The following is a 72,089-nucleotide window of genomic DNA, read 5'->3' as shown; positions in this document are numbered from 1 at the left end:
AAATTCAGAGTTGGAGGTTCAGATTTGGAGAACTTCAGCATGGTATTTCACATTTCTGAGCATTCTTGAGGATGGCAACATAAAATCATACCTAGCATTGATTTATTTTGGGAGTTTGATGCCATATTTGAGGGTGGCTAGGGTTTGAACAAGTTTGAGGTATTCAATGTTTTAAATCTGTATCCTTATTTCAGTTTTATCTCAAAAAAATAGAAGAAAAATTGTTGTAATGCATTTCTGAAATTTCTGGGCAAAAATAAGAGGATTTAATGTACTTTTCCTAAGTTCAATAATACTCACAAATTTATTTCTTTTAGAAAAAAACTAGATCATTAAACTGATTGCAAATTTAGGTTCATTGTAAATTTCTTATATGCAAATAAAAAATCAGAATTTTTTGTTCCCTAGTTTTGGAAATATTGTTGTTTTTCTATTATCCCTATTTGGGGATATAATAGTGGTATCATAGTTGTGCATTCTGCCAGCCTGAGGGTCGAACAGGGAAAACATCATTTTCAGTTTGCTTCTGATAAGTGACCAGCACTTATTCATATTAGTTTCAGCAGATTGTTGGTCTATTTCAGAAATGAATACAAATCAAGGAACTCATGACAGAGTTTTTAAAAGCTTTTCAAGGATATCAAAAGAATCTAACAAAGTTGTTAGAGCATCTTGAGTTGTTAAAATCTTATTTCTCAGTTGAAAAGAAAGTTGAAGAGTCATTGTGAAAGAAAATGGAGAAGTCAAAGCAAATCATTGAGCTAAAACCAAGTTCCAATATTAGTTGACTCTCATGTTGCATCCATGCTCGTTAATGAACAACCTTCACATACACAAGCAACAAATGGGGACCCTAAGGTAGGAAAGAAATTAATGACATTACAAACAAGCATAGAAGATGCAGTGAGTAACCATAACACATGTGATGAATGGCTAAGAAAGGCTAAGGAAGCTAAGTTGATAGCCACTCACGCAAGAGAACACCTACAAAAAATAAAGGAAAATGTTGCTAACAGGGACCATGTAAAGCAAGCTTGTAGGCAACAAGTTTCAGAACTTCAACGAAAAGCAATTGTGATGAGATAAAATGGATCAAAATCAAAATTACGTGAAGTTGAAGAAGAGCCAAAGATACATGAAAATGCCTTATTTCAAAAGGTAGGCATAACCAAGTTCCAAAATGATTTTATTGAAGGATTGCAGGTACAAATTATGGGAATTTCATAGCAGCAACCTTGCCTACAAATTCAGATCAATCTAGTGAAATGTATGAGACTAATGGCTCCTATGATGACAACATTGGAAGGTATGAAGAAATTTCTGATTTTGGTTTGTCTATTAATAGCAATTTATCAGTTTGGCAAGAGTTAAACATTCATGAGGAAGATTGGAAAAATCAATTAATGGTGGCAGCTGAGAATGGAGTGCAAATCCTATCAAGGTTGGATAATCACAAGATGTGGGATCCAGGTGAAGATTTCATATTTAAGGTAGTGCCTCATGGTTGTGATTATGGGTTGCCAAAGAGTGAAAACTACACAACCCTGGATTTACTTTGCAGCTTTGAGCTACTAGTTATTGTTTGTTCCAGTGTAAGTCTTGAAGTTTCTCCTCTTTTTACACCAATGACTCCACGAACTCAATGAATAATATTCCCACGAACTGCAGAAATTGATTTTGCCAGTAATTCTAGAAGCACATCTTCATGCAGCTCAAAGCAATTAAAAACACTCCCAAAAATAATAGTCAACACGCATTCCTTTGAAAATTTCAGTTACCCAAAGAATTTAAAGCTTAACATGCCTCTTCCAAAATTCCCGTGATATTAGACCAAGATGCTTGTAAAAAAAAAAATCGACTTTCCTCCTTAAAAAGAATTCAAAGACCAAGGAAAGAAACGCACCCCACAAGGCACATAAAACTTGATAAGAGGCTAACATGGCATAAATTTGACTCAGCAGCTGACATGTTGACAAGTAAGCTTATAGGCAGCTGAAGTAGGCACACAGCCAGCTGATGCAGACACTTAGGCAGCTCAAGGAGACATACACATAGCTCAACCACACACCCAAGCACCTCAAGCTTGTAGACAACTAGCTCAACCAGGCAGGCAACCACCTCAAGCAGCCAGTCAGGCATCTCAAGCAGCTCAAGCTAACAGGCAGGCAGCTCAAATAAACCTTGGATAAACTTGACATCAATGACAAAACTTCTAATAGCATCTAGACTAAGGGACACAACCACTCACTCCCCCGTGGAAGTGATAAAGGATAAATCAATGCTGGAGGGAAGGGGGACATCAGACGAAGAAGACAGAAAAGTAATCAAACAAGAAAACAAAAAGGAAAGCTAATCAAAGAGAGAAATGAGACAATCGATCAAGGATAAGCATCATTATAATTTGCAACCTGCATTCACCAATCAGATGAGTGATATATGTATCAAGCAGCCAACCCAGCAAGACAATTGTTTACTCCCTACGGTGAATATGTTTTAACTTCACGGAATAAACAGAGAAACTACAGTATGCATAAAACACAAATAACAGTCACAACAACATAGGCAGAATGATTTTAATTTATTGCATCATGTAATGGATGGTACAACAGTAAGCAGAATATATCTTCAATCATAATGCCCCTGTTCCTGATATAATGCCAAAATATATACCACTCGGTCGGTTGGCGAAGAGGCCAACCGCTAGGAACTACCAACTACGTACGGGAACTATTTATCCATTACATTGCCATTTCAAACATAACAAAACATACTTTATTTAGTTGCGACATAATTGCTATCTACATCAGCCCCCCCAAAAAGAAGTCATCTTCCAGGTGACTAAAGCAAAATGGGGCTAACACTAGCATACTACTACTGAGAGCGGGGAGGGTGAGAGGACATCCTTGGAGTAGTGAAGGATGCTAGAGTTGCTCCGTGCGGAGCCGCAGGTCATGCTCTGCAACAAGCTGGCACTCCCTGGTTGTCTTCACCATGTACACTGCTTCCATAATATCCTTGTCCTTCTATTCCAGCTAGCTCGTCAGTATCGCTAGACGATCCTCCAACCCCTCCACCTTGGCGCTCTGCCTAGCCACAAGGGTCTTCTGGTGTGCCACCTCCTCCTCCTGTGCAGCTCGTAGCTTCTGCTCAACCGTTGTGAGTTTTGCTCATTTGTCCAACTCCATCTGGATGCCCGCAACCTCTTCCTTGGCAACTTCTTGGTCGGCCTAGGCCCTACGCATTTGGAAATTTTTATTCTTGGAAAGAACTCTCCATGCATTGGAGCATGGGCCCAGGTATCCCCTGTCCTTGCATGGTGTGCGTCTGGTGCCAATTCTCCACCATCTCTTGAGTCTCTGTTTAGTCCTAAATGTATAGTTGGTGAATAATCAATACACAGTAGTTCCTGTACATACCAAGCATTTATAGAACAAAACAATTGTACATCATAACATAAATGACAAATGATAATAATTAGACTAGAAAGTTATATCTTTATTCCAATGTCCCGAATTGTTCATACATGATCTCCCCTGCCGAGGTTCCAACCAAACAATATATAGACCCGACGGTTGGCCAAGTTGCCAACCGTCACCAACTCCCAACTACCCGACGGGAACCTCTCGGCAACAGCAAAGCATAAACACACATAACACACTTATAATTATTATTCGTACTAACATACATTTTTACCCCTAACATTAGCCCCCCCCAAAACGTAGTCGTCTTCTAGGCGACTTAGACCAAAGAAACTGAAATGAAAAACATAGCTAAGACCGAGAAGAGGGAGGAGGCGTCCCTGTAGTGGTCGCGGTAGGAGGCTACTATCCGGCCTGGAGTTTCAAGTTCTTTTCTGCCATTAATTGCCGTTCTCGAGCTTTCTTTACCATGTGAGCCGCTTCCATTAGCTTTTTATCTTTTTGCTCCAGCTGTGAAGTGAGCGCCGCCACCTGGGCTGCCAATGCCTGTGCCTCCTCTTGCATGCTACAGCGGGCCTCACATGTAGTCATCTTCATTTCCATCTCCTTCCTCAAGCTCTTCTCTATTGCGGCCAACTCCGTCTGCTTCCTACTCTCTTTTTCCAAGGTTATTATGTACATCTGTTGGGCCTCTTTCTCCACTTGATGATGTCGCATCTGTAAGTACACCTCTCGAAAAGTTCCCTCCATACTGCGAAAAGTGGTGCCTAAGGTGCCTAAGCCTCCTATCAAGTGCCTGTGGGTCCAGTTTTGAATCATCTGAGGTGTACTATTATCTGGCCACCCCTGTTGCTCAAAGTGCTGTGTGAACTCATCTTTGCATCCCTGGACCATAAAATGACACAACTGTGTAGCGTCGACTGAATTACCGGCCTCCATCTGTCCAGTAAGCTGAGCCATGCCGCGTGCAACATCCGAGAGCCCTTGTAGCTCTGCCAGGAATCGTTCGAGTGAGCCTGTTGGGTCATTCGGATTAGGTGGTGTGATATGGAGTCCAGTGAGAGTCCCCTCCGGGCCACTGCTCTGCTCGTCCCTTCCCTGCTACTTCTGATCAGTGGATCTCTCCTCATCTGGGACAGTGACCTCTCTATCTGAAGTCATGCCTGGCCCGATGGCCATGTTATGTGGTGCGGGGGAGGGGGGAAGGTGTGGGGCGAGCGCAAACTGTCCTAGCCATCCATCCAGCGAGGCGTCTATATCCTCATCTGTCATAGTATCCAGGGCTGCCTCTAAGTTAGCTGATACCGTACCGGTCTTTGCTGCCATTGTACCAGTTTTTGCTGTCGCCGTACCAGTTTCTGCTGCCAGTACGGCCAGACTGATCTGTGGCAACAATACTCGTCACTGTGCGGGCGGCTCCCTTTCTCTAATCTTCTGGAATAGTACCCCCATTGGTCGTACATCTCCTACTGGGCTGGTGACTGCAAGCGCCTCTTGAAGTACTAGGTGTGCCGAGGCTAATTTTGAGGGTGTGAACTTTACCCTCGTACTCTTCCATTGCGCTCGCAATCTCCCCTGTTGCTCCTCTTCTTCATCTTCTTCCTGCTGCCATGACTCTGTTTCCTCTTCCTCTATGGCGGTGTGTTCCGACAGATGGAACCCTTCATCCCCACTTTCCTATTCTTTTGTTTCTTCCACTTCCTTCGAATCCTTGGCACTGCGAACCTCTTCAATTTCCATAGATGTGTCTAGCTTCCTCCTCTTCCGTGTGGGTTGTGCTGTGTCGCCAAGGATGTCCAGGTGAATGTAGTAGTACATGGTGGGTTTATTTGGTTCAACTTGTCCGTGAGGTTCAAACGTCCCCCAACCCTCTGGCGGTACCTGCAGGCATACGACATCTAGGAACAAGTTTATGGCATGATGGCACATGTAGAATGCTTTGTGTTCTAGTCTCAGGAAGTCGTGGATGCGTTCTGCCAGGAGTTGCCCCCATTTGTACACTTTTCCGCATCTGATCCCGTTCATTAATCCAATCATCCATATGGCGATGTTAGAGGCACGACTGGCCCCTGTCAGGCGGCTTTTAACCAGGTCCATTAACATCCTCCATTCTCCTGGTGCGATAAAGCTACGCTTCATTCCTTTGCTATCGACCCAGACGCTCTTCCACTGTTCTTCCGTAAGGTCATCTCTGCACACCAGGTCCATCAACCATTTTTTCTTTTCTCTGGTGAGTTTTTTGGTTGGTTTGGCAGCAGATGCTCCTTTATCCGGTATGCCAAATATGCGCCTGAAATCCTCAGGTTTGAATGAAACCCGCACTGTGTGCCCTTGAAACTGGATGATCGAAGCTCGTTCGTGTGGGTTATAGCCGGATACCATGGTCCGTAGGACTGGCTGGAACTCTTTAATGTTGAATTTAGGCATCTGCACAGCATGGTCGACCTGTGCTTTTTTGAGCGATTTCTTCATCACATGGTCTGGAGGGTTTTCCTCCCACCAGGTACGACATTCACTGCCAGTCACACTCTCGAATGCTACATTTGCTGCCGTGAGTTTCTCTGAGTCCTTTGTTGCCTTCGGTTTGCTCCTAGTTTTCCTGCTGCTGGCAAGCTCTGTGGCAGTCATGGTTGTACTGCAACTGCCTTTCTCTGCTCTTCTGCCCATGCCCTTTCCTGAATCGTTATTATAACCGTCTGACAGATTGTCTTGCCAGTTGGTACGACCCATTGTGTCACTCTCCATTTCCCTGCTGTACGGCCTCCTTGATTGTCCTGACAAGTGCCTACTATATAGATGTCTCTGCCTGTCTTCCTGGTACCTTATGCCGTACGGATATCTCTGTCTATTTGGCTGATGTCGTACGCCATACAGACTTTGCCTTGTGGGTGTGGCTGATTCCGTTTGCCGTATGGATGTCTTTGTCTGTTTGGCTGATGTCGTTTGCCGTACGGATGTCTCTGCTCTGCACGTGTTGGCGGGTGTCATTTGTCGTACGGATGTCTCTGTCTGTCTGGCTAATGCCGTTTGTCGTACGGATATCTCTGCTTTGCACGTGTTGGCGGGTGCCGTTTGTTGTACGGATGTCTCTGTCTGTCTGGCTAATGCCGTTTGTCGTACGGATGTCTCTGCTCTGCACGTGCTGGCGGGTGTGGGCAGTACACCGTACGGTGGAGGTATACACTCGAGGGTTATGGTCGTACGGTAGCACCGTACACGGTACGACACTTCAAATTGGCACCCCCTTGGTTTTCCTAAGCCGTACTCGTACGGCGAATGGTTTGCTCTTCCACGTGCCACAATCCTAATTGCTGTGTGCCGTACATCGTACGAAGCATGTATGCCGTACACTTGCTCCCACTCAGACGAACTTTGTATACCATACACGTACGACAGCCTAATGTTTTCCCTTCCTGTATTCCGTACGCCGTACACTGTACAGTGGCTTTAGTCTCTCGTACCCTGAATCTGTACGTCGTACGGTATGACCTCTGTAAACCGTGCGTTGTATGATAGAACCTGGCAATCCTCTGCAAACCGTACGCCGTACGGTATAGCGCTCAAACACTCGTGCCTTCTTGATTGTTCACTCCGTACACCATGCGGAATTGTCCCCTCTTGTTCGTCCGTACACGTGCTCCGTACTGTGTCTTCTGTCCTTGTAGCATGCCATTGATCCGTACGGTATACTACTTCCTTTCGTTCGCCCAATCTTGTCTGGCTGTCAGGTTCATCTTCCTGTGTTGTGTCAAATGAGGCTTCGTGGGGGTTTTTATAAGCTTTCCCTCTTGCCAGAATTAGGGTTAGGTAAAAATGCCTTATCAATTTAATATAAAATAATTGTCTCTTCAGCAGTCTTACTTTTTCTCTATTATTTTTACTTATACTTGCCTGATTTTATAAATTTGTTCCTACTTGCCGATTTGGACTCGGACTTGCTTTTTTCCAGTACCTCTCCTCCTCACCCTTCAAAGCCCCTTGTTTTTCTAGTCGTCTTACTTCTTTCATCTGGCACGACTTCTTCAATATTAGCTTCCTCGCCTTTTATTTGCCCAGGTACCTTTTGGTCTGATTGTGCCCTCTAGTTGGCCTTCTGCGAGTCACTGGCCAGTTTATTTTATTTGTTTTTTTGGTCGAAGAGTTTCCCTGTCTGCTTTGTTTCCATCTTGCTGGCCTGTTACCTTTCTTTTTCCTCCCTTTCTTCCCTTTCTTCCTTGGTTCGTTGTTCCTCGCCTTGTCCTCCTTGCGTTTCTTGTTTACTCCTTCCGTTTCTTGTTTAGTTCCCATTCAGAGTCTCCCTCCTCATTACTCCTCTTTACTCCTGATGTATTGTTGGGCGTCCTCATTTTTATTTTTGAGTCGTGCAACCATGTACACACATGTGGTAGTCTTCTGTAGCATTCTTGTGCGCAGCAGGTCCCTACGTATTCCAGGTCCCATATTTTGTCCACCAGTGGGGCGGGTCCCACACCCTTGTAGCGGCCGTCAATGTACCGGTCCCCATATTGGTGGTACCATTTTACTCTTTCTCCGTCAATCTCCGGTGGTCCAGCCGGGTTGGGAATCACCCGGTATAATGAGTTAGGTCCGGTCTCCACCTCGCCTGCTCCGGACGCGATGACAAATAGATCCTCTGTCTTCAGTACCATTTTTAAACATGGTCCTAGGGTTGCCCCATACTCTTCCAGGTTGAGTTCTTCCTCTAGGTCCCCCGGCTCTACCTCTTTAAGCAGGTTCTCAATTTTCCTCCGAGCTTCTGCTTCCTCGTCAATGTCATATGCGACGTACCCCTCCCGAGCTCCCTCGTATGGGGCTCGTTTTTTCCAATATCCTAAAACCCGTACCCACACAGTTGGGTCTCCGAAATACGCATTCGTGAGATGTTTGTAAATCCTGGGGACTGCTACACCTTCCACCCTTTTTGGCACAAGTCGTTCTTCCATGGCCAACAAGTGCTTTGCCCAGTCGTCATCCCTCCAGTAGGGTTCCCCTTGTACTACCAGGTCTTCCTTGACCTCCTTGTTTTGACCAATGGTCCAATGTCCTCTCGTGGCATATCCTAACATGTTGATCCCAATCACAGGTTTATTTCTTTCCCTGTAGATTTTTAACTCGGAACCGTTCACGGGGTCCCCGATCGGATTGTTATCCAGAGTCGTGAGTTTCACTAATCCATTCCTACCGACCTCTCTGATTTTATAGGGCTCGAGCCAATGGACCTTGAACTTCCCTGGTCGAAGTTCGTTCTGACCGTTATACTTCAAAACTAACTGTCCCGGCTGGAAGTTGGCCTTCCGCAGATGCTGGTCGTGCCAATGCTTTCGCTGACGTTGTGCCACCTCAGTCGCCCATTGTGCCATCAGTCTCCGTTCATCCAGTTTTACCAACCCATCAAGCCTTGCGTTCATACTTTCGGTGTCCCCTAATCGATTTTCTACCGCCACCCGAAGGCTTGGCACGGTGTACTCGGTTGGTAGCACTGCCTCCTGCCCGTACATGAGCTGAAACAGTGTATGCCCGGTAGTGACTTTGTATGTTGTACGGTAGGCCCATAGCACGGTTGGTAGTCTTTCCTCCCAGTCCTCTTGTTCTACCCCACACGATTTGTAGATTATTGATACCAACACCTTGTTGGTTGCTTCTGCTTGTCCATTAGCACGGGGATAGTACGGGCTGGATAGGTTGTGGAATATTTTAAATTCCACGGTCATGGTACGGATTACCTGATTGACAAAGTGCACTCCTCTGTCACTGGTGATTCGAAGTGGTATCCCGTACCTGGTGACAATCTGTTCGTACAAGAACCGTGCCGTACTTAGAGCTGTGTTATCCGGCAAGGCCCTCGCTTCTCCCCACTTGGTGAGGTATTCTGTGGCAACTACAATATACTTTCACCGGTGTAGGCTACTTGGCTTCAGAGGTCCCACAAAGTCCAAACCCCATTGTTCAAATAGTTCTTGCGGCTGCGAAGGGAAGAGGGGCATGAAGTCCCTCTTGAGAGGTTTTCCCGTTTGTTGACAGGTGTTGCATTCGATCACCCACTCTCGGGCGTCGGTGTGTAGAGTTGGCCACCATAGCCCTGCCAGAAGCACTTTCCTGGCAGTTGCATCTGGTCCCATATGTCCACCTGCCAATCTGTCGTGTGCCTCCTTTAGTACACTGCGAATTTCCTCCTCCATGACACACCTCAAGATTTGGTCGGGACCCATCTTGTATAGAAGTCCATTAATTAGTTGGAAGGTTTTGCTCTTTAGTGCCAATTTCCTTTGTTCCCCTAGAGGCATCTCACTTGGAAATGTGGAAGTAGATAGGTACTGGCCTATCTTTTCATATTAGGTTGGTAGTATTGCAATTTGGAACAAGTGTGCATCTGGGAAGTCTTCATTTACTCCCTCGGCCGATTCTCCTGATCTGATCCTTGATAGATGGTCTGCTATCACATGGGATTTCCCTGGCCGTACGACAATGGTGAAGGTGAATTCTTGTAAAAGCAGTAGCCACTGACTTACCTTCCCTTGGACGATTGGTTTATTCACTAGGTACATTAGTGCCTGGTGGTCCACATAAAATGTGAACGGTGTAGCCAACAAGTAGTGCCGGAACTTTTGTACTGCATACACCATCCCTAGTGCCTCTCGCTCTGTTGTGCTATAGTTTCTTTCTGCTTTTGACAGGAGTTGACTTGCGAAGAACACAAAATGGTCTAGTCCTTGTGCCCCTACCTGGGCGAGGGTAGCACCAATTGCAAAGTTGGAGGCGTCCACGTGCACGTGAAATTCTTTGTTCCAGTCTGGGTATACCAATATCGGTGCACTCACTAGTCGGTCTTTTAATTCCGTGAAGGCTTCTTCTTGCTTCGTACCCCATACAAACGACTCTCCCTTCCTTGTCAACTTATCTAATGGCCACGACACCTGCGCAAAGCCCTTGATTAATCTCTGGTAGTAGCCTACGTGGCCGAGGAACGATTTCACCCTTGTTACGTTTGTTGGGCTTTCCATGTTGACAATTACTCCTATTTTGTCTGGGTTTGTCTTCAGTCCTTCCTTATAGACGATGTGGCCCAGGAGTTTCCCTCGTGGTACCATAAATCTGCACTTCTTTGGGTTTAGGGCTAGCCTAGCCTTCCGACACCTTTCCATACACTCCCCCAAAGCCTTCAAATGGGTGTCCTGATTGCTGAAAATCGACCAGTCATCCAGGAATGCTCTGAAATTCCCTACTGACATCTTGTCAAAAATGTGCAGAATTATTCACTGGAAGGTCGCGGGCGCGTTGCATAGCCCGAAGGGCATGCGGTTATAGGCGTACACTCCTTCCTCCACCACGAACATCTTATCCTCTTCCGCGATACTTATCTGATTGTACCTGGAGAATCCATCCAGGAATGTGTATATCTCATGCCCGACGACTTCTTCCAGGATACTGTCAGTGAATGGGATCGAAAATGGATCTTTTGTGGTTATTGCATTTAGGTACTTGAAATCCACACATATCCTTATCTAATTAGCCTCTTTTTTAAGGGAGATGACTATTGGGGAGACCCAATCACTTGTCTCCACTTTGAATATTATCCCTGCTTCTAGCATTTTGTTGATCTCCTCATTGACTCTGGCTGTGTAGTTTTTGTTCATCCTGTACGACCTCCTTCGTACCGGTTGGGCTCTAGGTACGAGGGTTATGCGATGCATGCACAGCTCTGACGGTACCCCCTTCAAGTCTTTGTAGGTTCAGGCAAAGACATCTTTATATTCCAGAAATATCTTGAAGGCTGCTGCCTTCAGCACCGGGTTCCAGTCATCTCCTACTAGTATCACCTGGGGTTCCGCTTCGTTGCCCAGGTTAATCTTCTCCACATCTCGTTCCTCGTACTTGATGGGTTTATCCCTTTCAAACTGGTGTGCTGGTGTGTCATCCACTCTTGCCATTCCTTCTTGATATCTAGTGTACTCTGGGGGAAAGGATTGTTCTTCCGTCCCTCCGCTTGATTCTCCTAACTCACATATTTGTAGCATGTGACATTCCGGGTGGAAGACCTCATAGTCCTCCATTTGCCAATGAAAAAGTCCCGCCATTGAACTGGCTCCATCCTCCGAACACCCGTCCAACTCCAACACTCCTTCCTCGTCGGACTCTTTCCCTCCTCTGCCTTCTTCAGAGCCCCACTCCCATCGATTGGAATCTTCTAAGTCGGAGTCTGATGACGCGAGCTCTTCACTGACGGACTGGTTCCTGAGATCAATTACACACTTATGACTGTCACTCTCGATTGAGAGCGTATTCCATTTCCAGTTGTGATTAGCTTTGGCCATGATCAGCCACCCCCTTCCTAGGAGAGCGTTGTACGCTTTCCTTTCCAGCGGAATGACTACAAAATCCAGAAGGAACTGATGCGTCCCAATTACCACCTTTTGTGCCATGAGGGTACCGAGGGGTTTGATACCGTGTTGGTCGGCACCGACCAGGTGGAAGGTTGGTGGCCAGAGTGTAGGCTTGTCGAGGCTTCGCCAAGTTCCCTCCGGTAGTACGTTGACTTCGGAACCACCATCAACAATGGTGTTTGTAAGCTTCTGCCCCATTATATCCATCTCTACTACTGCTGGTTTCCTTCTGACGCCCACCGCGAGTAGCATAGGATTCATGGCATCCGTACTAGATTCCTTCACCGGGTTCGTACTACATGGTTCCACCACCGTTTGGTGTTCCTGTCCGGGTGTAGTGTCCATGGTATATTTGTCAAAGCCATCCTTATCTGTGGCATGGTCTGCAGAAGGTCGTACACTCGCACGGGTATTGTGGTTTGTAACATCTGCTTGATGATAGTCTTCTCTGGTTCTGGTCGGACTGGCGTATCGGCGGCTAGGTGCGAGGCCCTCCAATCTCCAACCATTGACCGCTGGATATCCGCCCTTGCCTCCTGAAGTCTTTCTTTTTCTGTGCGAGGGTCCGGGTACATGGCTTTCTTGTTTTGCAACCTTGTGATTGCCAACATGTCTTCCCTTGATCCCTCCACATTGAGCATGTTCACCCCTTTTTGCTTTGGACAATCTATGTCCTCGTGATTTCTTGGACCGCACCATCTGCACAGCAAACTTCCTACATCACCTCCGTTTTGGCATTCTCGGGCAAAGTGACCCCGTTCGTTGCACTTCCTGCATTGAATCATGGGTCACCCCTTCCCGTTGTATTGAATTCTGCTCCTCGGTGTGTTATTATTGGATCTGTTGTTACCCCGCCAATTGTTTCTGTACCCTCCGGGTGAGGCGTCAGGGTTTGTTGTTGGCCTTGGCAGTGTTGCCGGTGGTGTGGTTTGGTCGGGTTGGGCGTAGAGCACTTGTGTGCTCCGTGCCTTCAAGTTGTATGGGCATTCCTTAGTGGAATGTCCCGTTATTTGGCAAATGTCACAAAAGACTTTATGGGGACAACCTCCTTTAGTGTGTCCTTCAGTCTTGCAGTCAGTACACCATAGTTCTTTTCCTTCCCTACCACTTTCTTTGTCACCTTTTAACTCCTTCATCATCTTCATCATATCTTTGTGGAGTGCTTGCACGGTTTTGGATCCCCCGTCGCTCTCGTCGTCCATGCTGTCACCATCGCTGGTCTGTCGCTTCCCCCGGGGTGTCTTGTTTTCACTTTCAATATCCATGGCGCGGTTGTATGCTTCATCGTACAATGGCGGAGGGACTACTTTCATTGTCCTTCTCAGGGATGGTACCAATCCTTCCATGAACCACCGCTTCTTGAGGCCATCTGCCGGTTGGTTCTCCATTTTGTTCAGCAGTTCCCTCAGCCTTCTGTTATATGCACGTACACTTTCGTTTTTTCCTTGTTTGGTGTTGTAAATTTCTGCTACAATCTCGTTGTCGTCCCGTATGAGTTTGAATTCTTCTTTGAAGGCCTTCTTTAGATTGCTCCAGGATGTTTTATGCTGAGCATCAAGGTCTGTGTACCAATCAATATCTATTCCTTGCAAAGTGGCCGGAAATGCCTTTACCCAGTAGTCCCGGTCATCCTGGCCATTTGCTTCCCAGATGGTGACGCATGTCTTGCAATGCCGTACGGGGTCCTCTGACCCGTCGCCCATGAATTTTGGAAGTTTTTGTTTCTCTGGGGTGTGTGCCATCGTTTTTTTTTGTGCGGTTTTATGCAGTGCCTGGAAATGGTTATATGCCAGGAAGGTACTATGTGTCCGGAGGGTACCGTACGCTCCTGGTCTGGTTGGGTCCTTGCCAACCGGGCTTTGGTCACCTTCACTTCTATAGTCCCTCCTTCCCGTGGTTTCTGGATCCGATCTTCCTATTTTGACGCCCTCCGACAAGGACAAGTTTTTAATGCCAGACAACGTTGCTTCGAAAATAGTGGCGATTTCCTCGTGCAGGTCTCGTACCGCCTCCTCTCCTTGTTCGGAAAATTCCGATTGGGTACTTTGTGATTCAGTTCTGGAGTCTTCGTCACTTGACGTCGAGTGTGGGGCCTGGTCGGCGAGATCTTCCTCTGCTACGTCTTGAAGTGGCAGGTTCCTGGCGACCTCGGCCAACTCCTTCCAGGTACACGGTTTTTGCCTCTCTCGACTACGACTCCGACTCACACTCCGACTTCTGCTGTGTTTCTCCGGACTCCTCGAGTCGGCAACCTCTCTTAGTCGCCGTCTCCTGTCGGCCTATTCTTTTATACGGAGGGATCTCCGTACAGTTCCTTCGTTTACTCCTCCGGTAGTAGTGGTACGTCTATCTTTGTTTGGCCGTAAGGGCATCAAGTGCCAGAGGTACGGCGCCGACTGGCTTCCCTCTCCTCATCCTCCCTACGACTCCATTCTTCGTACCGTCGGAGGACTTGTTGCCGCCGAAGTTCCTTTGATGTTTCTTCTCTTTGGTCTTGACGTGCAATCAAGTTTTTGGCGAGTAACCTTGGAATGCTCCTGAGTAGGTCAAAGACGGGGGTGCTGACGGTGAGTTCACCATGTACTGTGCCTTCCGAGACGGCGCTCTCCTGAGCCTCTCGCTGCATGTATTGCGTGACTGACACGTCCGACGACTCCAACAAGTCTGCCGTCAACTGATCTTCTCGTTCCTCTTCCGCGGTACTCTCCTCGTGCGTGTCGCTGTCCACGACAATTAATTGTTGGTTAAACGGTCGGCCCATTAATTGCTTCAGCCTGCCGCCATAGTTATCCCCAGGTTCGTTCAGGCAGCAATGCCAAAATGTTTAGTCCTAAATGTATAGTTGGTGAATAATCAATACACAGTAGTTCTTGTACATACCAAGCATTTATACAACAGAACAATTGTACATCATAACATAAATGACAGATGATAATAATTAGACCAGAAAGTTATATCTTTATTCCAATGTCCCGAATTGTTCATACATGATCTCCCTTGCCGAGGTTCCAACCAAACAATATATAGACCCGATGGTTGGCCAAGTTGCCAACCGTCACCAACTCCCAACTACTCGACGGGAACCTCTCGGCAACAACAAAGCATAAACACACATAACACACTTATAATTATTATTCGTACTAACATACGTTTTTACCCTTAACAGTCTCCTCAACTGGCCAGCTATGCTATGTGAAATGTTGTGCAAACTCCTCCTGGCATCCAGGCCTCATGAAATCCAGGAGCTTCTCTGCCCCAGGTACTGTGCTTGCATCCACCCGTAGGACCAAGTATGCAATCCCTCGCGCAACATCTATGAAACCATCCAACTCTGCCAACAATCTTCGGATGGAGCCCAATGGATCTTATGGCTCTGGTTTGGACCCGTACGCTATTGTTTGCATGGTCCTTCTTAGCTCTCCTGGTCTCGGCACCAATCATCCCTACCTTGCCCAACTAGATGCTCTCATCCTCAATATCTATAATTGTGTTTGTGTTCTCTTTCTGGCTTTCTTCCTTACTAGTTTGTTGCCTTACTTCCACGACCACCTCACCCCCAACTTGGCCACCCACAATTGTATGTGGTGAAGGGGGTGGGGGTGCATGTGCTGCCACAACAAATCTCCCAAGCCAGCTATCTAAGGATGCGTCCACGTCCTTCCTCGATATCTTGCCTTTTGTTATAGCAACCTCCTCCACTGCTGTAGGCATATCCCGTACCACTCCCTCAGTCAAAGGGGTATCTTCTGTAGGGTTATCTTCCTGTACCACCCCCTCTAGTGCAAGTGTGACTTTCTGCGAGAAAGGCACCACATGATGCCCTGCTTGCCATGCTTGCGGAGACCCCTCAGGTACCCTTTGCTGGAACAACACTCCTACGAGAGTGGCCTCCCCAAGGGGTGTATCTATCTTGAGTGACTTTGGAGGTACCAAGTGTGCTGAAGAGGGTAGTTTTACTGCTGCAAACTTGACTTTTGCAATAACTCTTTCTGTTGAAGGAGTATGCGTTGTTTCTTCAGGTTGTGCAGGTGTCGCCTTTGCTGCTGCTAATTCTTCTTTTCCTCCTTCCAAGTGTGGCCCTTCTATTTCTTCCATGTCCTCTCTTGAGTCACTTTCGCAATAACTCTTTCTGTTGAAGGAGTATGCGTTGTTTCTTCAGGCTGTGCAGGTGCCGCCTCTGCTGCCGCTAACTCTTCTTTTCCTCCTTCCAAGTGTGGCCCTTCTATTTCTTCCATGTCCTCTCTTGAGTCAGTGTCGTGAGGTGCCATCCTGAACCCGTCATCCCCACTCCTGCTCTCCACATCCTCTGTGTCTTCTTCTGCTTCTGTCTCTTTGGAATGCTCCTCTTCCTCCATGTTGGATTCATTCTCCTGCCTTCTCTTCCTAGCAGGCCGTGCACTTTCACTCCCAAGTGTGTCCCAATGTACCCGGTAGTACATTGGCGGTTTGTTGGGCTCAACCTTGCTTTGAGGCTGGAATTTACCCCATTTACAGGTGGTACCTGCGTTCGCACGACTTCCAGGAAGAGACCAATGCCATGGTGGCACATGTAAAAGGTTTTGTGCTCCAGTGATAAGAAATCTTGAATCCTCTTAGAGAGTAGTTGGGCCCAATTGTAAACCCTTCCGTTACAGACGCCATTCATTAGCCCTATCATCCAGATGACTATGTTTGACACTCGACTAGCTCCTGTGAGTCTACTTTTTACTAGGTCCATAAGACATTGGTAGTCGGGGTTGCTGATAAAGGTTCATTTCAATCCTCTGCTGTTAGTACTGCTCCACAGGCTCATCCATTCCGCTAGTGTCAAGTCATTGTGGTAGACCAATTTCAACAAAAACTCCTCCCTTTCCTTCTTCATCTTGCTTGCTGGCTTTGTGGCTGCTTCCTTATGTTTGGTATGCCAAACACCCGTTGAAAATCATGTGGTTTAAATGATACTGTGATCGAACAGCCCTCGTACTGCACAATTGACCTATGTGCGTGGGAGTCATATCCTGCTACAAGGGTGCGGAGGACGGGCTCAAATTCTTTTACATTGAACACCGACATCTGTATGACATGGTTGACTTTTGCTTTCCTTAATGAAGTCTTTAGCTGGTGGTTTGGTGGGGTTTCATCCCACCAGGTACGATATTCACTTCCGGCTACACTTTCAAATGTCAGAGTGTCGACTGTGACCTCCTCACGCTCGTGTTGCACCTTTAGCCGTACCTTAGTCTTTTTGCTGCTTCCAGCTTCTCTCGTTTTCGTTGCCATGACTATCTGTATGGGAATTTGGTAGTTCTGGACTTTAATACTAGTCTGTCATTCGTTATGACCGTTATTATAACGGTCTGCTTTTCCCACCTGGCTAGAATCCCTCCAACTTGTCCTAACCATGCTTGAGTCGTATAGCTGGCCCTTCTATACGGCCTCATACGAATGTACTTGTGCCTAGCACGAACCTGTGTCCAACAGATTTCCTTCGTTGTACGAAACTCCCTCCTCTTCTGCTACCACGTATAAACTGGGTTGTTGATGGTGCTGCCTTACTGCTTCCTTCCCTTTGCCACAATCTTCGTACGGGTTGTACGGATGGATTGCCCTTGTACTCTTGCGCTGTGAATTTTGTGTGCATTGATGTGCCTGTAGTCTCCATATGGATCTGTACGATACCCTTCCTTCACTCTGTACGAATGCCCTTCCTGGTGCAGGGGCACTTAGCAAATTTTGGTAACTTTGTTTCCAAGATGTTGGAATCATGTTTTTTAGTTTTGTAATAAGGCCAAGAGGCTATTAAGTGTGTGCTCAAATGATTATAAGGGCCCTAAGAGTCTTTGTTTGACCAATGTTGGCTTGTGAGCTCTTAAGGGTGCCAGGTAGAGCACTTAACAGGATAAGTTGTTTTTGGGTTAATGTAGGTTGGTTGATGTTGTTTTGAGTTTGTTAAGGTCATATGAGTCATGTGAAAGTGACCAATTTTGGGTTTGAGCAAAGTTGCTCACTTATGCAACAAATTGCAAAAGTTGCTCATAGCAACTTTGCAACATTTTAATACACCAATGACTAGTTGGTTGACACAATTGGTTATGAGCGTGTGTAAATACTCCAAGGCCAGTATAAGGCTTGGAAAGACCGAAGATAATCGGTTGTTGAAGATCTGAAGCAAATAAACTAATTTGGTTTCCCATTTGGTGTGTTTTCTTGAGTTACCGCCTGTTCTTTGCAAGTTTGTACGGCTTGTACGGATTGAGAATCCCAAAACAGGGTCATGGATTGTTAGACTGGTGTCTTACCTTCATTTTGTTTGTGATTTTGAGTCTTGAAGTGTTGTAGTTTGTGAATAATCTTCATTTTGTTGCAGGCAGGTTAAAGAGCCCTAAAAACCAGGGTTTTGTGAGCAAAACGGCTCCAACCTAACGTTCCATGGTGGATTTCCACTCTGAAACCTTGTGGAATGTTTTCTTTTTGGTTTTGAGACAGGGGAAGCCAAATCAAAGATTTGCCACCATACCCTAAGCTTGGCACGTTGAGTTGGCAAGCGTTAGGAATTTTGGATAGCAGGCCCTAATTGGGTGAATCCGGTGGGTGGAGGTGAAGTATGATTGGTTTGGAATTCCATATGGAAGCACAGACCCAAGACTATCATCAATTCACTCAGGCAAACGGATTGGTGAAGGAGTTTTGACCAATCACTACTTTTAGGCCTAGAAAGGGGCAATTAGGCCTAATTAACCAGTAAGGGTTAGATATGTTAATGACAAAACCCACTTCCGGTTTTGAGGTATTGTATGTAAACCCCAAAAGGGTATTGTATGTAAACCCCAAAAGGGTGTCTGAAATGTAAAAGAGTTCATAGGGTTGTTAAGGAAGTTTAGCAGTTAGATGCAGATTACCTTGCAGACAGGGCTAATAGAATTAGGTCTCCTATTAGGCCTAAAAGTGCAGTTTGTTTGTATAACAACAAACTGGTAAATGTCAAAGCTCTTGAGAAAGTAGGGTTGGGAATCCATTCAAAATCATCCTTCCTTATGCGTGTAGTGTGGGGAATGAAGATCCTGTGGTAGAGGGGTTGAACTCTCTGGTTGAGTGTGAAAGGGAGTGAGAAAACAAGGTCTCTGAAGCAAGAAAATGGAACTCACAAAACAACAAGAGCTTATCCTAGCGTAAGGACCTTGGGAAGGTCAGAGAGGGTAAGTCTTGCAGACCCTTGGAGGGTGTGAGGTGTAGAATCATTGGATGGTTCTTGTGTAGCTTGGAGGAGATACCTTGAAAAGGTAGCACAAACAGGTGAAGAGTCAATCCACTCTATATCAGATTGGTATCAGAGCCAATTGATTGATCGAAGTGGTGTATGCCAGACCTAGAGGTAGAGTCAGAAGCCAACAGCATGCCACCAAAGGTAATGAGCCAAGAGGCCATCAGGAAGTTGGTCCAAGACATGCTTAGTGAAGCCCTGGAGCAAGAAACCAAGAAAGGCAAGGGCAAAGTCACTGAATGGGGTGATGAAACTGATGATGAAGATGCAGCTGTGATAGGAGTCATAACAGAAAAGGAGGAGTTGGACAAAGATCAACAGATCTTCTTGGATGCCCTCAAGTCACTCAATAAAGACAACATAGAAGGTTTACCTATCTACAATGGAAGCCTAAATGGAGAAGAGTTATTGAATTGGATAGAAGCCTTGAACAATCATTTTGAATACAAGGAAGTTGTAGAAGAAAAGAGGGTCAATTTGGCCAAGTCAAGATTGAAGGGATCAGCCCTGGTGTGGTGGAACATGATGCAAGAAGAAAGAGAACAAACCGGGTGGAAGAAGATCATCTCTTATGAAGATCAGGATTAAAACTCAATTCCTACCTATAGATTATGAGGTGTAGATGCATAAGAAGTTGCAAAATTTGAAACAAAGAGAAATGGATGTGAGTACTTATACAAAAGAGTTCAACAAACTTACCCTAAGAGGTAGGAAGCAAGAGGAAGAAGTGGAGAAGGTTGCAAGGTACTTAAATGGCCTCAGACAAAACATGCAAGATGAGATCAGCACGATAGCACCTGACACAGTCCATAAATGCTTTCAGTTAGCCTTGAGAGCAGAAGATAAGATCAAAAGGAAAGGTGAACATAATCAAAGGGGCAGAGGTGGCAGAGGCTTCCGAGGAAGAGGCACCTTTGGAAGGGGCTATAACCCTGACAAGAATGAAGAAGGCAATCAATCAGAGAATGGTGGTGATAATCCTAACAAAGGAGGACAATTTAGAGACAACTCTAGAGGGAGAAATAGCTATAGAGGCAGATTTGGCAATTCGGGAAGAGGAACCACAGTCTTCACTGGCAAATGCTACCATTGTCATCAAGTGGGGCATACCATGAACCAGTGTCTTGAAAAGACTTCAAGCTCTCACATAGGAGACATGAGAACTTAGTTGGTGCAAGAAGAAGACTGTCAAAGTGTTACCTCACCAATCAGCAAGGCAGAACTAGTCCTAGATGGAGACAATTTGATGCTAAGAAGGACCTTGTTGAAGATACCACAGTCCAAAGAACCTACACTTAGGGAGACACTTTTCAAAACCACTTGCAGATCTAATGGTAAGATTTGTAAAGTTATAGTGGATTCAGGGTCTACTGAGAACATTGTAGCAGTTGAGATGGTAGACAAACTAAAATTGAAAAGGTTGCCACATACCACCCCCTATAAGGTATCTTGGTTGAGTAAGGGTCAGCATGTGCTTGTAGATGAGCAAACTTGGGTAGATTTTGAAATAGGAGATTACAAGGATAGTGTGCTATGTGACATATTACCCATGGATGCATGCCACTTGCTGTTGGGACGCCCTTGGCAGTATGATGTCAAAGCCATACATGATGGGGAGAAGAATTCCTATGTTATCACCAAGGAAGGTAGAAAGTGTCAAATGGATCCCTTGATTGATCAAGGAGAAGAAAGACATGTTGGATCAAGTGTTATGTTGCTCAGTGGGAAATAATACTTTGAAGTTGTTGAAGCATGAAGGGAACCAAGGATGTGCTCTCATAGTGAAACCCAAAGAAGAGACAAAGACTAAACCAAACTGGTGATACCTCAAGAGGTGTAGACCTTGCTAGACCGGTACACAGACATAGTTGTCAATGAGATACCGGATGCCTTACCCCATATGAGAGATATTAACCATCAGATAGACCTCATACTTGGTTCAACTTTGCCAAACAAAGCTGCTTACAAAATGACACCTACTCAAAATGAGGAAATAGCCAAGCAAGTGCAGGAATTGCTAGATAAGGGTTTGATAAAGAAGAGTTTAAGTCCATGTGCATGCCTACTGTTTTGGCACCTAAGAAAGATGGCAAGCGGAGGATGTGCACTGATTCAAGGGCCATAAACAAAATTACAATTAGATACCAGTTCCCAATGCCAAGGATTGAGGATCTAATGGACTGCCTAGGTGGAGCTTGCTACTTTTCTAAGGTGGATTTGAAATCAGGCTATCATCAAATTAGGATCAGACCTGGTGATGAATGGAAGACAGCCTTTAAAACAAATGAGGGGCTATATGAATGGTTGGTGATGCCCTTTGGGCTCACAAATGCACCTAGCACCTTCATGAGACTCATGAATGAGGTTCTTGCAGAGTTCATTGGTAAATTTGTCATTGTTTATCTTGATGACATTCTGATTTTTAGCAGGTCAAAGGAGGAGCATATCAAACATCTGAATCAAGTTTTGAGGAAGCTACATCAAGAAAAGTTGATGATCAACTTGGATAAATGTGAGTTTTTCAAAAATGAATTGGTGTATCTTGGTTTTGTAGTTTCTCAAGGTTGTTTAAAAATGGATCCATCAAAAGTGGAATCAATAGTGAGTTGGCCTACTCCTAAGTCAATAGGAGATGTAAGAAGTTTCCATGGTTTGGCTTCTTTTTATAGGAAATTCATTAGAGGTTTTAGCCATGTGTGTGCACTTATCTTGAACACCATCAAAGGTGGGATAAAATGTCAGTTTAAGTGGACTAGTGCAGCAGACAAGGGGTTTGAGTTGTTAAAACAAAAGGTAGCAGAACTTCCTTACCTTAGGCTCCTTGATTTCAATCATCTCTTCACTGTGGAGTGTGATGCCAACAGGTTGGCTATAGGGGCCGTTTTGAGCCAAGAAGGTCACCCGGTTGCATTTTTCTCTGAGAAGCTCAATGAAGCAAAACAAAAGTATTCTACCTATGATCTAGAGCTATATGCCATGGTGCAAGCACTCAAGAAGTGGCGGCATTATCTGTTATCTAAAGAGTTCATAGTCTACACTGATAATCATGCACTTAATTTTTTGAATGGGTAAGAGAAATTGAATCAAAGACACCTCAAGTGGGTTGAGTATTTGCAGGCCTACATCTTTTCCATCAAGCACAAGAAAGGAGTCACTAATAAGGTAGCAGATGCCTTAAGTAGAAGGGTTCTCACCATCCAAGAAGTGAAGCTACAAAGTGTGGGGTTAAATGACCTCAAAGACCTATCAAGGTGACAAAAAATTTGGTGAAGCATATGATGTTTGCTCAAAGTTTGCTAATGCTTGTCATGTTGCCTATTCTGATTTTATGCTGCAGGAAGGCTTATTGTTTAAAGGACACCTACTTTGCATACCATAGTGCTCTATGAGAGACAATATCATCAAGGAGAAGCATCAAGGTAGTCTAAGTGGACATTTTGGTCTTGACAAGACCTTAGAGCAGGTTGGCAGATTCTACCATTGGCCTAAACTACAATTAGATGTTAGGAAGTTTGTGGAGCAATGTGCTATTTGTCAAAGGGCTAAGGGTACCTCCAGCAATACAGGTTTATATTAGCCTCTTACTATACCAACAAGGCCATGGGAGTGTGTGAGTATGGACTTTGTTCTTGGTTTACCTAGAACTCCAAGAGGATATGACAGTGTCTATGTCATAGTGGATAGATTCAATAAGATGGCACACTTTGTGCCTTGCAAATGCACTAATGATGCCTCCTACATAGCAAGGTTGTTCTTCAAAGAGATTGTAAGGATCCATGGTTTACCTCTTAGCATTGTGAGTGATAGGGATACAAAATTTGTGAGCCACTTTTGGAGAACCTTGTGGAAGAAACTTGGTACTAACCTTTCTTTTTAATCTGCATACCATCCACAATCAGATGGTCAAACTGAAGTAGTTAATAGGTCCTTGGGTAATTTATTGAGATGTCTCACCAAACAGCATGGTTAAGTTTGGGATCTAGTATTGGGACAAGCAGAATATGCCTACAATGATTCTGTCAATAGGAGCACAGTGTAAATGTTATTGCAATTTCCAATTTAAAGAACAAGTTATATGCAGGATGGTGTATTTAAAATTTTGATATTATAACTATGTCAATAATATTGTTATCTTTCTTTTGCTGCAGGTAAGGAGGAAGAACATGTATCGATTTCAATGTCATCTCCTTTCTTTTGAATGATGTATATATAGTAAGGTTGCCACGATCAAGTGGCACCTTGATCGGACATGTCTTTTAGACATGTCCGACCAAGATGTCACTTGGTCGTGACTCTTACCAACAGCAACCGATCCACTCGGTGATAACTAATCGGTGCTAGTGTAAATGATAACAAGTCTGTAAACATACCCGATAATGAATCGGTATCATTGCAAATGATAACAAATCGATAATCACACCCGATTGTGAATCGGTGTCATTGTAAATGATAACAGATTGGTAAACACACCTGATAGTAAATCGGTGTCAAAGTAAATAAGCATGATAACTTAATTGCATTAGATCGACGCTTAACTTTGTTAAGCAAGTTGTCGATCTAATTCATCTTTATCAATGTCAATATTATAATCATGATCAATGTTATAATCTGATAAACATATTCAGTTCGGAAAGCATAATTCAGATAATCTAATAGCATAGATGAGTAAACCAAAATAGAATAGAGGAGATTAATGGGTAAGGAAAGTCTTATCTTGCAGAAGCTACTAATGCATTAACACTCCCTCTTAGCTTTGGAAGATAGATAAAGTAACCTGCATCACATTTCTTTTCCATAATGTCAGTCTCCAAGAATATATATCATCTATTCATATGATATGAAGTACCATCGGGACATAAGATACAAACATAAAACATCACTCTAAGTATGTGACATAGAGTATCACCTAACCATGTGATATAAAAGATTCATCATTTCATTATGACAAGATATCACCTGAACATGTGCTACTAATGCATTAACACTCCCTCTTAGCTTTGGAAGATAGATAAAGTAACCTGCATCACATTTCTTTTCCATAATGTCAGTCTCCAAGAATATATATCATCTATTCATATGATATGAAGTACCATCGGGACATAAGATACAAACATAAAACATCACTCTAAGTATGTGACATAGAGTATCACCTAACCATGTGATATAAAAGATTCATCATTTCATTATGACAAGATATCACCTGAACACGTGATATCAGTATTGCCTAAACACGCAATCCTTAAGGATAATTATAAATTCTCATTTTATCCAACTTGTGGTATGTGCAAAAAAAACACCTTATACAAATGTCGTATCACCTAATCGCATGATATGAAGTATCATCTAGACACATGATACAAATGTCCATCACATCAATCTTGTGATGACAGGATATCACCTAAGCACATGATATTAGTATTGCCTAAACACGCAATACTTAAGGATAATCGTATGAGAAAGATTTAAATTCTCATCTTATCCAAGTTGTGGTATGTGCGCTAACACTTCATATGAATGTTTTACCACAACACAATCATGGCTTCATCCATGATCCACCAGAGATCCACCATGATAACTGGTTTGGACATTATAAGATCGTCACCTTATAATGTCTCCATACAAGTGTTCATTATCTTGAGAGATCATCATCTCTTAGATATGAACCCAGGGGATAAAATCCAAAATGTTCTGTCATGACAAAGAAGTTTACACATTAAACATGCAAATACAGATTACAAAGCAAATTACCTTTCTATCATACCTAAACCTTTTCTGAAGTGATCAACCTTCACTCTGAAATAGGTTTGGCTAGAATATCTGCAGTTTGATCTCCAAGGGAAAACCCTCGTACTCGAGGGAGAAACACCCAGTATAAAAATATCTTCTTCATATATCAAATATGTCTAGCAATAATGCAAGATACAGGCCCAATACATGTTGCTTCACTCCTTGAAGCAAATTTCACAAGAACAAATCTGATTGGCCTTCTTCACAGGGCCGATCTGCTCTAACTAATATATAAACTGCTCTTCACATAAATTGAAGGGATTAGAGAATGAGTTTGCATCTTCTATATATAAGAGGGAGGCACCCTTTCACAAGGGGTTGGTCCTCAATGACACCATCTGTCTCTTCACAAGGGTGGCCACTACAACATCAACACTCCCTCTTAGCTAGGGAGGAATCCTTGTTAATAATATAGTTATGAAATGACATCCACCATGGCTACTCCTAGAGGGTGGAACACGATTCATCACGGTACCCAACATGATGACATTCATCATGGCTATTCCCAGAGGGTGGAACATGGTCCTTCTCTTCAAACTTCTCCCTCACAGAGAAGAGTGTATTAACAAGGGCTTGCTCCTCAAACTCCTCTCTTACAGAGAATAATGTATTAAGCAATGGCTTGCTCCTCAAACTCCTCTCTCACAGAGAAGGATGCATTAAGCATATCTTCATGATGGTGTGGCTCCCTCTGAGCCTGATATCAACCTTTTGACCTCCTTGTCTAATGTTGCTTCTGATGAAATGTTAGACTCCCTCTGAATCTGATATCAACCATCTGACCTCCTCTTCGAAGAACCAGATCACAAGGACAAACTGTATGGGTTCTTCTTCTTCGATGAATACTTACCGCCATCAACGTAGTCCTATGACTGCAAGCATCGAGTTCTTTCTCCCTTGAATGAAATCTCTTATGCTTCTTGGTTTGTCCTTTCTTTATCTCGAAAGATCACCTGCAAAACATGACTTATAGAACTCTGGCATGTACTTAGCAAATTCCCACTAGTAGCATAAACAAGAGCCCCTATGGTCAATATTGCTTCCTCATGGACTGTTGCACTTCTACAGGCAAATACTTGTTTATAGATGGGCATGCGAAATCTCAAAATCTCCACTAAAGTCCCCTCTATATTCTTCCTGAATTCGTCATCACAAATAGTCTTCAAAACTCTATAGCCTAAGGAGCAACAAGCTCTTCATCACTTTTAACAGCTTTAGTTGTGATTCTAAAGATGTTCTGCATGTAAGGGGCAAGTTTCTCATAGTACATTGATTGAAACAAGATGTTCAAATGTAGCTTGTCCTGTGCGGACACCTACTAACAATGTTGATTCACAAATAACACGCATAATGTAATTGCATGAATTAATAACTACATATGAAATTCATGATCATTAATCAAACATGGATTACTTATCTCTTTGTTTATTAGTCTTCCTCGCAATCCAGCAATTGTTCATTCCTGATTCTTTGCACTTGAAGATTTAGATCTCATTTGATGGTTGCTCTTTGACACACATACTTTTAGTTGTTTTGTTCATCTGACATAACCAGGATCTGTGAGATGTTGAGCCCATATGCCACGCACAGGACACTCAGCAGTATCAATGTGGCATCGATCTTCCTCAGTAATCTTCCCAATCATGTATTCAACTTAGGTAAACCTGTGACAAAGTTTCCCATAGATGATAAAGCTCTATAATTCAGGTGGCCTAGTCTTCTATGCCAGACCTCATTTGCATTTGTTGCTTCATGAATTAGGGCTAGGTTGGGCTCTGTGCACAGCTCATACAAATAGCCTTGTCTTTGACCAATGACTAGCTTTCTTGATGGAAGAATGTCTTGGCCAAGCCAACACCTTGTTCTCCATGAAGGTTACTCTGTATCCGTTATCTTCTAGGGCTGATATGGACACTAGATTTCTCTTGATGCTAGGGACATATAGTACTCCTTCGAGTTGCAATGATATGCCTGTCTTCAGTTTGATGGTGCAGGAACCAATTCCTCTAACTGGATGTGAGGAATCATCTCCGATGGTTACTTCCTCATCATTATCCTCTGTCATGGAGTCTAGCACTTCTCTAAACCCTGTAATGTGTCTGGATGAGCCACTGTCGATCACCCAGAAGTTAGACTTATTTGATGCATGACTTGTAAGTGCTGAGTAGAGGACATAGTTCTGGGAGTCATCTTCTCTTTTAGATTTTCCTGCTCTGGCAAATGTGGCTTGTTTGGCTCTCTCTAGACATTTTGCAACAAAGTGCCCGAACTTATCGCACCTATAGCATTGAATATGTGATAGGTCTCTCTTTGAAGTGTTCTTGCCTTGATGACCCTTCCTCTTCCTAAATTGCTTCTTCTTGGTTGTCTTATTTGTGTTAGTATTTAGAACTTGAAGGTCTTCGTCTATGTTCTTTTGTTTTATTCCCATCTTGTTCAATCTTGATTCTTCTTGGAGACAATCGTCCCTTAATCTTTCAAACTTAGGATACTTGGACCTTGCACTGATGCCTTGGACGAATGTGCTCCATCCAATAGGCAACCCATCTAGAGCAATGAGTGTTAACTCTTTGCTTTTGATCTTGTAAACCAGAGTAGCTAGTTCATCTCTTAGAGTTGATATCCGCATAAAGTAGGCGTTGATTGTCTCTCCTTTGTTCATGGTGATATGATTTATTTCTCGTTTTAATGCCAGAGTTCGACTTGCATTCGAAATCTCAAATGTTCTTTCAAGTGCTTTGAACATTTTATAGGCTGTCTGATGTTTTCTTATGATGGGCATTATGTTATTTCTCACCCCATCAACTATTATTTTGATGGCTTTTTCATTTCCTTCAATCCATGCCGTTTTGTCAGGTTCATTTTCAGGTTGGTCATTTCTAGTTTGAACAAATGAATCCACTTTGTTCTCCTTTAAGATCATGTGGATTCTGAACTTCCAGGCCGAAAAATCATCGCCACCTCCGAGTCTGTCTTCGAATTTGATAGCACTAGCCATTGGAGAAATGTGATGTAGTATATAACCTCGTGTCTTAAATTGGTCACGAAATTGAATAGCCTCAAGTTCGATCAACTTGGCTCTGATACCATGTAAATGTTATTGCAATTTCCAATTTAAAGAACAAGTTATATGCAGGATGGTGTATTTAAAATTTTGATATTATAACTATGTCAATAATATTGTTATCTTTCTTTTGCTGCAGGTAAGGAGGATGAACATGTATCGATTTCAATGTCATCTCCTTTCTTTTGAATGATGTATATATAGTAAGGTTGCCACGATCAAGTGGCACCTTGATCGGACATGTCTTTTAGACATGTCCAACCAAGATGTCACTTGGTCGTGACTCTTACCAACAGCAACCGATCCACTCGGTGATAACTAATCGGTGCTAGTTTAAATGATAACAAGTCTGTAAACATACCCGATAATGAATCGGTATCATTGCAAATGATAACAGATCGATAATCACACCCGATAGTGAATCGGTGTCATTGTAAATGATAATAGATTGGTAAACACACCCGATAGTAAATCGGTGTCAAAGTAAATAAGCATGATAATTTAATTGCATTAGATCGACGCTTAACTTTGTTAAGCAAGTCGTCGATCTAATTCATCTTTATCAATGTCAATATTATAATCATGATCAATGTTATAATCTGATAAACATATTCAGTTTGGAAAGCATAATTCAGATAATCTAATAGCATAGATGAGTAAACCAAAACAGAATAGAGGAGATTAACGGGTAAGGAAAGTCTTATCTTGTAGAAGCTACTAATGCATTAACACACAGGCCGGAGTCCATTTGAGATTGTATATGGATGTCATCCAAGGGGTATTTTAGAACTCAGAGATCTCAGTTCCATGGACGATAGGAGTGCTCAAGGTGAAAACTTTGCAGAGAATATGAAGGAGATCCATGAACAAGTCAAGAAAACATTGCAGCAGAACAATGAGAAATACAAGACACAAGCAAACAAAACAAGAAGAGAAATACACTACAAGGTAGGTGATCTAGTTATGGCCTATCTGAGAAAGGAGAGACTCCCTAAGGGGCAGCCTAGCAAACTATGCATGAAGAAGATTGGGCCTCTTAATGTTGTGCATAAGTATGGCAGTAATGCTTATGAAGTGGAACTACCACCAAACTTGGGAATATCACCAATCTTTAATGTGTGTGATTTGTATCAGTATAAAGGAACTCAGTCAACTACAAACCAAGAAGAGTCTACTACTACTGAAGAGGTAGATTGGATACAAGACCTACCTCCAAGCCAACCGGTGACATTGGAATGCATTCTAGATTCCAAGATTGTCAAAAGGACTAGGAAAGGAGTCTATAGAGACTACTTGGTTAAATGGACAGGTCTCCCTGAATCTGAAGCTACATGGATGTCTGAAGGAGATATACTACAGCATCGAACCACTGTTCAAGCCCTATCCACTCAAGGGACTTGAGTTCTTCCTACCTCAGGAGTGTGGTACAGGGGCACTTAGCAAATTTGGGTAACTTTGTTTCCAGGATGTTGGAATCATGTTTTAGTTTTGTAATAAGGCCAAGAGGCCATTAAGTATGTGCCCAAATGATTGTAAGGGCCCTAAGAGTCTTTGTTTGACCAATGTTGTCTTGTGAGCTCTTAAGGGTGCCAGGTAGAGCACTTAATAGGATAAGTTGTTTTTGGGTTAATGTAGGTTGGTTGATGTTGTTTTGAGTTTGTTAAGGTCATATGAGTCATGTGAAAGTGACCAATTTTGGGTTTGAGCAAAGTTGCCCACTTATGCAACAAATTGCAAAAGTTGCTCATAGCAACTTTGCAACATTTTCATACACCAACGGCTAGTTGGTTGACACAATTGGTTATGAGCGTGTGTAACTACTCCAAGGCCAGTATAAGGCTTGGAAAGACCGAAGATAATTAGTTGTTGAAGATCTGAAGCAAATAAACTAATTTGGTTTCCCATTTGGTGTGTTTTCCTGAGTTATTGCCTGTTCTTTGCAAGTTTGTACGGCCTGTACGGATTGAGAATCCCAAAACAAGGTCATGGATTGTTAGACTGGTGTCTTACCTTCATTTTGTTTGTGATTTTGAGTCTTGAAGTGTTGTAGTTTGTGAATAATCTTCATTTTGTTGCAGGCGGGTTCAAGAGCCTTAAAAACCAGGGTTTTGAGAGCAAAATGGCTCCAACCTAACGTTCCATGGTGGATTTCCACTTTGAAACCTTGTGGAATGTTAGGTTGCATTGTATACTGTGTTTTCTTTTTGGTTTTGAGACAGGGGAAGCCAAATCAAAGATTTGCCACCATACCCTAAGCTTGGCATGTTGAGTTGGCAAGCGTTAGGAATCATGGATAACAGGCCCTAATTGGGTGAATCCGGTGGGTGGAGGTGAAGTATGATTGGTTTGGAATTCCATATGGAAGCACAAACCCAAGACTATCATCAATTCACTCAGGCAAGCAGACCGGTGAAGGAGTTTTGACCAATCCCTACTTTTAGGCCTAAAAAGGGGCAATTAGGCCTAATTAATTGGTAAGGGTTAGACATGTTAATGACAAAACCCACCTCCGGTTTTGAGATATTGTATGTAAACCCCAAAAGGGTGTTTGGAATGTAAAAGAGTTCATAGGATTGTTAAGGAAGTTTAGCAGTTAGATGCAGATTACCCTGCAGACAGGGCTACTAGAATTAGGTCTCCTATTAGGCCTAAAAGTGCAGTTTGTTTGTAAAACACCGAACCGGTAAATGTCAAAGCTCTTGAGCAAGTAGTGTTGGGAATCCATTCAAAATCATCCTTCCTTATGCGTGTTGTGTGGGGAATGAAGATCCTGTGGTAGAGGGGTTGAACTCTCCGGTTGAGTGTGAAAGGGAGTGGGAAAACAAGGTCTCTAAAGCAAGAAAATGGAACTCACAAAACAACAAGAGCTTATCCTAGCCTAAGGACCTTGGGAAGGTCAGAGAGGGTAAGTCTTGCAGACCCTTGGAGGGTGTGAGGTGTAGAATCATTGGATGGTTCTTGTGTAGCTTGGAGGAGATACCTAGATAAGGTAGCACAAATAGGTGAAGAGTCAATCCACTCTACATCACTTCCGTTGTGTATCTTCTGCACCAACTCATATGATGCCTGTGACCTCCGTACTAACTCGTATGATGTTGATGATTCAACAATTTTCTTGTCGCCTGCTTGCACCAACTCGTACGATTGCTACCAAATGCCTTCTGCTTTGAAATTTTTCTTATTGCCTGCTTGTCCTTTTCGTACGGGCTCGTAAGATTGCTACTAGATGCCTTTTGGAATTCGTGCTACACTTCGCCTTTCTCCGCTGCATAATTAATTGGCTTTGAATGGCCGACCGAAATAATTTAAATTTTTTTTTCACTTTTAGGGTTAGGGTTACAATCAAGTATTTTATCCACTTTTCATAAAATATCCTCTTTTTTGCTTCCTTTAATTTTTCTTTCCTTGATTTTATTATTTTCCCCATTCCTTTTAATTTTTTAATAACTTCCAACTCTTCCTTTTTAATAATTATAACTTGCCTCAATTTTTCCAACTTTAATATTTTCTTTTGAAAACACTTTTTCCTTAGTTTACCTCTTGAGGAATACTTAAATTTAATTTTCCGTACCTTCAGCACTCACAAGTACCTTCCGGCTTTCAATTCTTCCCAAGTGCTCTTCCCTCGTGCTTATGGGTGTACCATTTCTTGTGTCGTGCCACTTGGTTTTTCAATTTGCCACTTGTTTTTTCCAATTTGCGTAACTTGATTTTCTTTATAAATCTTTTTGTTGCCTTGTTTTTATTGCCTTGCAAGCTTCTTCCCTCTTTTGTTTTTTGTTGGGTCTTTCCTCATTGTCACCCTCTATTCCTTCCATCTCTTGTTTTACTCCTCCAGGATCTTTCTTCGGCCGCATTTTTATTTCTGAGTCATGTAACCTTTCATAGGTGAATGACGACCGTTTAAAACATTCTTGTTCACAACATGTGCCCACGTACTCAAGATCGAAAATTTTATCTAGCAGGGGCATTGGTCCCACTCCCTTGTATCATCCATCAATGTATCTTCCACCGTACTGTTGGTACCAGGTCACCCTTTCTCCTTCAATCTGCAGTGGGCCTGTAGGATTGAGAACTATCCGCCAAAGTGAGTTGGAGGTTGGCTCCCTCTCTCCTGAATGCATTTCTGCCATGTAATAATCTTGCTCTTTAATCACCATTTTTAGGCATGGCTTGAGGGTTGCACCATACTCCTCCAGATCAACTTCTTCTAGGTCAAACGACTCTTCTTTTCCATTGATTTCTTCCCTTCGTTGAGCCTTGGCGTCCTCATCGATGTCATAGGCTATGTATCCTTCCCGGATCCCCTCGTACGGAGCCTTTCTTATCCAATGTCCTTCCTACCTGACCCACAAAGATGGAGTACCAAAAAATGCATTGGTAAGATGTTTATGAATTCGAGGTACTACGATGCGTTTAACATGTTTGGGCACTTCCTCCAGAAATGTGACCGGGTCGGCCATGTTGATTGAAAGCACGAGCTTATCTCGTTCTTTGTAGACTTTCAATTTGGAACCGTTCAGCGGGTCTTGGATGGGATTGTCATCCAATGTGGAGAGTTTCACTGCATCATTTTTGCCCACCTCCCTGATTTTATATAGTCCAAGCCAACGAACTCTGAATTTCCTTGGTCGTAGTTTGTTGCGGCCGTTATATTTTAGAACTAACTGGCCCGGATGGAAGTTCACCCCCTGGAGGTGTTTGTCATGCCAAAATTTTCGTCTCTATTGGGCAACCTCCATTGCCCACTGCGCCATCATCCTTCGTTCATCGAGCTGTGTAAGTTTCAGGAGGTGTTCATTCAGACTCTCAACATCCCTAAGCCGGTTCTCCACCATGATCCGTAGGCTCGGTACGGTGTACTTAGCTGGTACGACAACTTCTTGGCCGTACACGAGCTGGCCGTACACGAGCTGGAAGGGAGCGTGACCCGTCGTGACCTTGTATGTCGTACGATACGCCCACAGTATTGTCGGAAGCCGCTCCTCCCAATCTTCCTGCTCCACTCCACATGATTTGTAAATGATTTATACCAACACTTTGTTGGTTTACTCTACCTGGTCGTTCACTTGAGGGTAGTAAGAACTTGACAGGTTGTGAAATTTTTTGAATTCAGCTGTCATTGTCTGGATGACTTGATCAACAAAATGAACCCCATGATCACTGGTGATTTGAATGGGAATACCAAGCCTTGTTACAATCTGTTCATAGAGGAGCCTTGCCGTACTGACCACGGTGTTATTTGGGAGTGCTCTCGCCTTCGCCCACTTCATAAGGTACTCGGTAGCTACGATAATATACCGACACTTGTGCATTTTGCTTACCTTAAGTGGTCCCACAAAGTCGAGATCCCACCTCTCAAACAACTCCTGTGGCTGAGAGGGAAACAAGGGCATAAAATCCCTTTTCAGTGGCTTACCTGCCCGTTGGCACGTGTCGCACCCTACGACCCACTCATGGGAGTTTGTGTGTAGGGTTGGCCATCATAGCCCTACCAATAGAACTTTTCGTGCGGTGGCGTCGGGTCCCATGTGGCCTTCGGCAAGTCCTTCGTGTGCCTCCTTCAATATGCCGAGAATCTCCTCTTGCATCATGCATCTCCAGAGTATTTGATTGGGTCCCATTTTGTACAACAAGCCATTAATTAACTGGAACATCTTGCTTTTCAATTACCAACTTCCTCCTTTCTCCTGGCAGCATATCCCTCGGAAATTTTGAGGTAGACAAGTATTCACCAATATTTTCTTACCATGGGGGTAGTGTTGCTATTTGGAACAGGTGTGCGTCAAGAAAGTCTTCATTTACCTCCTTCGGAGGCTCTCCAAACTTGATTCAGGAAAGCTGATCTGCGATCACATGGCTTTTCCCTAGCTGTACTATGATGGTGAAGGTAAATTCTTGGAGCAGCAACAACCACCTGCTCGCGTGCCCTTGAATGATTGGCTTATTTACCAGGTACATGAGAGCTTGATGGTCCACCTAGAATGTGAACGGTGTCGCCAGGAGGTAATGACGGAATTTCTACATGGAGTATACCATTCCGAGTGCCTCCCTCTCCATCGTGCTGTAATTTCGTTCGACCTTAGAGAGTAGGCGGCTGGCAAAGAAGATGGGATGGTCTAGCCCTTGTATGCCTACCTGTGCCAGAGTAGCACCGATGGCATAGTTGGAAGCATCCACGTGTACGTGGAAATCCTTGTACCAGTCTAGGTACACCAGGATCGGTGCACTCACCAATCGAGACTTAAGCTCTTTGAATGCCTCTTCTTGCTCTGTTCCCCAGATGAACGACTGACCCTTCCTTGTTAGCTTGTCAAGTGGGTAAGAAATCTACGCAAAGCTCTTAATGAACCTTTGGTAATAGCCCATGTGTCCAAGGAAAGATTTCACTCCTGTCACGTCCTTTGGGTTCTCTGTGGTTACGATGACCCCTACTTTGTTGGGATCTGTCTTCAGCCCCTCTTTGCATACAATGTGGCCCAACAACTTTCCTTGTGGCACCATGAACCGAAATTTCTTTGGATTGAGAGCCAGCTAGGCCTGTCAGCACCTCTCCATGCACTCTTGTAGCGCCCTCAGATGGGTTTCTTGCTCATTGTAGATGGACCAATCATCGAGAAAAGCCTTAAAATTTCCCACCAACATCTTGTCAAAAATGTGTAATGTTATTTGCTGGAAGGTGGCCGGAGCGTTGCATAGGCCGAAGGGCATCGGGTTGTAGGCGTACACTTTGTCTTCCACTATGAAGGTGGTTTTTAACTTGTCCTTGTCGGCGATGCTGATCTGATAATAGCTAGAGAACCCGTCCATGAATGAATAACTTTCGTGGCCTGCCACCTCCTCCAAGATACTGTCTGTAAATGGAATTGGAAAGGGATCCTTGATGGTCACCGCATTTAGGCACCAAAAGTCTACAAAGATTCACTCGTTTCTGCTTTAAAAATAATGCCAGCTTCCAACATCTTTTCAATCTCCTCATTTACTTTGGCTGCATAGTTTTTGTTCATTCTGTACAGCCTCTTTCGTATGGGCTGGGAACTAGGTATGAGGGGTATTCAATGTACGTGCAACTCCAGAGGTATCCCCTTCAGGTCCTTATACGTCCATGCAAAAATGTCCTTGTATTCGAGAAATATTTGAATGCTGTAGCTTTTAATATGGGATCCCAATCATCCCCTACAAGGATCACATTCGGGTTGCCATCATCTCCCAGATTTACTTTCTTTATATTTGGTTCCTCGTACTTGATAGCCTTGTCTCTTTCGAATCGATGAGCCGGTGTATCATCCACCCGTGCCACACCTTCTCGGTACTTCCCGTACTTTGGAGGGAAAGCCACACTCTTTGTACCTTCATGTGGCTCCTCAATCTCATAGATTTACGACATATGGCACTTTGGGTGAAAGACCTCGTAGTCCTCCATCTGCCAGTGGAAGAGCCCGCTGAGAGAACTGGTTTCATCCTCTGAGCAACCTTCCAGCTCTAGTACCCCCTCATTGTTGGGTTCCATCTTTCCCTTTCCATCCTTTGAACACCATTCACAATCATGAGAATCATCTGAGTCCGAGTTAGATGATGCCAATTCATCGCTCATTGCTTGGTTCCTCAAGTCAATCACATATTTGTGCCCTTCACTCTCGATGGAGAGTGTATCCTTTTTCCAGTTATGATTTGCCTTTGCCATGATCAGCCAACCTCTCCCTAGGAGAGCATCGTAGACCTTTTTCTCTAGTGGAATGATGACGAAGTTGAGGAAGAAATGTTGGGTGCCGACAACTTTTTCTGCCATAAATGTTCCCAAGGGCTTGATACCATGGTGGTCGACACCTACAAGCTAGAATGTTGGTGGCCAAAGAGTTGGTTTGTCCAAACCCCTCCATGTCTCTTCCAATAATACATTTACTCCAGAATTGCCGTTGACTATGGTATTCGTTTGATTCCGTCCCATGATCTTCATTTCTACTATAGTTGGCTTCTGGCCAATACTCATCGTGAATGGCAGGGGTCCATGGCTGACGTGCCAGGTAGTTTTGTCGCTGGCTTGTGGCTTTCCTGGCCAATGATGTTGTCGCCGACTACATTTGTGAGGGCCATTTTCAATTGTGGCATAGTCTACAAAAGGTTCGATACCTGTATTGGTACGGTTGCCTGCAACATCTGTTTTATTATAGTTTTCTCAAACTCCGACCGTAGTGGAGTACTCGCTCCTTCGCCATCACCTTGTTCAACATCCGCCTTTGCCTCTTGGAGTCTTTCCTTCTCCGTATGGGGATAGGAGTACACTGCCTTTTTGCTCTATAACCTCGTGATTGCTAGACCCTGCTTGTCTGGCTCCTTGACGTCTAGCATATTCACTCCCTTCTGCTTCGGGCAGTTTGTATCTTCATGGTTTTCTGGTCCACACCTTTTACATAGCAAACTCCCGTTGTTACCGCTTTGACATTCTCGGGCAAAGTGACCCCACTCATTGCACTTCTGACACTGAATCATGGGTCTCCTTTTGGGATTGAACTGAATATTGCTTCTTGGCGTCGTGTTGTTAAAATGATCGTTCCCTCACCGGTTGTTACGATACCCTCCTCATCGGAGTTTGCTGGTGGTTTGGGTTGTGTAGTTGGCGGGGTAGCCTGTTCCCCTTGGGCGTAGAGCACTTGTGTGCTCCTTGTTTTCAAGTTGTATAGGCATTCCTTGGTGGAATGGCCAGGTACTTGATAGATGTCACATAATAGTTTTTTCGGGCAAGTGCCCTTGGTATGACCTTCTCCTTTGCAATCGACACACCACACTTCTTTGTTTTCCTTGCCACTCTCCCTCCATTTCGTCAATTCCTTCATCATCCAGAGCATATCCTTTCTAGAGACTTGTACGGTCTTTGACTCTTCGTCGCTACTTCCATCTATACTGTCATCATCACTCGCCCTTTTCTTCCCTTTGGATGTTTTGCTTTCGCTTTCAATATCCATTGCTTGGTTATAGGCTTCATTGTATGATGGCGGAGGGACCACTTTCATTTTCCTTCTTAGGGACAAAACAAGTCCTTCCACAAACCATCTTTTCTTCAAGCCATCGACTGGCTGGTGTTCCATTTTGTTCAACAATTCTTTCAACCTACGATTGTAAGCTCGAATACTTTCACTTTTGCCTTGCTTGGTATTGTAGATTTCGGCCACAATCTCGTTGTCATCCCTCAAAAGTTTGAATTCCTCTTGGAACGCCTTCTTCAGATCACTCCATCTCATCTTGTGCTGGGCATCAAGGTTTGTGTACCAATCAATGGCAATCCCTTAAAGGGTAGCAGGAAATGCCTTCAGCCAGTAGTCTTGGTCTCCTGGCCATTTGCCTCACATATCGTTATACATGTTTTACATTGCCGCATAGGGTCCTCCGACCCGTCACCTATGAATCTTGGGAGTTTTTGCCTCCAGATTATTTTACAACTTTGTCCTTGCCTGGAAGATACCGTGTGCCGCTTGGAAGGTACTATGTGTCGTCTAGAAGGTACTGTATGCGTTCAACCAGATTGGACCATTCTGCTTTTCACGTTCCGGTGCCTCTCTTGCACTCTCGGCCATGCGCGAGCTTTCTACATGTCCACCTTTTGTTTTTTCGCACCTTGGTCACCTTCATTTCTGTATTATCTCCTTCCTGGAGTCTTTGGCCCAAACCCTCCTATTTTTGACTACTCCGCCAGAGATAGATCCTTGATTCTATACAAATTGGTACCAAAAATTTCAGCAACCTCGCCCTCAAGGTCCTGTGCTACCTCTTCGTCACATTCGGAGTGTTCGGATGGGCTGTTCTCAGACTCGGTTCTGGACTCTTCACTCGACGTCGAGTCCATGGCCTGGTCGACGAGATCTTCCTCCGCTACGTCTAGAAGTGGTAGGTTCCTCGCAACCTCTACCAACTGGTTCCACGTACATGGTTTCTGCCTCTCCTGACTACAGCTTCGACTTACACTCCGACTCTTACTTCGCTGTTTAGGACTCTTCGAGCCTTCAACAATTTCCCTTAGCCATCGTCTCTGCTCACTTTGCTCTCTTTTACGGAGGGATCTCCGTACCGATCCTTCCCCTACCTCTCGGGTGGTACTAGTACGTCATTGGTCTTTGTTTGGCCGTAGGGGCATTAATTGCCAAGGGTACGACGTCTGCTCATATCCCTGTCTTCCTCTTCCCTATGGTCTCGTTCTTCGTACCTTTGTAGTGTCTGCTGCTGACAACATTCACGATTGTTTTCCTCTCTTCGGTCTTGTAGTTCAATGAAGTTCTGCACCAACAACCTCGGAAGGCTCCCGAGAAGATCAAATACAACAGGGTTGACTGTGAGTTTGCCACGTAGGTGCCTTTAGGGACAACTCTCTCCCGAGCTTCCCTCTGTATGTATTGGGTGACCGAAACCTCCCACATGTCCACCAAATCTTCCATCAGTTGATCCTCCTGTGCTTCCGCCTGCATCACCTCTTCGTGTGTATCGCTTTCAGTTACTATCAATTGCTGATTGAATGGTCGGCCCATTAGTGCTTACCGCCTGCCACCATATTGATCTCTGAATTTGTATCGGCAATGACGCCAAAATGTTTACTCCCTACGATGTATATGTTTTAACTTCACGGAATAAACAGAGAGACTAAAGTATGCATAAAACACAAATAACAGTCACAACAACATAGGCAGAATGATGCAACTTTATTGCATTATGTAATGGATAGTACAACAGTAAGCAGAATATATCTTCAATCATAATCCCCTTGTTCCTGATACAATTCCAGAATATATATCACTTGGTCGATTGGCGAAGAGGCCAACCGTCGGGAACTACCAACTACCTACGGGAACTACTTACCCATTACATTGCCATTTCAAACATAACAAAACATACTTTATTTAGTTGCAGCATAATTGACCTCTACAACAACAAAGAAGATAAAGGTAGATTGATAAACTGGGGGAATCAAGAAGTACAAGCACTCATCCACAAAAGGAAGTTTAGAAACCATCTTCAGCATTCAATTGAAAGGAACATCAATACTGATCAAAGAAGACCATATTTCGCAATAAGAACAAACTGGGATTAGGCACATAACAGATCAAACCCAAACTTATTATGCAGAATGGAAATTAGCATTGTTACTAGTCTTTGTGGGCAAATTCTAGGGTAATCCCAAAAGGGGACATGACAAAGATGCAAAATACCATGTCTCCCAACTCAAAAGACCTCTCAACTCAATGGTGATCAACATGTTTCTTTTGCTGTTCCTGTTTAATCTGGATATTATCCTCAAGTGTCTTAAGGGTATCTTGATTCTCTTTGGCCCACTCAAGAGCTTTTGGAGCTCTAGAATCAGAAAAAAACTAAGTCTACAAATGTAGAAGCTTCATAACCATACAAAGCTTTGAAAGGGTTCATACCTATGCTTGTATGATATGTAGTGTTTTAACAAAATTCTGCCAAATGTAACCACCTTGCCCATGCCTTTTGCTGCCCTGAAACATATTTTCTCAAGTAGCCTTCAAGCCATTTGTTTACAATTTCTGTTTCATCATCTGTTTGAGGATGATAGCCAGTGCTATAATAGAATTCTGTTCCAGCCAGCTTCATCAACTTTTGCTAAAAGGTGCTTATGAATATGCGATCTCTATCACTTATAATTCTCTTTGGCACACCATGAAGTCTAAATACTTGTTCAAAAAGCAGACCAGCATTTTGTGGGACTTTAAATTTGAAAGGCATTGACTTTAAGTGAGCATATTTAGTGTGTCTATCAACCACAACAAAAATACAATCCTTACGATTGATCTTGGGCAGCCTAGTAATGAAATCCATTGATATTTGTTCCCACTTTTGATTAGGAATAGGAAGTGGATGTAGCAGCTCTGTTCAAAAAGAAACTTCAGATTTGTTCCTTCAGCACTCCATGTATTCTTTTGCATGCTTGCGAACATCATATTTCATACCTTTTCCATGAAAATCTTTCATGGACGTACCTGTATGCCTTCAAATAACTTGGATGACCAACAAGCTGATTGTTATGGACAGTAATAAGAATCTTATGTTTTAGTTTATTTTCTGGTACAAAATAGATTTCATCCTTACAATAGATGATGTCATTCAACAATTTCTACCTTTCATCACGGATTTTACCATCTAGAATGTCACAAGCGTGCTGATTTTTTGAATATAGTATTAGTAGATGATCCTTCCAAAAGGCTGAAATGTCCGAAAGTGAACAAAATGAAGGGTTTCTAGAAAATGCATCAACCAACAAGCTGATTGTTATGGACATCAATAAGAATCTTATGTTTTAGTTTACTTTCCGGTACAAAATAGATTTCATCCTTATAATAGATGATGTCATTCAACAATTTACCTTTCATCTCATGGATTTTACCATCTAGAATGTCACAAGCATGCTGATTTTTTGAATATACTATTAGTAGATGATCCTTCCAAAAGGCTTAAATGTCTGAAAGTGAACAATATGAAGGGTTTCTAGATAATGCATCAGCAACAACATTATTTTTCTTTTTGACAAATTCAATATCAAAGTCATATCCTTGAAGCTTACTCACCCAATGTTGTTGTCTATCATTTAATCCCTTTTTCTGCATGAAATACTTGAGACTTTATGATCAGTTCTCACTATAAACTTGTTGCCTGCAAGATATTGATGAAATTTTTCAAGTGCATGCATGATTGCCAACACTTACTTGTCATATGTAGAGAATGCCTTTTCAACCTCATTCAATTTTCGACTCTCATAAGCAATTGGGTGCTTGTCTTCATCAAAACAGCTCCAATACCAATGCCAGATGCATCACACTCAAGCACAAAAGGTTTGGAGAAATCCGGTAAAGCCAGAACAGGACAAGTACTCATCACCTTCTTCAGATGGTCCATGATTGCTCTACCAAGATAGTTGTCTTGACACATTATCCTCTTCACATTGAATTTCAACTCGATGTACTTTCCAAGGAAATGTGAACATTGCAAGCCCTCAATTATACTCACCTCTTCTAAATTGGTGATATAATGTTTACCTTGGACTCTTACCATGAGTCTGCAATCTTTACCACTTGAAATACAGTTCAAATCAGATTGTTTGTGGACTGAAAGGTGGCTGTAACAGTCTTGATTTGCTTGGAATTTCTTCCCAAAAAGCAATACCTAAGCTGAAAAATACAAAGGAAACTCCCAAACACTTGTAGGTCTATAGCTGTTTATGGAAAGAATTATTGGTTCACATATAAAATTATCAATATGATCAATCGAAGCATCATACCATGGCAGCCTAATTGAATTCCACTGCTTAAAATTTTGGCTTGTAAAAGTTGAAAGCCACCCTACAGTAACTTCAGTGATGGTGATAGGCTGGAAACTCTAACACCTTGAGTTTGAAAATCCTTCTATGGCTGCAAAGAAAATGCAGAAGGAGCTGGAACTATGCAAGACAATGGATTTAAGATTAAGAACCATTTTGTGATGCCCGTAGAGTCTAACTCTAGCCTTAAAATCACACCTAACTTACCGATCATCCTTCATTTCATAACATAAGCCATCCAAGGGAGGTGTCTCCAAGATGTTGAAATCTTCATGTATCATAACATTCATTGTGTGAATTTCACCGGGATCCCATAGCTTGTGATTGTGCAACCTTTATAGGATTTGCACTTCATTCTCAGCTGCACCATTAATTTATTTTTCCAATCTTCCTCATGAATGCTAGACTCTTGCAAAGATAATGAATTGTTAGTAGTAGACAAACCAAAATCAGAAATCTCTTCATGCCTTCCAATGTTGCCATCATAGCAGCCATTAGTTTCATAGTCTTACTGGATTGATCTGAATTTGTAGCCAAGGTTGCTGCTATGAAATTCCCATCATTTGTGCTTGCAAATCCTTCAATAAAATCATTTTGGAACTTGGTTATACATACCTTTTGAAAGAAGGCATTTTTTTGTACCTTTGGATCTTCAACTTCATGCAATTCTGATTTTTCTTTATACTCTCTCATCACAATTGCTTTCCTTTGAAGTTTTGAACCTAGTTGCCTAAAAGATTGCTTTTCATGGTCCTTGTTAGCAATCTTTTCTTTAATTTTCCGTTGGTGTTGTCTTGTGCATAGATTGCAATCTCTTTGAGTACTCTCTGCGTTGCTGAGTACTCTATTTTTTTGCTCTGTGAGTTTTTACAAGTTTAACTCGCAAGTTTTTATAGACACAAGAAAAATGTGGGTAAAAATGCTTATGTGGATAAAATGCTTGGTAAGTGCATTTTTTGGCTATAAAATTATGCATTTTCTCTTTTGAGATGTTAATTTTTAATTCAATACATTTTGTAATTGAATTTTGCAAAAAGAAATATGGTTTTTAAAGAAATTTTAATGTTTAGTACTTTCTAAGTTGCCGAGTTCTTGCTGGGTGTTTGTCAAATTTTTGCTGAGTAGAAAATATTGGACTTGCCAAGTACTCTCTGAGTTTGAGTCTACAAACTATGGTCTTGCATGAGTGGCTATCAACTTAGCCCCTTAGCCATTCATCACACATGTGATGGTTTCTCACTACATCTTTTGTGCTTGTTTGTAATGTGATTAATTTCTTTCCTACCTCAAGGTCCCCATTTGTTGCTTATGTATATGAAGATGGCTCATTAACTACTACAGATGCAACATGAGAGTCAACTAATATGGTTTTCTGCTTAATGATCTGTTATAAATCTCCTTTTCCTTAAATGATGTCTCTTCAACTTTCTTTTCAATTGATAAATAAGGTTTTAACAACTTGGAATGCTCTAACAATGTTATTAGATTCTTCTGATATTCTTGAAAACCTTGCAAAAATTCTTTCATGAGCTCTTGATTTGTCTTCATCTTTGAAAATAGACCAACAATCTGCTAAAAATGATCTTTTCCCTGCCCTCATGTGGGCAAGATGCACGAATTTGATATCACTATAATATCCCCAAACAGGGATAAAAGAAAAACAACAATATTTCCAAAATTATGCAACAAAAATGTCTGAAATTTTATTTACAAATAAGATATCCTTTCAAAAACTTGGATGTAGACTTAGATTATTGATCTTCTTTTTTTGCTAATTTAAAAAAAAAAAAAATATTACCGAGTATAGAAAAGTTACAGAAGAAACACTCTAAATCTGCTCAGAATTTTCAGAAATGAATTACATTGATTTTTTCTTTTATTTCTGAGATGAATATGATTAGCAGTATGCAGATTTAGGCACAAATACCTCAGAAATGTCTTCCAAACTCTACCTGCCCTTGCCAAAATCCCAGAAAACCAACACTAGGTATGTCCTACTTGTCTTTTTTATTGTTAGCTTTAGTGATGCTCAGAAACATGAAGACACATTGCTGTAGATTATCCGAATTTGATCCTGATACTCTGAATCTCACCTCCAAAATGGCCTCCAAACCCGATAAATAATTGTAGCTTTGAAATGATGTGCTAGGGCATCACAAACCAAAGCCCTTCCACCAAAACACACCTTTCTAACTAGGGGGAGCCTATACGTCTCTCCAAAATTAGGGTTACTCACAGGTTTCAAACCTCAAGCCAAAGATTGCAGCAACAATAGAGAAAAGTCTGATCACATAATGAGCTCCAATAGAACCCTAAAATGTTATATACTGACTCCCAAACGAATGATTTAATCTCAACTATAGATTCATTGCAAGCCCAATCCAATGCTCCAAATAAAACCAAAAAATAGCCAATAGGCTCCTTGAAATTGCACGTTCCCTTGACCTTTTTGGCACATGTTTATTAAAATCACTTAATGTACATGTCTCTTAAGTCATTGAACTTAAAAAGTGGGAAAACTTAAGTGTTGCATAAAAAGATGTGCCACAACTTATAATCACTTATGTTCTCTTAAGTTACATAAAAAGATGTGCCCACAACTTAAGAATAGAATAGAGAAGATGCCAAAGACTCTTAACACTTGCCCAATAATGCTCTAAGTCCTCTTCTTCTTGGGTAATCCAAGGAAAGGACAGTCAATACAACGTTAAGCTTCATGGCTTGAGTTGGGGACATCACAACATTAGGAATTTATTACAATAAGACACTGTCTATATCCTAAGGATATATTACTTGATTCTACAGTAGAAAAAATTATGTTACAATACTATTACAAGAATTAGACTATTATAGATTGTCTCAATTGTTCACCTTTTTACTTGGCTTTTCCTGAATGGGGAAGATGATGTGGCTTCAGATGGTGGTGTGGACACTTTCATTGACATGCTTTGCCACATAGTGCTTGAGGAGCTTGATGTGGTGGCAGTTTGGTTGTAGAAGTTGCTCACTGAACTTCAAAGTCCAAGTTTGCATAAACATTCGTTGGGGCTCTAAAATCACTTGTAAAGTCCAAGTTCATAGCAACATTCATAGGCACTACAAAGCAAGGTGTGAAATCCAAGTCTTCAGCAACATTTGAAAGAGTGACAAAGTAGGAAATTGAGAGCTATAAATTTAGCAAAACAATTGCCAAGGACTTCAAATTTAGCGAAGGAATTGCCGAGAGCTGCAATAAGGTGAAGTCAATCCTATACTTATGATCAGATCATTTGCCCTTTCTGTTGGCATCACTTCCCATTTCTCATTTCACACTTTCAAGTTTTCCCCAAATCCTTATTTTTGGCCTATCATAGATTACTGATTTGAGAATTCATTAATGGGCCACCTTGGTAAAGTCTTCTTCAAAGTTGTGCTTTACACCCATCTAAATTTGTATATTGTGTGCATTTGTTGAAAAGTTCTAAGTTTGGGAGCTTTATGCTCAATTTTCATGTTTTGGTTGAGATGCAAAGTGTTCCCATGCTTGTTTGCAACTCTTGCAAACTTGCTTCTTGTTAGCCAAGTTTTGTTGTTGCGCCAAAGGATTGATTTGTTAATGTCCAGTACAAACACTAAAGATAAACAAACCATTGGAGGCGGTTAAGCCATGTCACAAATCCCTAAGGGTGGTGTTGAACAACCAAGGGCATGAAGGGCACACACCTTCCAACAATCCCGTCCCAATGTGACTGAGAGATTCTAACACATGACTTGAGCTCTAATACCATTTGTTAGCCAAGGTTTGCCATTGCGCCAAAAGATCGACTTGTTAACACTCAAAATAAACACTAGCCATGGGAGGCAGTTAAGCGATGTCGCAAATCCCCGAGGGTGGTGCTAAACAACCAAGGGGTTGAAGGGCACACACCTTCCAACACTCCTTTGCTTTTCTGTCATGCATTTCTGCCTTCTTTTCTTGTAGAATTTCAAACCACATGTGCATGTTTGCAATTCTTGCAAACTTGCTTCTTTGCTCCACCTTTCAGCCTTTCTACTTTCCACCTCCTTTCTTGCTTCCACCTCCTTTCTTGCTTCCAAAACTTTGGACCATGCATGCATTTGCAACTCTTGTAAACTGTAATGTCTCCTTTTTGGGATCACCTTATACTTTGCCCTAAATTCACAAATTCAAAATGAAACAAAGGCAAACATAGTTAGGGACTATGTCACAACATTCACCGAATTTCAAGGAAGAAATCTGAAATCCGGCGAACTTCACAAAAATATTAAAAATTTGTTTAAGTTCGCCCAAATTCCTACGAAGGCCCTAAAGTTTGTTTATTAAAAAATATTTTTAAAATGCAGTGAATATTCAAAGCCTAGGGCAGCAATTCCAAACCATCGATCAAATGGCAATCGCTCCTCTATGAAGCATCGGGGAGATCATGGTGAGGAGGTCAGGACCTAACAAAATGGGTGAACCTGAGGTGTTGTGAAACACTAGGATGGAGGATGAAACAGGAAGTACTAGATTCTTGGCGCAGGTATTGTTGTGATGTATTCACACATCGCCCCATTATAAATGGGGACCCCTACTTTTTGCTTTCTGGGGTTTGTTTTTCTAGGTTTTTTAGGGTTTTGTCTGTTAACCTTTGCATTTTGAGTGTCGCCAGGGGGATCACTAGGATGACAAGCTCTGCTTGAGCTAGGGTGAGTCCACAGGGCCCCAAAATTAGGGTTTCTTTGAGAGTCTTCCTTAGGGCCTGGTTTTGCTCTTGTTGCTAATTGTGTCTTGCTTGGTGAGTGAGTATCATCCTTGAAGGTCTGAGTTAGGTCAAATTGGTGAGTGATGAAGTCTGGGATGTCATCCTGATCTTCAAATACCCTGAAATTTGGCTAAGTCTGGAATGTCTTCCTGATCCTGAAATTTGACTAAGTCTGGAAAACTGAAGAATCCTCCAAAAACTAGATTTTGCATTATAACTCGTGGAGGTCCGAAACCACTCTCAAAAATCCTGACAGTATATATGGAATATAACTTAAATAAGGAAATGTCACTTATACTTAAATGTTATATTCCATACATGAATCCTGATGGAGAGACCAAAATGTCAAATTTCACTCCTGACCCTTCCAAAGGGTCCAAAGCGAATTTCGCTCTTGACCCTTCCAAAGGGTCCAGAGCGAAATTCTCCATAAGACATTCTAGTTTGACCCAAACTATGAGCTAACCCATTCCTAGGCTTGAATGAAGGTAAAAACACTTGTTTGAATGAAGAAATGTGAAAAAAATGAAGTCAGGATCATAGCCTAAGGTGAATTTCGCTTCTGACCCTTCCAAAGGGTCCAGAGCGAAATTCATATAAACCCTATTTTTCTTCACAAAATCTCCAAATGGATGCCGAGGTGAGCTTGATAGAGATCAAAGGAGGCGTAACAAGTTATGTCCAAGCCAAGGAAAGGAGAAGGGAATCAAGAAATGAGCCTAAAATGAGAATTTCGCTCCTGACCCTTCCAAAGGGTCCAGAGCGAAATTCATATTTCCTCTATTTTGCTCTTTAGCATGACCAAATTTGTAACTTCTAAGACATGGTTTGGAGGCCTTGGACACATGTTTGCCTTGGAGAGGAGATTTAAGGCTTTAAAATGGTGAAAATCAACCTAGAATAGAAATTTCGCTCCTGACCCTTCCAAAGGGTCCAGAGCAAAATCTTCCATTTGACCTTCTATCCTGCCTAAAATGATGAATAGAGTTTGAAAGGACCTTGACGACCTCTTCCAGTCCATCATCATCAAGGGCGACCTCTTCCAGTCCATCTTCGTCAACAGCCGGGAAATCTTGGAGTTGCCTCGATTGATCCTTCGGCGAAATCTTCAGCAGTCGGGAAACTTTGTTCAAGAGAGGATAGGGTACCTTTAGGTATTTTATTCTGTGTTCGCATGTGTACAAAAAACACATCAACAGGTATCCACAAGCAGGTCTTCCTGTTGGCCGAGCAACTCTTCTCGTCTATTGACTAAAACCCATGCTATTAAAAGGCGGCTATTAATATATTCTAACTATTGGATATATTTTATTTGTTTTTATCTGTAGGTCTTCTTTGGTGTTTTTATTTCATTTTGTCCTATAGGAATTAATGCGAATGAGTGGCTATTAAATATGGCCCTATTTCTACTTTTTATAAAATTTAACATATTAAAACGTATAAATATTGTTTTATTTTGTTTTTTTTCTTAAAATTTAATATTTTAAAATATATTTTTTAGATTTTTTATTATTAATATATATAAAATATAAAAAATACATTAAAGTTTATTTATTTTATAAATTTTTTTATTTATATTAGTCGAATTTAATGTCGATTTTTTTTTTCGAAATTTTTCATTTGTCAAATTTCATCCAAATTTCATTGTTGCCGAACACGAATTCGAATTTCAAACCTTGTGACTTAGGTTAGGTATATAATCTTCATTTAAAAGTTAGATGAGATAAGCCTATTTTTTTGAAACCCGCGACAAGATTTGACAACAATGTAGATATAGCTCATGAAATACATCCAATTCTAGGGTTAAGATATGTATAAACCAATATCAAGAATTGCATGGAAACTCAACCATAATGAGGGCCGAAAGACATGATGAGGTGCCCCAAGTATCCTCTACCCTAGGCCCAACAACAAGACCTTATCCTCTATGTCCTCATGTGGTCCTTGACCCATGGTCCTCATGAGGTGGCGTACCTAGTGAGGACTTTACACTGTTCCCCTGCATCATATCAACCTCTCGTCTCTTATGATTGATTCACTTCAACGATTGATCCATGTGGAGATAGTAGGGAAGCTATAATAAGGTGCCTTTGACCCTCACCTAGTCATCATCCTAATACCTTAACGATTTTACTCTTGTATTTGTGAGCCATGGTGGAGAAGAGGGGAAAGATTGCAAAGAGTGCCCCTTAGGAACCATCTCTTCCTAGACCCAAAGACTGTACCCTTTGTACTCCTTTGGCCTCTATGGGCTCATCTTGTCCCACTTCGAGGTGGCATATCTAGAAGGATGCTCATACACTATACCCCTCTAGCAATGCTCTCACACCCTCCTTCACCATTGTGTATTTGGTATTTGCTAAGCCCATTCATCAAAAGTGTCATTAAGAACATTATATTGTGTTGTATTGTTAGTCACTATTTTATTTTATATTTTATTATGTCATTTCAGTATTGTATTTTTTTGACTAAAAGAGGGGTAAAAATATATTAAAACATAAAGGAGGTACAAAGCAAGAAGGGCCAAATGCCCAACAAGGATAGAGCATTACACAACTCTATCATTTTCCACTAAGCAGTCCAACAACTGAGACAAATCCGGAGCTAATTGTCCCTTGTCCACAATATTCCAGCCTTGTAGATGGTCCAAAGCCCATTTGGCCAAACAATTTGCAACTCCATTCTATTCCCTAGGAATATGAGGAAAAGTAACAAATCCCAAAGAATGACACAACTAAAGAATCTGTCTAATAACCAAAGCTAACCACCATCCAACATCTTCAAGCCGTTGGCCATTCAGCAAAGTGACCACCACCTGGGAATCCAATTCACAAATGACTCTATTCCAACCCAGAACACAACTACGTTCCACGATATATAAAATGGCCAGAGCTTCCATGAAGTTATTAGTATGACGACCCTTATAAACCGAAAAATAAACTGAAAATCTCTAGAGCTGTCATGCCCAACTCCACCAATACCAACATGACTGAGATTCCCACGAGATGAACCATTAGTGTTAACTTTTAAAACTCCATTTGGAGGAGGGATCCAATGACCCTCCCGATCTTCCGCAAAGGATGTCTACATCTGTTGCGCATGACCTGACCAACCTTCATTGGAACACCTCCCTGAAGAGGAAAATCGAGGCGATTACAAATATCAACCTCTCCAGGATCCACACCTCCAACCAAGTCACATTTAGCTGAGACAGTCTCACCAAGAGAATGAATAACTTTCCACCACAAGTGTTGAAAAACCATTCCAACATCATGATATTAATAATAAAAAGGGTGTTAATAATAAACACTAATAAACAAGGATATCTATTAATAAATTGTGGGTAAATTTATTGTAAGTAATACAATAATCTTTTGATCAAATGGGAATAATTGAAGCAATGAATACCATAAATGAACATAATATGAGGGACATCACACAAACTTGTTTCCTTGATCCACTGTGCCACTTTTCCACTTCCCATTCCTTGCTTGCTTGTAGAACTGAAACCTAATTTGGTACCTGTTGACGTGTATTTTGTACACAATCATACACAGAATAAAATACCCAAAGGCATCTTATCCTCTCTTGAATAAAGTCGCTAACTGCTGAAGATATCGCAAGAAGGATCAGTTAGGATGACTCCAATGTTCCTTTTAGTAGGGTCTCTACGTGTGGATAAGCACCAGTGGTCGTTGTGATTGCTGTGTCATCAAGGGGCCTTGCGTTGCCGAAGATTTTAAACTAAACAAGCTTTTCAAAAATATCAAAAGGATAGGGTTTGCAAGAGGTCTAATCTAGTCTAACCCTAAGAATGACTCAATGTGGACAAGACTTGGTGAGATTCTACCAACTTCAATATTGCCATAAATTAACAACTCAATTGAAATTGATGCGATCTTCTAAGGTAATAAATGATTTTTCAATACATCAAAGATCAAGGACACTACCATGAAGGTACATATCCAAGATACAACAACGATTGAAGGTTTAAGCGATTCAAATATCTCCAGTCGACCACGCAAGGCGTTCCTACAATCAGCAAGAAGCTAGTGGTTTGGAAAGCGAATCCTACCAAAGATCAAGTCCAACACTTTGTCCCTCGAATTAACACACTACTTTGATTGAGAATGATTCAAGAAAAATGAACAACCATGAAGATAACCAAGAGAATTGCAACAAAACACCATAACTTCAATATTTCATTGATCTCAAAGCCATCATATGCAACAATTGTTTGAATTCCTTTCTCAAAGCTCAATCTAGCTACAAAAGTAAATTGCTTCTAAACTTTAATCTCTCCCTAATACATCAATAATCTCATCTTCTAATTTTCTAGTTACAAAAAATGAAAGAAATGAGGGTATAAATAGCATCCTCAATTACAATGAACGGTCCAGATCGAAAGAAGATCAATGGCCAAGATTATGACACCTAAACCCTAATTAGGGTTTTATTACAAAAGCTCCCCTTTTATTGCACAACATTAAATGCATAGCCAATTATTAAATTTGGCACGAAAATCTAGGAGATATAAACCAATGACAATTAAGGTGCCATGTCATCTATAACAATCTCTCATCTAGAATCTTATTCCCTTTCCAATGCTCCTTTTTAGCATATGCAATGAATCTAGACACGATTCCTTCGATCTCAGCAATTGGAATCTCGGGAAGATTCTTCATTCTCTCTTCCAAGTGGATGCCCTGATCAAATGCCTGGAGAAGAGCAGCGTCCCAACCAGGTTCAAGTTCCTTAGTCTTTTCAATTAGCAGCATGGTAGCAAACATCTGGTCCCGTTGCTCATCTGTGATAACATTTGCATCCTTGCAAAAGATAACCTTGATTCTATCCTCCAATTCCTGCAAATCCACATCTGTCTCAATCTCGATCCTCCTGCCAAGAATGGTACGTAGTACCTCAAATACTCTGTCCTGGATCGGGTGGATAACCTCCTCAACATGGCTACATCTAGTACTGATGTCCTCGAAGAGAACTTCCTTCATCTGGAGTAAGGTTGACCACTGACGTAAACCGTGAGGTCCTCCATCCATGATCTTTTCCTGCGCTAAGACCTTCTTCGATGTTTGTCTGATTACTTGCAAGACAGGAATGATAACCTCTTTGGTATGAGCAAAAGCAGCTACTGTTATCATCAAGTTGTGGATGATCTCAAGAACCTGGATAGCCCTGTGAATAGTCTTCATCATCCTTGTTGCAAATTCTACGGCAACTGTATGGGATTTGTCCATCCAAGTGCTCATATGCTGGACCAAACTCCTGAATCTCTCTGCCTCACTAATTGATTGAAGGGGAAGTGCCTGTACGGGTGATCTTGCTGGATCCTGACGTCCCAAAGGCTGATTGAGATGGCTGAAATATGTTCTCCATGCACCAACTTCTCTCTCAAGCTTTCTATTTTTCTCCATTTCTTCCCTAAGCTTATCTTTCAATGCCTCAAACGAATCGGTGGCATCATCTAGTGTCTGCTCGGCTGTGAGTGGACCAAGCTCAAATGTCTCTACATCATATTCTTCTGCAAGGATCTCACCTTCATACTTGTCCACGGCCGGTGTAGCTATCTGCAATATTCTGGATCCAGTCTCATCTCTAATCATCTTGGACATCTTGGTAGCTTTTCTCTTCTCTGTCACTTCCTGGGAATGTCCAACAAGGCTCTCCAAATCAATTACATTGTCTTCGTCCTCGATCACAATTACCTTCGTTAATCTTTCCTTCAACCAATCTGGGATGGCGGATCTTGTCTCTTTAACCTGTATTTCCTTGAGCAATTCTTCTTCTCTGGGAGGAGATGTTACTTCATTATCTTCCCTATCTTCATGCAACTCATTATCTTGAAAAGATCCACCTGGTGACCTTCGAGGTGCCTGTCCTTCTTTATCATTTTGTACCATTGATTCCATGGATTCCTCTATCTCAGATGTCCTCTTCTCTTGTCGAGAAGATGTGCCGGATGAACGATCTCGGTTGGCCTCTTGCTTCTTCTTGGAAGATTCTCTCTTCTCAGGTCTTTCTTTCCTCTTTGAGCCTCTTGGATGGAGATTGCCTTCATTTGCACTTCGAAGGTTGCCCTCACTTGTATTTCTGGGATTAGGATTGCCCTCGCTTACACTAGCTCCACCTTCAGCTGGTTTCTCTTCCAAAGTGAAAGTCATAGCTATGCCCTGCTCTCTCAACTTCTGATGCTGCACATCAACCCATCTGCGAGTACAAGACAAGACTGAAGCCATCAAAGCATCTAGATCCACAACCTCGGGCTCATTCCAGTCCAACCTTACTGATTTGCTTTCTCGATCATAGGATGACTGAAGATGTCTGCCACTGTCCTGAGCTTGGTTGGCCACTCTGTAAATCTTGCATTTCCTGATGAAATCCAAAGGCAATCTAGAATGCATCTTTCTTTTCACTTCAAGATCGTCTAAGAGATTCATCATAAAATCTTCTATCTGAAACTCATGCTTAAACTTTCTACCGACTGTCTCCTCTATATATCCATGTGGATCAAAGCTCTCCCTCAAGGCAAAGAATGAAAAAGAATACAAAGCTAACTCCTTCTCTGCGTCATCCATGGCTAAAGCATTAGGACATACCTCAATTGAATTGCCTAAGATGATAGGTACAGGAACTCCATTTCCATGTCTGTGTCTGAATGCCTTCGCATAAGCTGCCAACTGTCTTGTTACCTCAAGTAACACTATTCTGTCTGTCGGATATCTCGACAACATGTATGGAGGTGAAGGACATCCATGGACTCTGATATAAGTAAATTTCGGAAATTGGATAAACCAAGCACCGTACCTCTTTACTAGTTCCTCTGCATCCTGAGATAATCTATTGTGAATCCCGCCTTGCAACGTCCTGGTGATGTTCATCGTGAAGGTATCATTAACTAACTTGTAGTTACTTCCTGGTGGATGATGCAAGTGAACATAGGAATCACAAACTCTGACCTCGCCGGGTCCTCTTCCAATCACTCCTCTGTGAGGTAGTCCTGCGTACTCAAAGCTCCTAATCAAGGCATATATGACATATGAACTCATGTGGAAGGACTTGGTAGCCTTGAGCCTCCTTAACTGTACGTCCAAGCAATGGCTAATCATCCTAGCCCAATGAATTGTTCCTTTTCCCTGAACTATTACCTGGATAAAGTAGAACATCCACTTCTCAAAGTAGAAGGCTTGAGGAGCTCCTGTGACTCGGTTGAGCATTGTAATCAAGTCTCTGTACTCCTCCTGGAAATCGATCCTATGTGGTGTGTTCGGGATCTTGCTCAGGCGAGGACGACTCTTAAGTAACCAGTTCTTGTTGATGATGCTTAGGCAAGCATCTGGATCATCTTCGTACATGGACCTGGCTCCTTCTATGCTCTTGTAGACCATATCTCTGTGCTCTGGAAGATGGAAAGCCTCACTTATAGCTTCCTCTGAAAGATAAGCTAAAGTGTTTCCCTCATTGGACACGATCGTTCTGGACTGAGGATCATAATGACGAGCACACTCAATCATCAACTCATGGCACTGAATTGCTGGAGGGAAGCTGGCCGCCTTAATGATGCCACTCTCAATTATCCTCCTGGCGACAGGTGATGGCTTGCCAATGTAAGGGACCTCTCGAAATTTCTTCGTGCTGAAGTTGCCCAAGTTGGTATCTCCAATGTTGCTCCACTTAGACACGATCTTGGTCTCCAGTTCCTCGTTCTTTTGATCTTCCTTCATGAGAGCTGGACGACTGCTGGATGCTCCTGCCTTCGGGGTCGCCATTGTAATACCTACACAACATTTCATAATAAGAACTAGATTTTGCAATGCATAACATAGATTAGATCAAAGATTAATTTTAGGAAACTTCATGATAAGTCCTTGAGTTATCATTTCCTAAATAACGATTGAGCTATTGAAATTCAAAATTTCAAAATTCAAAATTTAAGGCAATGACGATCAAAATTCAAAATTAAAACAAAGGATTACATCGCCATACCTTGCTTGAGATCTAACTCTAAAATGCAAAATAAAGAGATTCGCCTAGGCAAAAATCGATGTTTGGAAGATTCCAATGTGATCCTTTTCAAACGAACGTCCACCTTAGCAATTCGCCACCTTTGGGGTCTTTGACGTGATCTTAGCAGGTTCGCTCAACTCCAATCAAACTCGCACTCCCTTTTGATGAAGCTCGCGCCTTCCTTTGAATGGAAATTCGCACCTTGTAATTGATGAAATTCGCTCCACTTGAACACAATTCGCACTTCTCCTTTACTCTCCAAAATCGCATATGAATGAAGGTTTAAATGATGATTTGAAAATGAAATTTTCACCTTCCTTTATAGGCGCTTACCCCCTCCATTACCTCTAGGCCGACTTTTTATTTTTAAAAAAAAAAAAAAAATTTTAATTAAAAAAAACGAGGGCTGACTTTGTAAAAATAAAAGAATTTAAATCCAAGCACTCCAATTTGATTTTATTTAAAATAATAATTAATTAATTAAATGCCTTCGTTTTTTAATTAATTCGATTTTTTAAATAGGCAAAATTATTTAATAAATGCTCATGCGCAAATTTTAAATGCTATTAATTAAATATTCAAATTTTATCGATTTTTTAGCATTTAATAAAATTTAAGAATTGTGTTAGCGCCAAAATTTGGGAGAGGTAAGGGTACAAACCACATTGCTCTGGTCCCTGGGAGAGGGACAGGAGCGAATTATCATCTTAGTCTTGATTCTTTTGCCTTTTACGTTCAAAATCTCCATCTTCACGTTGAAATTGACATCTTCGACAAGGATCTTGAGCTTGATTGACTTGATTTCGTAGACGAATGCCCCTTGTGACCATTATCGCCCTGGTCCCTGACTGAGGGACAGGAGCAAACTTCCATTTTTAGCTCAAATTTGTGATCTTTGACGTTCACTTCTTGTTTGTCGCCTTCCAAATGACGTTTTCAACCTTATGCATCTTTGTTTTGATGTGATCTTTGGAAGAAAATGAGTGATGTAGTTAATATCGCCCTGGTCCCTGGGAGAGGGACAGGAGCGATCTTGTCTCCTTGCTCTAGTTGATCACCTTTTAACGTTTAACTCCCTCACATATCATCTTCTCAAGACACCTTAGACTTTGTGCAACCTTGTACGTCCTTGACTTAGCGTGATTTTTGAAAGAACTGGCTAGTATAATGAATATCGCCCTGGTCCTTGGGAGAGGGACAGGAGCGATTCTTGGTATCCTGGGCTCATCTTTGTTCGTATCAACTTGCAATCGCCTTCACAATGTAAAACGGTGTCCTTTGATCCCTCTTGAACACTTGAAACGTGATTATCATTCAAAACTTAAACCTTTATAGAGATTTCGCTCTGGTCCCTGACTGAGGGACAGGAGCGAATTTGGGTATATAGTATAAATCTTTCATCATATTAACTTGCAATTGTCTTCAAGGTTCAAAATGATGCTCTTTACTCCCTTTCGAACACTTAAAATGTGAGTGGCAACTTAAATTTGGACACATTTGAATATTTCGCTCTGGTCCCTGACTGAGGGACAGGAGCGAACTTGAGCATATAGTGCAATTCCTTCATCTTTGGCGGTCCTTGCAACTTCATTCTTCGTCGAGACACCTCAAAACGTCATCGCCACCTTACACCTTGACTTGGAGTGACTTGAATTTGGGTGGAAGGCAAGATAACTAACATTTCGCCCTGGTCCTTGGCTGAGGGACAGGAGTGAATTTTCATTTTCAAGCTCAATCACATTTTGCCAACTTCCAAAATTATCTTCAATGGACTCGTTGTGCCCCCTTTCATTCATCTTTGGCTTGGAGTTCGTTTTAACTTGGCAAGAAATTGATCTAAGGAAGAAATCGCTCTGGTCCTTGACTGAGGGACAGGAGCGCCTAGGCCAATATGGAGTTCATCAGGCGTCTTTCAATCTTCAATTTGGCTTCAACAGGTTCGTTATACCTCCTTTACTTGCTTCAAACTCAAAACTTACTTGATCTTCACTCGAATTTTGCCCTATGAGGAAGATCGCTCAGGTCCCTGGGAGAGGGACGGGAGCTATCATCAAATTTCGCCCTAGTCCCTGACTGAGGGACAGGAGCGAATTAGTTTCTAGGCCAAGTTTTCCTCATGTTAGTGCTTTCAAATTATATTCAACTGATAAAATGCACTTCCTTGGTTCTCCTCAAATCGCAAAATTGTTGAAATCTTGCAAGGACAAGGCAATGCTGGATTTTAAGCTCCGGTCCCTCACTGAGGGACAGGAGCGATTTTTGCTCCTGGCACATTTCCATGCTTGTGAAATTCTTCAAATTATATTCAACGGAAAGAACATGCCTTCCTTTATCACTTCCAATTCGAAATTCGTCTTGATCCTGCAGAGACAGTAAAATTTTGAGAAACAAGCTCCGGTCCTTCACTGAGGGACAGGAGCGATTTTGCTTCCACAGGCCAAAATATCATGATTTCAAGGGTTTAGTCACTTCACAAGGCAACAACAAGACCTTTCCAATGCCCAGAATCAATCATCAAAATTCCAAAATTTAGTCAAAATCATTCAATCAGACAAAATCAAAAATCTCATCATTAACACTTAGACAAATTTAGACTTGCACTTAAAATTCCGACTGAACTTAGGCAAATTTACTGGACCTCTGGCGAATTCACTTCATTTCAAAACTGCATCCTACGGGAGGAAGCTCAAAAACTCTCAAGACGGATTGGACTCTGGCCTGAAAACGTCAAAACGGGAACCCTAAGGCTTGACCCTAATCCAGACAACTGACACACTAAACCAAAACCCTAAAAAAACGAAGAGAAAGGCGAGCAAAACGAGCAAAAAGAGGGGGTCCCCATTTTAATGGGGCGATGTGTGAAATGGTCACAACAGTACCCAATCTGTTGAGTGGTTAATTGAATTGGTCAATATTTCTTGGGAAGAATCAAATTCCACTAGTAGGTTTATCTCCAACCAAACTTCTGATTAGTTTTTCAAGATTCCTATTTACTACTTTCATTGGTCCATTAGTTTAAGGATGATGGGTAGAACTGAAATCTAATTTGGTACCCAATCTCTTCCTTAATATCATCCAAAAATATCTCATAAAGTTAATATCCTTGTGAGAAATAATACTTCTAGGTAAACCATGCAACCTTACCACATCTTGGAAAAATAATTTGGCAATATTTTGTGTTGATTTTATTACATGGTACGAAGTGAGCTATTTTAGAGTACCTCTTCACTACTACAAAGATATGTTCATTTCCTTTTAAGTTCTTGGTAATTCCAAAAATAAATCCATGCTAATATTTTCCCATTGTCCCTTTGGAACAAGTAATGGTATTTGCTCCTAGTAGTGCTAGTTGCTAGGCTCTACATCCAGCAACAAACTCCTCTACATGTTTTAGAGTTGGCAGATAATATCTTACTTTTAATTGGAGAAGGGTATTGTCCCTTCCAAAATGACCATTAATGCCTGCCCGTTCCTTGCATTTCCATCATGAGGTTCTTCCTCACAGATCTTTGGGGTTTACATAATTGGTGATTTTTTAAGCAAGATATTTTGTGAATAAAGAAATTTGTACATACTTTCGCATCTTGACATGCTTTCCATTTCTTAGCAAAATCATGATCATCCTTGTATGAATCTTTCAAGTAATAAAGACCAATCACCTTAACCTTCATAGTCTTCAACAGCAATATCCTTTGACTTAGCATCAGCTACTCTATCTGACTATTTGGGCCCGTGCTTCAAAACCAATGAGTAACTTTGTAGGTACTCAACTGACTTAATTTTTTCTTTTATTCAACTTTAGTGGGCTGTTCACATACTCTAATGCTTGGTGATATTTATAGAGAACAAATTCTCTAGGCAATAAGTAATGCTTCCATTTCTTCAATTCTTGAATGATGGCATATAATTTTTGGTCATAAATATAATACTTCTGTTTTCCCTCATTTAATTTCTCATCAAAGAAGGCTATAGGTCCGCCCTCTTGACTCAACACAAATCCAATCGCCTTTCCACTCACATCATAATCCACTTGAAACACTTTTTCAAAATCAAGTTGTGTGAATATAATCTGTTTGGCTACCTGCTTTTATAAAAGCTCAAAACTTCTTTGTGCTTCCACTATCTATTTAAATATATGCTTTTTCATACAAGAATTCAATGGTGCACAAATTCCACTAAAAGTTCTTATGAATTTTCTATAAAAACTAGCCATTCCATAGGAATATCTTACCTTTGTAGCACTTTATGGTGTAGGCTACTCCCGAATTGCAGTCACCTTTGTAGGATCTGTCTTCAATCTTTCTCTTGATAACACAAAATCCAAATATTTCAATTCTTTTTTAAACAATGAGCACTTCTTCAAATGTATCAGCAACTTCTCTTCTTTCAAGTTTTCTTAAACCTATCTCAATTGCTAGGCTGCGGCTATTCTGGATCCAAACCCGACCTAACGTACTACGGAAATGCACATAACACGCAGTTATGGATGCAATGTTAACTGTTAATCACAAAACCGACGGCTGTGATTTTTCGAAAGAATCAAATTATCAATAACGTGTTTTAAAACACCATTTTGGAGCCAGAATAGCTGCATCCCAATTTCTATAGATGTTCTTCCTTAGTTTTGCTAAATACCAATATATTGTCAAGATAAATCATAGCAAATTTCCTTATAAATGGTTTTAACACTTCTTTCATTAGTCTCATGAAGGCACTAGGGGCATTGTTTAAGCTAAAGGGTATTACTAACCATTCATATAATCCATCCTTATAACTAAAAGCAGATTTACATTCATCACCCTCCTAATTTGGTGATTTCTACTTTTTAAATCTATCTTGAACATCCAGTTTCACTTAGATAGTCCATTAAATCATTTATTCTAGGTAAGGGAAATCTATACTGAATAGTTATCAATTGCCTCTGAACTGGTGCACATTCTCCATTCACCGTCCTCCTTTGTTTTAAAACTGCTGGATGTACATAAACTCAAACATTTCCTAATTAATCCGATACATCATGTACTTGTTTGTTTAATTTTGCAACAATCTTTGGGTCCATTCGATGGGGTGCTATATTAGGTAGGCTAGCTCTTGGGATCGGACCCATTTGATGTGAGATTTTCCTCTAGTTGCTGGCAAATCCTTAGAGACAATTTTTGCATAATCTTTCAATATATGTACAACTTCCATTGAAATTTCATCCTCCTTAGGTTCTTCTTGAGGAAACACAACATATCTTGGTCTTTTTAATTTCCTTGAAAGTTGCTTACTAGATAATAAAACTAGTACACATTTAGCTCTTTTACCTATTTTTTCGTAAGAAATAGCTCATACCTTTCGCCATCTTTAGACCTGTAATTGCATTTTTCCTTCTATCACGGATCAGGTTTCTATCATATTGCCAATGCCAAGGCCTTTTTAAAAGAACATGACATGCATCCATTGGAATAACATCACACCATGCCTCATCATAGTACTTACCAATATTAAAATTGATCCCACATTGCCCAGACACTGACTTGATGTCCCTTTCGCAGCCGTGAGACTTTGTGCAGGTTGGAATGTGCTATTGTTTTCAATGCCGATTCTCCACCGTCTCCGTAGACTCCAAGTTACTAGTGTTACCACTATCTATAATCAGCTTGCATCACTTACCCCTATACATTTAGTACTAAATTACTCCTCTCCCACTTCAATTTTAGATTTCCTCCATTTTTTGGTTCTATGGATGCAATTGTATCATCTTTAATTTCCTCAGCTTGTGTAATAATGACTCTTTTGTCACTCTTATTTTCCTCATTAGATTTTGGGTATTCATATGCTTGATGCCCATGTGCTCCATAGTTGTAGTAGGTGCATTGAATCCTTGATCACATCCTTGTGCTCTAAATCCTTTTCCTCTTGAAGTTTGAAATCCTTCTCTTTGTGAACTCTTTTCATCATCATTCTTCTTTTCATTGGAACTTTGTCCACATCCAATTGATTGCTTGCCATGTCCTCTATCAGTGCCATGACTATATTAGTATATTGTTGCTTTCTGACCAACTTATCTTTAGCCTTTAATGCATTCTGGTATGCCTCCTCCATTGATCTAATACTAAGATATTAATTTCATCTTGAATTGTTAGTCTCAGCCCATTAATATACCTTGAAACTTTTTCTAAAGTGTCTTTAGAATGGCGAGCTTAGACTATCAACTTACATAACTTTTTAGTGTATTCTTTCATACTATAGATATTTTACAACTTCTTAAACAGTATAATAGAGTAATCAGAAGTAAAAACTTTATTTTCCAATTTGATTAACATTCTATCCCATACTTTGATTTGTTTTTTCCTATACTAACCCTTTCTTGTTGTACTTGGTCTCACTAGAATGATGCATGGCCCTTTAGTTAAGTTACTTTAGTAACATCAACCTTAACCCTCCTGGGGTATTTAGTTTCTCTAAGTCGAAGTACTTCTTCATGTCTGATATTCAGTTGATCGACTCTTCTGGATTTAGACTACTAGCATAATTGGGTAAATCCATCTTGGGCGTGCTTCCCATTTTTAGCAATACCTTGATTATCCTTTCTTCAGGAGCTTCCTTTTCCTGATGTTCTTCCTCTTCATTTTCGTCTAGATCTCTTACCTCTGCCTCCACTCTTTGTTGGACAGCTCTTATGGCTTACATTTGAGCTTGTAAGGCTCTGATGGCTTCCATTTACTCTACATTGCTAGCATTTCTTGGGCCTCTTTCACCCCAAACAGGTACACCTCTTCATCTGTTTCTATGGGTCATTCTTCAACTCCCAGTCACCTGAGCAGGCTATGATACCATCTTGTGCTTGAGCTGGAGTGGGTCAAGGAAAAACTGTTGGCATTTGTGCTGAGTATGTTGACATGATGATATTATGTTGTCATTGATGTCAATATGTTGGAGAGTGAACTGGCAATATGTTGAAAAGTGAACCGGTACAATGTGGTGAATCGGTATATGTGCAAAGAAGTGAACAGGTATATTGAAGCTAAACCGGTATAGTGGTATAAACCGGTATATTGAGCAATAGGTGAAGTGGTATGTTTGTCCAAGAGAACCGGTATGATGAAATGTGAACCGGCATATGGAATGTTTTCTATGAAGACTTAACATGATATGAAAACCGGTTGGTAGTCTTAGCTTAAAGGTTTCCGGTTGAAGTATTCCAAGCTTGTGTGATTCAACCGATGACATCGTATGATGAGTTAGAATTGTAATGAAGATCAGATCATGGTGCCATGTCAGCCTTGTGCGCGTAAAGGATCTTGCATGAAGGAGATTGATCCTATCTACCTTGGGAATGTGCGAAGTCCCTGTAAACGGTGGAGAACACGTGATGGGTTATCGCTTCCATAAAGCGGTGAAGAATGAGCGATGGAGAATGTCTCGAGATCTGTTCAAAACCGTTGTATTCAAATGCAAAGTGTTCAATGGCCAGGATTGAATTGCCTGAATTGCTTAACCTAAATGTTTAGGGTTTAGGGTTTATGCTATCGACCTATCTGTTTCCTATAAGGTCGATGTTGTGTTTCATGCCGAGGTTGTTGGCAAATGGTGCGTGTGTATCTAAGTGAGGAGATACGTAATTCTTGCCATACCAGATGAGATAAGAGGATTGATTCCTGCATTGTGTGTGTGCAGAAGAAAGGAACTTAAGCGGATCTGCATTAGGCATTGAGTGCTACTATCAGATCATTGTAATACCTGTTGATCTTTAACCACTTCAACAGTTGGGAAATCCCTTAACCGGGTAGCTTTAATCAGCTTGCTGTAAATCCTTTAACATGGTGACTCAAACTAATTGAGTTCTTGAAATCCTCTAACAAGGTAACCTCTAACAGGGTTTAACCCTTAACCGGGTATTTAGCCATCCCTTAACCGGGTGATCTCTAACAGGATCGGTTCCTAGCAGAGCCTGTTGTAACAGTCTTTAACCAGACTAGGCTCCTAACAGAGCGGACTTCTAAAGAGTTCAAAAGCAGCTTGTGGGTATTCATCCCCACCGTGGTTTTTCCCAGTTGGGTTTCCACGTGAAAAATCTGTGTGTCATGTGTGATGCTTTTCATGTGATTATTTAGTGTCTTGTGTCAAGCGGTAAATCATGTTGATCTAGCTGTTTATATATATTTCTGATGATAGATTACTTGTTCATGCATAAGGGTGAAATGAAAGTGTAGTATTAAGTTGTGGAAAGCTAAGTGTCAACCGGTTTATGTTTGTCTCAGTCATAGTTGAACTACTCGCGACTCGGCTCGACTCGCCAAGCCCCTGGGAAAAAAACTCGGCGAAAACTCGGGAAAAACTCGGAAAAACTCGGCGAAAAACTCGGCAACTTAAAAACACACTTAAACTTAGTAAAAAACGCATTTTTTTTGCAATTTTTAATGAGAAGATGCATCCAATGAGTCAATAAATGATAACACAAAAGAAACAAGCTGATTCTAGATATATTTAAATGCAAAGTGTCTACAAAATCGCATCCTCATGAGGAATGCTGATGGCTGGAAGCCTGAAGCAAAATAGTAAATTACTAAATAGTTTTTGTAAAACCAAAAGTAAATACATCATCACAAATTACAATTACAACTTCCTCTTCCCAGCTCTAGCAAAAACATGGGGAGAGGTAGAACTAGAGGGTCTAGACTGTCTAGTCGTATAAGTCTGCTGTGGGACTGGGCGTGACTGTGCCTCCTCGCTTGGTATGGTTGATTGAGACTCATCCTCCATCCTGGATGAAGCTATGTCTCCACCTGCCTCTGGCACTGGCAATGAATCCTCATCCTCATCCTCATCCTCATCCTCCTCAATGTCATCCAGCCTGAAACCAAATCCACCCCCCTCCTCCATAGCCTGCCTCTCCAAATCAGTGATGTCAGTGTCGGAAAACAATGGAGGCTGCTCCTGTGATGTCCAATCACTGTAAGGATCTATATCATCCAAGTCAATTGGACCACCTTCTAGTTCCTCTACCTTCTTTACGCGCAATCGAAGATTATATTGCACGTAGACAAGGTCATTGAGCCGTTTTTGCGCTAACTTGCTCCTCTTCTTCGTGTGGATTGCTTCAAACAAGCTCCAATTGCGCTCACAATTGGATGAACTGCAAGGCTGACATAAGACTCTGAGGGCAAATTTTTTGAGATGTGGGGTGTTTCCACCCCAATTTTGCCACCAAGCATCTGCAAAATAAATAAAATGGAAAAGTTAGAAAGCAAAGAGAAAAGAGAAAACATAATTTATCAATCATTTTAGTCTTTAGATCCCAAAATCCAAATGGCAAATGTTATACCTGGGGTTTGAGTGGTTCTTCCTCTCCTAGCTAGCTCTAAAGAGAATAGCTTACCCCTTCCTCCCTCATAATTTTGGAGCTCACTCACAATGAGGTCTCTCTCCTCAACATCAGGTACCATCCTCTCAATGCATGTACTGAGGCCCTCCATGACTTCTCCATTCGAATCTGAGTAAGAACCCCCGAACCTAAAACGAGGGTTGAGGAAGTACCCTGCTGCATGAATGGGTTGGTGGAGTTGATTGTTCCACCTCCTATCGACAATTTCCCAAATGGGATCAAATTTGAGCCTATCCCCCTTGTAGTAATTTTTGATAGACTCTTTGGCCCTATCCATGGCCTCATAAAGATATCCCATTGGGGTTTTATCCCCATCCACCAAGCGAAGAACTCGAACCAAGGGCTCTGACACCTACAATTGAAAAATACAAATTACAAAAAGATCAAAATTTAAATAATGAAGTTACAAATTAGTAATGAGAGACTTGAATCAAGAATAACTAAAATTTAAAAATTAAAGTTTTGAAGTAACAACCTTCACAATCTCTGCAGCCCTTTGTGCAAATTGGTTGTCGAAGACTATGCATGCGACAACCTCTCCTTCAGGCTTCTTTGAATAAGGTGAGTTAAGCCATTCTCCACTCACAAACATTTGTTTCAAAGAAGTCAATGCAGCAAGAATGCTTTGCAACGTCAAGAAAATCGTTGCAAACCTTGTGACACCAACTCTCACCAAATCTTTCCCTTGCGTGTGTTGTCTCATCAAATTTAGGACCCAAGGGTGATTGTAGATATATTTGGTGATCCTCCTTGCATCTTCCACAACTGGAGTCACCCACTCAAGTTTTCCTATGTCCTCCAAAAGAAGGTCAAGGACATGTGCTGCACAAGGTGTCCAAAAAAGAGTGGGGTGCCTCTCTTGGAGGATTCTTCCTGCAAAAGAAGAATTTATTCTTAAGAAATATGCAACCAAGTAAAACAAAGCCCACAACAAATGAGAATATTGCTAGTGCCTAAAGGTGATAATTCAAAAGGATTCTACCTGCTGACACATATGCTGCTGCATTATCTGTGATGATTTGCACCACATTCTCTACCCCCACCTCCATGATGACACGCTCCAACATTCCAGCCAATGTTTCTGCATTTTTCACCTTGTTGGAGGCATCGACAGATTTCAAGAACACTACATTGTCCTTGCAAGCGACCAAAAAATTGATGATGGTGCGGTTCTTGCCATCTGTCCACCCATCAGAAAGAATGGTGCAGCCATAATTTGCCCAATCAATTTTTTGATCCTCCATCACTTCTCTTGCCCTAGCAACTGCATTTGTGAGCAACCTGTAAGTGCAAAGTGAAATTAGGTATTAGTACACAATTTTGATTTAATAAACAAGAAATCTAAAAAATAATTAAAAATGAAATCAAGTGGACTATGTAGTAATTTACTAACCTCCCACTCAAATCCCTGCGAGAAGGGGCCTTGTACCCCTTTCCTGAAACTGTCATAGCAGTCACCAAATTCAACCAATAAGCATTCTCTGCCACATTGAATGCAATGTTGTTGAAGTACCAAAAATCAGCAACTGCAATGTCAGTTTTCTCATGTACCTCCTTATTCCATCCACTAGCCTCTAATGATGGTTGTCCTCCAGTTGTGTTTTTGGGCACAAAATAATCACCTATCGAACCTGATCGTTGTGATGGAAGTGGAACAGGGCCCCGGCCAGGTACTCTACTAGAGGAAGCAGAAGCAATGGGCGAGCTGATGGTCGGTTTGCGGATACGTGGGCCACACCGAGAGCCCACTATGCCCTCAAGTGCTTCTTCTTCCTCTTCAAGGTCAATAGAAACACCTTGAGATTCAGCTATGGCTGATCTCATGGCTAGTTTTGCCCTCTCCCTTTGCAGTTTCTTCTCTTCCCCAGCTGCAAGTAGGGCATTCATTTGTCTTTTTATTTCTTCATTGGTCCCAGGGCATGCTCTAGCATCATGCCTATCTATTCCTGCAAGGTGGTATTTGAGGCGGTTGATGCCTCCATGAAGTATTCTCTCACACTTTATGCATATAATTGACCCAGGATCGGGTCCCTCATAGGCATACCTCCATGCCCCATCTCTAGCACCTGTAGGACGGGTGCCTATAAATCCAGATGGGCATGGATCTAGTGGCCATTGCTCCCTTGCCATGATTAATACTTACTTAACCTACACATACAAAGTGCAAAAAAAAATTAACATTTTAGTTAAACAATTTAGCACTAAGCAAACTATCTACATTAGTTTAAATAAATTTAGACATCATTCGAAGTTTTTTAAAAAAAAAAGTAGGGTTTGAATTTTTTTTTGAAAACTAGATTCTTCAAAAAAATTGTGAAAATTCAACAAGAATTGTGTTAAATCTTGTGTAAATAACTTAGAAATGATTTAGACTACCTAGGAATCATTTGTAATCAATCTAAATGCAACAAAAAATAAACAAATTGTTTTAAAAAAGCATAGAAAAAAAAATTAAAAAACTTACTTGGAATCTGATTTTCCCTTCAAATCCCCTTCAAATCCACTTGGAATCACTCAATAACCACCCCAAATCACCTTCCAAGCCTTCCAAATGAGTTTCCCCCTTCTCAGCCCAAAACATAATTGGAAAACAAAAAACAAATGAATTTTTAAGCCGTTTTCGGCTGTATTGGAAACACGGGCGAGTTTTTTTCAAAAACTCGCTGAGTTTTTGGCAAAAACTCACCAAAAACTCGGCGAGTTTTTGCCAAAAACTCGGCGAGTTTCCTGGCGAGTAGAAGTCATTACTACTCGCCAGGCCCAAAAACTCGGCGAGTTTTCGGCGAGTATGTCATCTATGGTCTCAGTTATTCTAGGTTTGCCGGTTGTACTCTGTTTAAAGACCGGTGTTACTGTTTGTTTGCCAAAGCGCAGTGTCCGCAGACAAACCAGTTTTAGGAAAGTGTTTTTGACTGTACCGATTCACCCCCCCCTCTCAGTACCTGTTTGGTACTCACCGTTCATCATTAAGTTAACAAAAACCAACAGACCCAAGCAATGTAGACTAGAGTTAGATAGCAGAATTTTGAAAACTATAGTTGAAAATCTTGGACTCGCCTCGGACTCGGCAAGCCAAAAATTTGGACTCAAACTTGGACTCGTGAAAGACTCGCGAAAGACTGGGCAAAAAAAAAAACCGTAGTTTTACAAAAAAAACATAAAGAAATTAATGCATTTAGAGAACATAAGTGCCATAATTGAAACATTACACGTCATATGATCTACAAACACACAATATTTGAAATTTCATCATTCATGACAGCATATTCAAGTTTTGCAGCATATTCAAGTTTCAAGTTTCAATTCTAAAATGTATAATACTATAATGGCAGCATAAGTATATAAATGTTCAAAAAATTACATATTATGATATGTCCAAGTCCAACTCCAAATGTGAAAAACAACAATGTAAATGAACAAACCAAAGAGAAGACCACATCTTCCTCTTTGTATTTTTCCTAATATAACTCAATTTTTCAGGCCTTGAGCTAGAAGTAGTAGTAGTGGGTGTTGTGGTATCTAAATGGTGAGATGATTCTTCTTCAAAGTCAAAGTCCTCACCATCGTCCTCATCTTCGTCCTCATCTTCATCCTCCATTTCATCCAATCTTGCTCCTTTTGCATCTTGTGCTGCTCCTCTCTCTATTTCTGCAATTTCTTCTTCGGCAAGGAGGACATCGTCACCATCATTTTGTTCATTCATGGTCCAATCACCATATGGATCAATTTCATCCAAGTCAATGGCCTCATGTGAAACACCCTCCACCTGTCTAACTCGAAGGTGAAGGTTGTACTGAACAAATACTAGATCATTGAGCCGATTTTGTGACAATCTATTTCTCTTCTTTGTATGAATGCTCTCAAATACACCACAATTTCGTTCACACCCAGAAGCACTGCATGGCTGAGACAAAACACGGATAGCTATCTTTTGAAGATTAGGCATGCCAGCACCATAATTCTCCCACCATAAATCTACAAAAAACATTTAGAAATAATAGAATTCAGAAAAAATGTAACAATCAAGTTTGTAGGTTTTTTCTTGCACTATTGAACTAAGTTACTAAATTTTTTACCTGATTGTTGTTTTCCTCTCCTATCAATTGCTAGTTGTGATGAGAAGAGTCTCCCCTCTGCACTTTTGTAGATCTTGAACAATGAACATTTCCAAATTCAGAAATAGATAGTCAAAGAGTCAAACTCAAATTCAATAATGAACATTTCCGAATTCATAAGTAAAGATAGAGCAATTGCAAATGTCAAATCTCACCTCCAACTCATCAAGAACCTTGTCTCTCAACTCAGGATCAGGTGTCATCTTATCAATGCATGTAATAACACTTGCCATGACCTCCTCATCAGCCCTAAATGAATCAGAGAAATAGAATTTCGGGTTCAAAAAGTAGGCGAAGGCATGTATCAGTTGGTGGAGTTGGTTTGTCCACCTACGATCAATGATGCACCAAAGGATTTCACATTTTCTTGTATTTCCACAATAGTAATGTGAAATGGCCTCTTTGGCCCTATCCATGGCCTCATAAATGAAACCCATTGGCATGCCCTCGCCATCTACCATACGAAGAACCCTTACCAAAGGTTCTGTCACCTAAAAAAATGAAAACAAATTTTAAATTAGTACAAAATCAACCCCTAAAAAATAAAATCAGCAAATAGACAAGATTGTATAAACTTTACTTTTGTGTTTGTTACTTACCGCAGTCAACTCCTCTCCACTTTTATTGAACCCTTCATCAAAAACAATGCTCACAATCTTCTCTGCTTCAGGTCTTTTGGAGTATGCAGACCCCAACCAAGCATTTGACACAAACATCTGCTTAAGATGAGGAATGGCATTAAGAATGCTCTGCAAAGTGATGAAGTGGCTAGCAAATCGTGTCACTCTAGGTTGCACAAGGTCCTTACCATTTGTGTGTTTTCTCATCAAAGCAAGCACCCAAGTATGGTTGTAGATGAATTTGGTGACACTTCTTGCATCTTCAACCACCTTCTTCACCCATCCAATCTTCCCAATGTCCTCTAGCACCAAGTCCAAGCAATGTGCAACACAAGGACTCCATGTAATCGAAGGATGCCTCTCCATAAGCATTCTACCTGCAGATACATATGCAGCTGCGTTGTCCGTGATAATTTGGACAACATTCTCAACTCCAACTTCCTGAACCACACCATCCAACAGATTACACAAAGTCTTTGCATTTTTTATTTCATTTGAGGCATCAACAGACTTTATGAATACCATTGCACCATTTGAAGCCACCAAGAAGTTGAGAAGAGTCCTATTCCATCCATCTGTCCATCCATCAGATAAAATGCTGCATCCTTTTCTCTTTCAATACCTTTTCTGATCATCAACCACACCTTGTGTATTTTGCACAACTTTCTCTAGCAATGGCCCACTGAAGTCATGACATATTGGGGCCTTAAACCCCTTACCCGCAAGTGTTACTCCATTAACAAAACCTTCCCAATACACATTGTTTGTTGCATTGAAAGATAGATTATTGTAAAACCAAAAGTTTGAAGCTGCTATCTGTGCTTGTTCATGCTTCTCTTTATTCCATCCTGTACCTTCAAGTGAAGGTTGTGCACCTGGAACATTGCGTGGTACAAAAAAATTAGGGTTTGATCTAACAGGAGTGCCACTAGCCTCACCCTCATTGTCACCAAAAGATGAAAGTGACTGACGACCCCGAGTGTGACCAATGGGACCCGAAGTGGACAATGTGGGATTAATTGCAGATGCCATGGCTTCTCTTGTTTTTTGCCTTTCTTCCTTATGCATATCATTCTCAGCAAGAATGGCCTTCATCTCTCTAATAATTTTAGAAGTTGATTTGGGGCATGCCTCCACACCATATCCAGGTATTTGTGCAAGGTGGTATTTTAATCTATTGATTCCACCAGTCATCCATTTTGTACATTCGATGCAAGTGACCTCCCCCTTTTTGCTTCCTGCAATCCCATATTTCCATGCTTTATCTCTTTGTCTTCCTGACCTTGGGGTTGCCCTTGGAGTTGAACTTGCCATTGCTGATTTAACATGAAAAAATAAAAATCAGCAGGGTTTTATGGAAAATCAACAAAAAAAATGACAATGAATCATTTGGGAAAAATAGCATTCATAAACAAGAAAAAAAAATGAGGAAATAACTTAGGAAAGAAAATAGAAAAAAATTTGGCAGCATATCCCCTTGTTTTTTAAGATTTTTTTGAGTTTCAAAACAATGAAATGATTCAAATGAGAAAAAAAGAAAGAGAAAAAATCCTTACCTAGATCTCTCTTGCTGATTTTTTCTTCTTCCCTCTACTCCTTCAAACCCTACAAACCTGCTAAAACCAAACAAAAATAAAAATGAAGTGAAAAAAAACAAAAAAACTCAGTTTTAACCCTTTACGGGCGTCTTTTCTGGGTCCGCGAGTCCCTGTGAAAGACTCGCGAGTTCGAGCAAAAGACTCGCGTAAAACCAAACAAAAATAAAAATGAAGTGAAAAAAAACAAAAAAACTCAGTTTTAACCCTTTACGGGCGTCTTTTTTGGGTCCGCGAGTCCCTGTGAAAGACTCGCGAGTCCGAGCAAAAGACTCGCGTGAGTCTTTGCGAAAGACTTGCGAGTCTTTCGCAGGGACTCGCCTAGGACTCGCCGACTCGCGGCTCCCAAGGACTCGCGAGTCCGTGGCGAGTCCGCGAGTTTTAAAACTATGTTGAAAACAATCAGATGAAAAATGAACACTAAGTTTATTAAAAATTTTAGATTTCAAATATAGAGCCAAGATGAGATCGTGCCTCAAAAAAGGCATTCTTAGTAGCAATTCAACCACACAGACAATGACAGCTGTTCACAATGAACTTAAAACAAAATAAAATTGGAAAAATACAATTTCCAGCGTACCTGGCTTACAGAAATGCTTAGAGACTTCTGCTAATATCACAATCATTCTGTCTCAGAATTTGGTGATTCAGACCTACACTTTTTGCTGATCAATTTGCACGCGATCTACTCTTCTGCTGATCACTTATGAAGCCAAGATCCATATTGCAAGCACAGGAAGGCAGTCTTCTAATTGCAGGTGGAAGAAGCTATCACCAAATGTTGCACAGTTTTTTTTTATATGCTCTGCTTTCATGACATGGTGACTTCCTAAATTCATGAGAATAAGATAAAATCTGATTTGCTTTGACAGTCGTTCAATCAGAAGGTTCTTAACGTTACATATCCAATGAGAAAGTTTATTGTATCATCTATTCAATTAGAAAATCCCAACTCAAATTTGTTGTTCCATGTCCAACACCTACAGACAAAACAAATAGGACCAACATAGAATAAGTTTTTCTTCTCTCTTTGTTTAGTTAATTTGATGCAGATTGTGCTTCAACCTTAAGGTGCTCTCGCAGAAAAAAATATAAATTCAAAACTGAAAATAAAAAATGGTGAGAATGCACCTGATTCTGAGATCTGTTGACTGTTGTTGATTGTAGTACCTCCATTGATTGTGTGCTAGTTGAACAGCACCAGCTGATTGTGTGTTGACTAGATTTCCCCAACTAACTGTGTATAAATTGGACCATCCCTGCTAGATAAGTATTGACTGGGAAAATTTGGTCTAATTAAGCAAAATTTGGCCCAATGATACTAAAACACTTGCCAGCCTCTCAAATAGATATTTTTGGGGATATTTGAATAATTTAGTTTTCCACTTAAACATACAATTATGGACCAATTAGAAATGCTACCTGTCACAAAAAATGTTATCAAAATTATGCTGTAGCTACTATTTGATGTCATCTACTACAGTAACTATCTGATGTCAGCTGCAATCCTCAGCAAAACACACGAAAATAAGTCAGGTCCAATGCCTTTGTGTGTGTGTAGGCACCAAATGAGTCAGGCTCGTTTATCTAACCAGCTACTATCCTTGTTGAATAATAAAGATAACCCAATGAAAATTCATCCTTGCTTCTTAGCCATAGTGAGTTCGTGCCTGTAACCATTCTCTATCTCCACTCTGCTTTGACCTTGGTCCAGTACAACCTGCTGCTTAGTTATATGGGTCTGAAATATTCTGGGGTTGATTTGAGAGGTATTATAGATGAATTTTGCTAAGAAGATCAAATGTACTCTTGATAAAAGTTTGTAAAGAATCCAAATGTTAAATCAGATCTAAAAAAAGAGTTTACCTAGATAGGAGTTTCTTTAAAAATCCTACTTTCTCTTATACATGGAAAATCTTGCATGAAGAGACCCTTACACCTTAAATTTTCTTTTTTTCTTTTTGGACAAGCTAACTAGAAAGTTCAAATTTCACAAGGATTATAGATCTAAAGTCAAATAGTGTGCTTTGCCCACGAAATTCACTAGATCTGCTTTTACAGAAAACTTGATCCTTAACAAAGTAGAAAAATGTGGCCTAATTCCTCTATGCCCTCCTGTTCTAGCAAACGACCAGAACCTAGAGAGTTTCTAGATCTTAAGCACTGCCATGATGTGAGATCAGTAACAGAGTTATAATTGAACATAAGTAAACTCTTTAAGGATAAAGAGAACATCAATGTGTTGGCGACTCAAAGAATATCACTCAATGTAGAAATGAATAGAATGAGAAAACACATGAATGACACTTAGAGTGGTTAGAGCCTGGAGGCATAGCTTCTGTTGGTTCCCAAATCGGCATATCCTCAAATCCTAAAGGTTTGCTTCATCTTATGCTTGGATTCAATGAAAGAT

The 72,089-nt window shown here is 41.4% G+C and overlaps 1 protein-coding gene across 1 annotated transcript; it reads right to left on the bottom strand.

Moving 5' to 3' along the window:
* Positions 1-62,239: 62,239 nt before the first annotated feature.
* LOC131876340 (uncharacterized) lies at positions 62,240-64,943 on the bottom strand. Its single transcript, XM_059221433.1, has 5 exons — positions 64,740-64,943; positions 64,329-64,627; positions 63,822-64,219; positions 63,287-63,698; positions 62,240-63,176 (listed from the first exon to the last, which is right to left on the bottom strand). The coding sequence occupies exons 1-5, from the start codon at positions 64,793-64,795 to the stop codon at positions 62,578-62,580; spliced, it is 1,764 nt and encodes a 587-aa protein (XP_059077416.1). The 5' UTR covers positions 64,796-64,943; the 3' UTR covers positions 62,240-62,577.
* Positions 64,944-72,089: the final 7,146 nt, after the last annotated feature.

The sequence above is a fragment of the Cryptomeria japonica genome, chromosome 5 (assembly GCF_030272615.1).
Source record: "Cryptomeria japonica chromosome 5, Sugi_1.0, whole genome shotgun sequence".
In the NCBI taxonomy this organism is placed as follows: Eukaryota; Viridiplantae; Streptophyta; class Pinopsida; order Cupressales; family Cupressaceae; genus Cryptomeria; species Cryptomeria japonica.
The sequence above is the reverse complement of the archived record's forward strand: the minus strand, read 5'-3'. Positions and strand labels throughout refer to the sequence as shown.

What these genes read in the sequence shown, in the direction of transcription:
- LOC131876340 (XM_059221433.1), bottom strand. Translation starts at nt 64,795, where the DNA reads ATGACAGTTTCAGGAAAGGGGTACAAGGCCCCTTCTCGCAGGGATTTG. An exon ending in CGCAGGGATTTGAGTGGGAG is followed by an intron (nt 64,628 to 64,739) that starts GTTAGTAAATTA and finishes TTGCACTTACAG; the next exon opens with GTTGCTCACAAATGCAGTTG. An exon ending in GGGCTGCAGAGATTGTGAAG is followed by an intron (nt 63,699 to 63,821) that starts GTTGTTACTTCA and finishes TTTCAATTGTAG; the next exon opens with GTGTCAGAGCCCTTGGTTCG.